Source organism: Trichosurus vulpecula, chromosome 1 (assembly GCF_011100635.1).
Source record: "Trichosurus vulpecula isolate mTriVul1 chromosome 1, mTriVul1.pri, whole genome shotgun sequence".
Classification (NCBI taxonomy): Eukaryota; Metazoa; Chordata; class Mammalia; order Diprotodontia; family Phalangeridae; genus Trichosurus; species Trichosurus vulpecula.
In genome coordinates this window covers 366,994,905-367,066,993 of record NC_050573.1, presented here as the reverse complement: position 1 = coordinate 367,066,993, position 72,089 = coordinate 366,994,905, and positions in this window count along the sequence as shown.

Below are 72,089 nucleotides of genomic sequence, written 5' to 3'. Positions count from 1 at the left end.
TTGGGGCTGACTCATTGGAAGAATGTTACTGTGGAGACTCTAGGTAGCTGTTAAGGATACCCCTGGCTTTAAAGACCCAGATGTTGGTGCTTCTCTTTCTGGTAACTATGTATGTATAGCTTTGGTCAGACAGCTAGAAGCCTGTCTGTTGATTTGCGTTATTTGCTCTGTTTATATTTTCTCTGTTTGTACTTTCTGTTTCTTTTTGCTCTGAAGTTCAGGGTGTTGACTTTTCCCACTGAATTAAGTGAATGATATATGTATGTTTGATTAAAGTGACATTTTAAACCCCTTTAAGTTGCTTTCCTTAGAAAAGCAGATCAAAGAACCTTGGCTAGGAGCCCTCCTATATGCTGGTGTTATTGGCCTTACACAGCCACAGTAGTGGCAAGTAGCATTGTTGTTACACCAAATTCTAGAGGGCCCAGGCCAAAGAAAAATATTCTCCAGTCAGAAAGAATTCAAGTACTGAGAAGCGACAGTCAATGAGAAATCACTGTGAAGCCACATGATTTAGCAGTCACTAATATAAAAGAACAGAGAAGTTGAAATATGACACTGTTTTAAGAATGACTTTGAGTGAATAAGTCATATTGACTGTTATAAATACCCAAATTAACTATAAAAGACATAAAAAGAAAGGTCCTATCTGCATCCGGAGAAAGAATTGATCAGTAGAGGTCCTTATAGACTAATTTTACACACACACACAAACACACACACACACACACACACACACACACACACATCCTGTTAGTGTCTAATAGTATCCATTTCTAAAGTGGGAGGGTAGGGGAGAAAAAATACATGATAATTTTATTATATATTAAAAAGGAATAGCAATAATAAAAGAAAATAAAGTTTATTTTATTTCTTGATAAAGCTTGAAAAAACTATTGATATAAAAGGTATTTCAAATGACAAAGGAGGGGAATGAATCTTATTGAAATGTAGATCTTCTAAGCATTCATGATAAAAAAGACCAGAGGTGCAGAGAAAGTTTGAGAACACAATTGAACAGAAACATAAAAAAGTTAATGCAAATGAACAATGATAAAAGACTAAAAAAGTATGAACTGCTTAAATTGAAATATGAGGAGATGATAAATATGTTTTCTCTGATTTCTGTCATTACCAGCGACTCTGATAGACAAGGCCTTAGAATGGCTTTTGATCACAGGAAAAGAATGGAAAGAGGGAAAGAAAAATCACTGGAGGGGAAGGGGAAAAGAAAAGGGAAAAAAATTAACTCACACAACATGGGTGTAAAATCAGACATTTATACAATGATGTGGGGACTCATCTAAACTAGTCAAAAAAGAAATAATTCTTAAACACATACATGCAAAGTTGTTTAAAAAAGCACACTTTACTTGACAAGAAAATAGGAAGGAAAGGGGGACTTAAACAAAAGGTAGATTAGGGCAGGAATTAGTCTTAGAAAAGACAAAAAGACACCATACACAAAAATATTTATATCTCTCTTTGAACTGGAAAAAGTGGGAATCTTAGGAAATGCTCATAAATTGGGGAATGGACAAACAAATTACAGCATATAATTATGTTGGAATTTTATCATGTTGAACCCTTATCAGCAAAATGACCAACCAGGATTCCAGAGGACTAGTGATGAAACATAGTCCCCACCTCCTGATAGAGAGGTAAAAGACTCGGAATACAGAATGAGATTTTTTTTAACATGGCCAATGTGGAAATTTGTTTTGATTGACTATACATATTTGTGATTCCGAAATTGAATGTTGGCTGACTAAAACCAACAAAATATTAAAATAATTTTAAAAAGCTAGATGATCACTTTTCAGGGGATTTGGGAGAAGGGATTTCTTCTCACATATAGGATGCCATATTTGACCTCAGAGGTACCTGCCAGCTCTGAGAGTCACTAATTCTATTTTCATATTACTTTTCTTTTAAAACCTCTTCTGAAACTACTTCACCAATTCCTGCTCATTTTGACAGTCCGTATCCTCAGAGAGTGACTGACTATTCTTAGGACATTACAGGTATCACTGAAGCATTGTGGCTTCCAACATTATCTTTCACAAATCCTTACCAGTGTGTTTTCTATCAATCAGAATCAGATTAATTTAATTAACTCCTAGAAATGGGATTTATTAAGGTGGTACCCAGTAGTAAGAGGAATTATCACAAGGCATTTCTTTCTAACAGATGGCACTCCCTCTTTATACATACGATCCCTAAGAATGGGAGTACACCACATTTTTGTTGAGGCATACATATAGACAGCATTTGTGACCAAAGGAATACCTTGCAAATACTGACAAGGACTGGCTGGAAATATGTTCTCCCTTCCTAGAGACACCATGAAGTTTCCTTTACTTGTAGCTATCTTCTGGGCTTTGAGAATGAGTATCTTCCTAGAGTCCACAGCAAGCACTTTCCTCTGCCGGAAGGGGTCTCACTTTCTAAATGTTATTATTATATACTGAAACCTCCTCTGTCATCAGCCCCTCTCACTTTTTTGGTCACTAATACCTCCTCTGCTCAACAGCTGAATCACTATTGGGGCACCTGAATATCCTTAACTCACACAATTGATTGTGATGGTTTGGTGGGAAGACAGAGAGGAAACATCCCTCACCAATGTCCTCCAAGTGATTCCATCTTGGGCGCTGTGCTAGGGCTATTCTACTACTTGACTGAGCTGCCATGGAAAATAGTATAGTTCTCAGATTACTCACTCTTTTATACTTAGCCCCACAGGATGTGACTGATTCTTTTCAACTAAACACAAGATATTTCCTATGTGGCATCAGTTGCTTTCATCTATCTAATGACCCAGTGTCCCTATGATATTTTGAAAATAATTAATGGCTTATCACACCTAGGTTATTTTTGATGGATTGATTTAATGAAGATGTCTGGGCCTTCTGTGATTAATTAGGGTGGGGTGGCATCCACCCTTATATTAATAGTTAACACTGTGTTCAATTCAGAGACATAATTATTTCTTCCTTACTTCCTTCTTTCCTTCCTTCCTTTCTCTCTTCTTTCTTTCTTTCTCTCTTTTTTCTGTTCCTTTTTTTCTTTAATCATTTTTTTCCTTTCTCTCTCCCTTAATTTCTCCTTTATTTCCTTCTTTCTCCCTTCCCTCTCTTCTTTCTTTTCTTTCTCTCTTCTCCTTGTGGCAAGCAGATTTCATATCATTCTTTTAAATAACCACATAGGTTGGGGCCCATCATTCTTTCTGTGAATGAAGACTCTAGAACATGACTCTTGTGGAGGCCCCTGTACCAATAGGAGAGCAAGACCAGTCAGGCTAAGTTAGGGAAGAAATTTTCTTATCATAATGCTGCTTGGAAGAGGCAATACTTGAACTTTAGGTCTTCTTAATTTAGAGGCCAGCTCTCTATTCATTATGTCTTCTTGCCTCTTTGGCAAATAGGATGAACTTAATACAGACTTTTTTCATTCATTCAGATCAAGCAGATATTCAGAACTCAGTGTGGAGTCATAAGAACTATATTAGAGTCTGCAACTGATAGTGACCTTAGTGAACCCCTTTCACTAGCTAAGCCTCACTTTCCTTATTTATAAAACAGAGCTCAAATACTACTTTATCCTTTTCCATGAAAAAAAATGACTTTTTCATCAATAATCTTAGAATTGTAAGATAACTATAATTCACAGGCTTTAAGGCTAATTCTACCAAAGAGATGATTTGGAATGAATTGGTTATTTTATCTGCCTACACTACTGATCATACTTCTATAAGCTACCTTAATGGTTCTCAAGCTACTGCCCCCCCACACACACACTTGTTTCCTCAAGGTACAGGATTATATTTTTCCACCAGGTATCCTAGTACACTTCAATATAGTAAGGATATCCAAGTTTATGAATGTGGTTGTGAAAATATATTCTAAATAATCATACATATACCTATGATTCTAAGCATACTTTCCATACCACGGTTAACCTTTTGACAAACACTATCGTGCCTTAAGGCAACAAATTATCTTCAATTCTTTAATTAACATATGAAAGACACTTGTGAAAGGTTCAAACTGCCTACAGAAGGAAAGTTTATTTGTGAAATAACACAAGTAGGTACTAATATATTTCACTGAGCACTTAGCTTATATTGGCTGTTTTGCTCTTTGATGGTTTCAGTGTGGGTTTCATCTCTTCAACAAGAATATAAACTTTCTCAGGGCAGAACCATTTCTTATATTTCTTCCATCCTCATTTACAAGTATGAAGTTTTGGATCCCATTATATATCAACTTGAGCTGATAGCTTCCTTCTTCTTCTTCTTCTTCTTCTTCTTCTTCTTCTTCTTCTTCTTCTTCTTCTTCTTCTTCTTCTTCTTCTTCTACTACTACTACTACTACTACTACTACTACTACTACTCCTCTCCCTCCTCCTCTTCTTCTTCCTCTAGCTTTAAGCTTTGTACTTAAAATCCCCCATGCAAATGGCTCACTCTATTGCAGAGCTCATTACTCCATGGATACTTTATAGGATCTGAAGGGACATAGGAAATTTATAGTCTTTGGTTGTCATTATAAGCACACTAATTAAGCAAGAACACCCAGCAGGACAGGAACTGCATTTTGTTCATTCACACCTTGGGATGAATGTTCAAAATGGTTTTGGGGAGCTTAGCCACATGGTTCCTATTAAAGTGAAAGGAAGTTTGTGGAAATGCCTGTTACTTGCTCTCCAAATTCTACAACTTGTGACTTATTATGTAGTCAGGGCTCCGCCAGCTTCATCTATCTAGAAATAAGCCTATCTACTCCTTTTTATGTATTTACTTACATTGTCACATTGCTTGTCATAGTTTACCTGCTTATCATTTTAAAATAATACAGTGGATAGAAGGCCAACCTTGAAAACTTGGGTTGAAGTCTAATCTCTAACACTTACTGGCTGAGTGAACATAAACAAGTTACTTAAACTCTAAGCTCTCCCCGGCAACTCTGAAATATCATAATTTCAATGGAGATACCTTCTGCACTTGTGGCAGGATTTTCCATACCAAAGAGGTCTCTACAGATATGAAATTGTGAGTGTGGATTAAAAAATAGAGTAAGCATCTTAAGAAGATTTGGATATATTTTGAAATGAAAATCAAATTGGCGAAGTGGGAGGCATGTGCAGGTCATCACTCACTTTTTGAGAACAAAGTCAAAGAACACAACTCTTAAGCTATCCTGTTAGCTCACAGACAGCAATCAGTCAAAGCTGAATTCTTGGAGACTGGTAGGTTCCTGAGGTGCAGGCAGGGAAGTGATGCAATAGGAATATCAATAAGCAGGCATAAGATATTTAAGCATGTGGCATCCAGAGTCAGGGTCATCAGAGGGTCAACCAAAAATGTTAGAATGCAAAAGACGCTAGGAAAGAAGCTCTTTGCTGACTGATCCATTTTCTGTCTGATACTTCCTGAAATGGGGGCTGAGATCCCTTGGTTTTCACCATAGCCAGAAAGAAGGCAGGAGCCTGTAGTTGAACCCTGCTGCTGCATCAGACAAGAATATAAGTGCTAAACTTATTTCACAGATCATCTCCCCATAAAGCAGCTCTTGCCATCTTGCTACCCCAACCACCAATAGAGTATAGGGTGACAGGGACCATGCAACTATCTAGGAGGGCATTATGGATATCACATGTTTACAGCCTCACAGAATTTCTGTGATGAATGGGAGCTAAGATCAACTAGTACAATATATGATTGAACAAGAACGTCCTCAGCAACATTGTGGATAGCAGCCTGTGTTTGAAGTTCGGTGGGGTGTGGCATTTTTTCTTTCAGAATAAAAAGTCTAACATCCTCAAAAATGGATCTATGACATAATTTACTAAATCCATTTCAACATTTGTTAAGTTATTGGATAGCCATTATGACCAGAATGAAATACATCATTTTCACTGCCCTCAAGGAACTTGCAATCTAGAAGGAAGATAAGGCAGCTAGAAAAATAAACATAAAAGAAATTACTGTTAAGTAAGTACATGGGAAAAGAGAGAGAAGCAAGCAACGCTAGTGAGAGAGGGATTACTTCGAACTTGGAGCATCAGGGAAAGGTTCTTGAATGAGATGAAGCCAAAGCTAGGCCTTATTCTTTAGAAGGTCCATGGCTGATATGGCTAGCCACAGCAAAGAAGAGAAAGAAAAGGGGAGAGGTAGTAACTGACTATGAGATAAGGATTCCATCTAAGGCTTTTTGAATAGTTTAAAGCTAAAAATGCTCTTGTTAATATTGCAACAAGAGTCAGACTCTACCTCCGCAAGAAAGAAAAAAGTAACGACATAAATTGAAAACAGTATCAATATATATTCATTTGGTTACAGAACTATGACAATAACGTCATTCTCTCACTAATTCATTGAACATTTACTGAGTATATAAGAGTAATCACAGTAATCGTGATACACATTATAAGTGTAATCATGATAGAATATAAACATCCTTCACACTAGCACTGGAAGAGCAGAGGTCAAATCCCATCTCTGACAAATACCACGTGGGCGACCTAAGACGAATCAGCTAACTTCTCTCAGCCTCAGTGTCCTCATCTGTAAATGAGAGTTCTACTGTGGTATTTTTTTTAATTTAAATTTATTTATTTAACGTGTTTAGTTTTCAGCATTGATTTTCACAAGGGTTTGAATTACAAATTTTCTCCCCATTTCTACCCTCCCCCCCACTCCAAGATGGCATATATTCTGGTTGCCCTGTTCCCCAGTCAACCCTCCCCTCTATCACCACCTTCCCCTCTCATCTCCTTTTCCCTTCCATTCTTGTAGGGCAAGATAAATTTCTATGCCCCATTGCCTGCATATCTTATTTTCTAGTTGCATGCAAAAAACTTTTTTTTTGTTTTTGAACATCTGTTTTTAAAACTTTGAGTTCCAAATTCTCTCCCCTCTTCCCTTCCCACCCACCCTCCCTAAGAAGTCAAGCAATTCAACATAGGCCACATGTGTATCATTATGTATAACTCTTCCACAATACTCATGTCGTGAAAGACTAACTATATTTTGCTCCTTCCCAACCCATCCCACTTTATTGAATTTTCTCCCTTGACCCTGTCCCCTTTCCAAAGTGTTTGTTTTGGACTACCTCCACTCCCCTCTGCCCTCCCCTCCATCATCCCCCCCCCTTTTTTATCTTCCTCCCTCTTCTTTCCTGTGGGGTAAGATACCCAATTGTGTGTGTATGGTATTTCCTCCTTAGGCCAAATCTGATGAGAGCAAGGTTCACTCATTCCCACCTCACCTGCCCTCTCCCCTCCTCCCACAGAACTGCTTCCTCTTGCCACCTTTATGCGAGATAATCCACCCCATTCTATCTCTCCCTATCTCCCTCTCTCAGTATGTTGCTCTGTCATCCCTTAATTTGATTTTATTTCTTTTAGATATCTTCCCTTCATCTTCAACTCACCCTGTGTCTGCTCTCTCTTTTATATATATATATATATATATATATATATATATATATATATATATATATATATACACACACACACACACATACATACATACACATTAACCTATCTATCTATATATATATATATATATATATATATATATATATACATAAACATATATATATATGCATATTCCCTTCAGCTACCCTCATACTGAGGTCTCATGAATCATACACATCATCTTTCCATGTAGGAATGTAAACAAAACAGTTCAACTTCAGTAAGTCCCTTGCAATTTCCGTTTCTTGATTACCTTTTCATGCTTCTCTTGATTCTTGTGTTTGAAAGTCAAATTTTCTATTCAGTTCTGGTCTTTTCACTGAGAAAGCTTGAAAGTCCTCTATTTTATTGAAAATTCATATTTTGCCTTGGAGTATGATACTCAGTTTTGCTAGGTTTTAATCTTAGCTCCATTGACCTCCGGAATATCACATTCCAAGACCTTCAATCTCTTAACGTAGAAGCTGCCAGATCTTGGGTTATTCTGATTGGGTTTCCACAATACTCAAATTATTTCTTTCTGGCTGCTTGTAGTATTTTCTCCTTGATCTAGGAGCTCTGGAATTTGGTGACAATATTCCTGTGAGATTTCTTTTTGGGATCTATTTGAGGAGGCGATCGATGGATTCTTTCAATTTCTATTTTGCCCTGTGGCTCTATAATATCAGGGCAGTTCTCCTTGATTATTTCTTGAAAGATGATATGTAGGCTCTTTTTTTAATCATGGCTTTCAGGTAGTCAGATAATTTTTAAATTATCTCTCCTGGATCTATTTTCCAGGTCAGTGGTTTTTCCAAGGAGATATTTCACATTGTCTTCCATTTTTTCATTCCTTTGGTTCTGTTTTATAATATCCTGATTTCTCATCAAGTCACTAGCTTCCACTTGCTCCAATCTAATTTTTAAAGTAGTATTTTCTTCAGTGGTCCATTGGACCTCCTTTTCCATTTGGCTAATTCTGCCTTTCAAAGCATTCTTCTCCTTATTGGCTTTTTGGAGCTCTTTTCCCATTTGAGTTAATCTATTTTTAAGGTGTTGTTTTCTTCAGTGTATTTTTCAGTATTTTTTTGGGTCTCCTTTAGCAAGTCATTGACTTCTTTGTCATGGTTTCCTTGCATCCTTCTCATTTCTCTTCCCAATTTTTCCTCTACTTCTCTAACTTGCTTTTCTAAATCCTTTTGGAACTCTTCCATGGCCTGGGACCAGTTCATGTTTTTCTTGGAGGCTTTCGTTGTAGGCTCTATGACTTTGTTGTCTTCTTCTGTCTGTATGTTTTGGTCTTCTTTGTCACCAAAGAAAGAATCCAAAGTCTGAGACTGAATCTGGGTGTGTTTTCACTGCCTGGCCATATTCCCAGCCAACTAACTTGACCCTTGAGTTTCAGCTATGACTGCTTGTAGACTAACGAGTTCTATGTTCCACGTTTGGGGGGGATTCGCCTGCTCTGCCACACCAGCACTCCTCCTTCCCCAAGAACCCCCAACCAGGACTGGACTTAGATCTCCAGCAGGCTCTTCAGTCCTGCTCTGATCAGCCACTTAATTTCTGCCACCAGGTGGGCCTGGGGAGGGAAGCAACTGCAGCTGTAGTTCTGTAGCTGCCCCACCTCCGCTTCCCCCGGGGCGGTAGCCAAACCGTGAACTCCTTCCACTCTCGCAGCTTTTCCCAGTAACCTTCTACACAGTCTTTGGTGTTTGTGGATTGAGGAGTCTGGTAACTGCCGCAGCTCACTGATTCAGGGCGCTAGAGCCCCCTCCGCCCGGCTTCTGGTCTGGTTGGTCCATGCCGCTCAGGCTGGGTTCTGCTCCACTCCGTTCCCAGCTCCCAGCTCCCAGCTCCGTGTGGGATAGACCTCACCCAGAGACCATCCAGGCTGTCCTGGGCTGGAGCCCTGCTTCCCTCTGCTGTTTTGTGGGTTCTGCCATTCTAGAATTGGTTCAGAGCCATTTTTGGAGGGACTCGGTACGGAGCTCACACTAGTCCCTGCTTTCCAGCAGCCATCCTACTGTGGTATTTTCAGTGGGGTTTCTCCTTCCTGTAGCCAGTCTCGGATTGTTTTCTCAGTTGGAGGAGGACCAAACTTAGGTTCAGCAGCACGATTTCCATTCACTTTTGCAAACTGGATCATTTTTAACTTCAATTCAGCACTGCACAAAAATATTTTCTGAGCCATTTCTGGGCAGAACATGGCAAAACATAACCTAATATACCAGTAACAAATGTGAAACAATGAGTGCAAAGACAACAAGCACGAGAAAATAGGAAGTGCAAGTAAAAAAATCTACAACCACGGTATAAGACGCACCCAGTTTATAGACCCCAAGTATTTTTCTAAAAAGAGTACAACTTATACATGGGGAAATATGGTATATCTTTGTTCATAAATAGGCCTAAAGCCTCTACTTACTAGGTACTAAACTGATTTGGGCCTGAAGCCCCCAAGGCCCTAAGGGGAGTTGCTAAGACCAGAGCCAAAGCTATGTGCACTGAGTTCTAGTCAATCAGGAATTCAGTCAATCAGAGACCTGAGTTCTAGCAAATCAGACACCAGCTAAGACTGTATATAAGGAGAGCCTAGAGTATGAGAGAACCTGAATTGAAGAGGGACAGAACCAAATAGAGTAGAACTGAGAAGAAGACATTGAGGCAGCAGACATCAAGAAGGCATTGAAGAGCAGACATTGAGAGAGCAGTGTCTACAGAGCTGCAGAAGAAAGTGTTGAGCAAAGAGTTAGGATTTGTGAGTGGTTGTTTACAGGAAGGTCCTAGCAGGTGGGAAGGTTACAGGATGACTTGGTTCCTTGCTATAATACTGTGTTATAATTTCCTTCTTGCTACATTGAGGTGGGCTTACTGGTTTTGGAATATAATTACTGCTACATCAAATTGAGATTATTGGCATTGGGATTTTATCCTCTGGAGTCTAATAAAGTTTATATTTCCTCTGCCTTCTACCTAGAGAGCTTTTCATACTTTGCCTTTCCAAACCATACAAGCATGTTCATGGTCAACCTCGAGGTCATGAATCTTGCCTTACACTCAACAGTAAAATGAGCTGGAGAAGGAAATGGCAAGCTACTCTAGTATCAATCAAGAAAAGCTCAAATGGGGTCACAAAATGTCAGACACAACTGAAACAACACAACAATAGCATGTAATGTATAGAATGACTACATTTATATGGATATATTGGGGTGTAATCAGTTATTCTGTCCATGAATGAATAAACAATTACTTAGTGTCTACTGTGTGCCTAAATATCAGCTAAGCAGTAGCATGTGAAGAAAAGAGAAAAAAAAAGTTCCTGTTCTAAAAGAACCCATAGTCTACTAGGGGAGATAAAATGAAAACAACTTTATACAGGATAAATTAGAAATGATCAACAGAGGGAAGGTACTAGAATTAAAGAAGATCAGGGGAAGCTTCCTGTGGAAAGTGGGGTTTTTAGCTGAAACTTTAGGGAAGCCAGAGGTGGGGATGAAGAGAGAGAACAGTTCAGGCAGGGATAGAAGCCAGTGGAAATGCCTAGAGTCTAGACCAATGTCACTGGATCACAGAGAACACGTGGTAGTGGTGAGGGACATAAGAAGATTAGAAAGGTTTTGGGGGTGTCAGATTATGAAGAGTGTATTTCCTCCACTGGTACAAATCGTGGCCAATTATATTCCTTGTAATCATGTATGATAAAAGTCCATTTTCTTCAGCACCTTTACAAATGATCCACCCAAGATCTTTGAATTCTTGCTACTTTTTGCGGATAATGATAATAATGCAATAGGTTAATTATTATCATTAACTCTTCCTAATCCAGCACTACTGAGTTTTTTCTATGACCTGATGATGTTCAAGATTAGACTAAGTGTTAACCTGGGCTTGTTAACCTATTAGACTTTCTATTAAGTTCCCTGATGTGACTTACATGACACATTTAATAAGGTTACATAATATCTGGCAATATGAAAGCTACAGGTCTTCTATGACTATTCAGAGCTATTATTCTAGAGTTTTTAAAGGTAAATATGTATCCCTCCTGTAGAAAGCATTTAAGCAACAATATAAGTGACTATTTTTTTTGCATTACCAGGCCTATTAAGGTAAAGGATTGTACAAAATATCAAACATTTTGTTGAAAAATGAAAAATTCTTCATCTTATGATTGTTGTAACACTGACCTGGAATGAGTTAAACTAGACAAGATTGGCTCTTTTTGGTGCCATATGCTCCTGTGTATTTTGCTGTCCTAAATAGATAATATTTAGACTTGTGTAATGATAGACAACCTCCTACCACCACCACCATCCCTTCTTCCAGGATGGCCATTGTATAGATATCTGAGAAGAAAATGAAAGAAAACAGTCGATATATTTTGATCATCTCAGGATTTGTTATTGTTGAGTGTGTTACTGATATGCAGAAGAGACAGGGAAAAAAGGAAGGTTTTATTTGAATCAAAGGAATAAAAACTGTGATGAAGCATTCTATATATGTAGCACCTCTTCTGAAACTATCCTCCAACTCTAATTCATAGTTTGGAGCCCCACAGGGGTTACTAGACTCATTCAAGGTCCTATGTGGATTCAAACTCCTAAAGCTATAGCTTACAAGCCCCTAGCAGGGTGTATGCTTTCAACAGGCAGCCAGAGGCAACAGGCAAATGTGAAAGGATTTACTAAAATGACTTCATAAGAATATGTTCCACATAAACCTGGAGTTCACTTTCCCAGAACTATACAGAGCACCAGTGGGAAGACTGGGCACATTTATAGTGTCCAATAGTAAAAGTCCATATGTAGGGAATTAAAAAAATACCCAGACATCTTACAACTCTAGCATTGGAGGATCCTTTCTGTTCTCATGCTATCCTCATACTGTTCTCCTAGTGCACATCCTGTCTTTAGGTTAAATCAATCATATGACATCCATGAGTCTGTTCTTGTCTAGAGTTCTTGATAGGCAAGGCTAACTCTCCTTAAAAGCGCTTGACTTACTGGGTTCGCTTCCAATGGGGCAATGCCTCCTACTGGGCAAGTAGCTCTACTTGAGATGCATAGTTAATGAGGAGATCAAAGATGGAGGAGAGAGAAACCCTCTCCTCCCAAAAAGAACAATGTTTGATGCCCTCTCAAGAGGGAGATTCTTCTATCTTCTTAAAGGCCAAAGACCACAATCCTCTTGCTCTAACACAGCTTAGAGGCTGTGTTTTGTACTTTAAAGGGCCAATCAATAGCTAACCACCCTATAATTCTATTTAATTGGATTAAAGAAAATCTTCACACCTTTTCAATGGGTAACAAAGTGTGAACTATCATTTTCAGTTCACTTAAAACAGCGTGACACTTCCCTTTCTATGTTACTTTCCACTTATATTCTGTAATTTTACTAACTTTACTTGGGAAGCAGCCATAGATTGACCAGAAACATTCTGATGAAGTTCCCTCTCCCCCCGTACATACATGTCATATTCCCTGTTATTTCTTTATCTTTTATAGAATTCTTCTTTGTCAAAAATGCAATCGTGCCTCTTCTCTTCATCCATGTTAAGGCAAGCCAAATTTGACCTTCTCATTTCTGTAAATTATAACAGCCCTACCAATCCTGTCATCTTTTAATTCCTTTGGCAGTCATTGTCTATATTTTACAGTCAAACCTTCGAGTCCATCTTTATTTTCTTGCTTTGGATTCATGCGTTCGTGGCACCACAAACACACAACTCAAACCCATGTAAACTAGGCTTTCCCTTGAGGTAAGCAGGTCATCAAAAACTCCTGATTTAATCAAAGAAACAAAGGCCAGGCTCGTCAATGACAATTGATTAAATAAGTGCTCCAAAAGAGAAAACAGTAAAAAATTCCCACCTTAACTATTGATACAATAATCAGTATATTATACATAAATGGACAATTGCTAGAGTATTTTTTCTATGTTTAAAAATTTAGACCTTTAAACTAGATTCAGCATTGCCTCCCCTCAAAATCACCCCTTTCCAATTAAATCATTATGTAACATAAAATTATTTAATAAATTATTTTTTTCCATAGATACCACAAGGTAAATTCATTTTCTCCACCAAGCTAGTAATAAGGAATTCAAAAGCAGTATGATTTATAAAGCTTTATTATAATCATTGGATCACATTTTAGAGTAAGAATGAACCTCAGAGGTTAGTCCAATATGCTCATTCTGTAGATAAGGAAATAAGGCTCAAAAAGACTGAGTGATGTGTCCAGGGTCATATAGGTAGTACAGACAGATATCTTTTAAAATGGATGCATCTAGGTCTTGTGATACTTTATATGATCAGGGTTGTGTCACCTCTCTAGAAAAAAATGCTAACTTCCACCAAAATTTTATTACTATGGTAACCAAGGGATCGAGGCCACTTACATAATACTGTACTCAATTATTTTTACCTATAGTGAGGCGCAGAATTGGTGAGTGCTTGGGAAGAATGATAGTTTGGTCTACTGGTTTCCAGCTCTGAGAAAGAAGACAAATGGCTCCAGATATTCTTCAGAGAGATATCTCTGAAAGGAGAGAAAGATATTGGGAAGAATCTAAAATGTAGAGAAGGATTAGAATTTATATAATGATGTACAGTTGTATAATTAGACAATATAGTTGATCACTTAGTACATAAAAAATAAGAGAGACAATATGTATGGACAATAAACTTGACACAGAATTGAGTGAGGAAGAGTATAGGTTATATTGAATTAAGGGAATTGGGAGATGTTTTAAATGACTCCAAACTTCTTCCAGAAACAAAAGCCGTTTTATACCAGCTTTCTTCTGATGATTCTAGCAGGGGTTGACAATGGCCTTTAAAATTTTTAAACACAATACAACTTTATTTTTTTAAGTAAAAATCATTAAGTAAAAATCAAAGTAAATGTCCATCCTACGAAAGAACTCTGTGAGCTAGATTTGGCCTATGGGCCATAGCTTGCTGACCTAGAATATTTGCCTACAAATACTGGAAAATCATAGCCCTTGAAGAAGTTGTAGGCTGACCACAGGGTAGTGGAAAGGCACACAATGTATGTATAAATAGGCTACAGAAAATTACCAATGAGCAGCTGCACATCAGAAATATCATTAAAAATATCACCAAAAAGACATGAACCTGGAAATATAACTTGGCCAATTGTGGGACAAGAGAATTGGAAAATGAATGGATACATCCTTCATTCATGTCCCTGTAATGTTCAGAAATACCGAGGACTATCTCCAGCATGTTGAGTAAACTCTTATATAAGGTATTGTTGGAGGACACGGACAAGAACCACACAGGATGAAAGGTAAAGATGGGTTGGGATCTGCATTCCTGTAGGGATGACTCATTTCAATGACATTAATGATTGATATAAGATATGGATGAAACTTGCTTATGACGCTATGTGCTTATAAATCAAAGAATACCACAATCTCAGAAGACTAGAAATTGTAAATAATTCAAAGGACAATAAAAACCCATGTGGTTGGTACAGGTAGGCTGTATATAAGAAATTATATGTAAAGCACTTTGCAAATACTGAAGTACCATGAGTGTGTTATTATGTTAATAATGGGATGTCACTAAAAACCATCCATGAAATGTACGAGCAAATAGTTCATGAGTGATGAAGTGAGAGTCTAAGATTTATGTATATACATATGTGTGTGTATATGTGTGTGTGTGTGCGTGTGTGTGTGTGTGTGTGTGTATCTCCTGAGTTACAGTGCTATGTACTAGCATTCCCAACATATTTGGTGAGCCAAGGAAGGACTCCAAGATGATCCACTATGAAGATTTTATGCAAGGATGAAAACAGCACTGAAAGATGGTCAAACTCTAAATAGGGGGTGGTGGTGGAGTGGGGCAGAGAAACAGGCATTTACCAAATGTCTAATATGTGCCAAGGAATGTGCTAAGTGCTTTTCAAATATTATATCGTTTGATTCTTGCAACAACCCTGTGAAGCAGATACTGATATCATACCCATTTTACAGTTGAGGAAACTGTGAGAGAAGGTGGTTAAGTGACTTTCTCAGAATCACATAGCTTGTATATGTTTAAAGCTAAACTTGAACTCAGGTGTCCTTGACTCCAGGGCCCAAACTTTATCCACTGTGCCACCTAGCTGACTCAAATAATTTGACTCATATTAGATCCAGGAACATGTAAAGAAAACACTCCTTTCTTTGAGCAGATAGGAGGACTATTGGTAGGATCACACTTATTAAGTCACTAAGTCACTAGGTTGGTTGGTAAAAATATGGGTTTGATATGTGTGTCAGGTGGTAAAATATTGGAAAAATGTGGTAAAAATTTAAAAAGGTATAAATACAGCTTCTAAAAAGATGCTATAGCAGCCAGTTATGGTGACACATATCTGTAATCTCTGCTATCACAGAGATAGATGATGGTGGATCACTTCAGCTAGAGAATTCTGAATTGGAGTGGACTACGGTAATAACTTTCCACACTAAGTCCTATATCCATATGGTGAGACCCCAGAGTCCAGGGTCAACAGATTGTTTATACAAGAGTAAACTGTCCTAGGAGGGAAACAGAAATATTCCAAGGTTCCAGGTGGGATTATATTTGTGAATGACCACTGCATTTCAAATCTGTGTGAGATACAGAGTCCCAGCCTTGATGAACAAATGATTGAAAAGAATGAATGAATGCATGAAAATTTAAAAAGAAAACTAAAATGACAATATTAAAGACCATGTATAAGAATTGCATAGGCAACAGTATGGATGGACAGTCTCATTTGTTTCTGTGGAGGTAGTATCTACAATAATTCCTTGTTGAATTGAGAAGAGTTTTGTTAGCAGCTCCTCTAAGATATAGAACTTTGAATTGATAGATGAAAGATTGGTAGGGTGCATAGAGGGTTGGAAGTAGAAAGCCGATTCTCTTGAACTCCTAAGAATTGTCTGTGCTATCTTTCTCTGTTGTTCTAACTCATCCCAGTTTAATTTTCTAGGCTTAGCAGATATTCTACCACATTTTTAATTTGTTCCCTTATTGTACTTATCAGAAATTTAGGTAACTTTCACCAATGGAAAGTTATCTTTGCATTTATGTTGACTTTCGGTTGATTTTGAATGTTCCATTATCTCTTCATTTCAGGGCAAGGCTGATTGTCCCATTCAAAGAGGGGAACAGGGGAACATCAAATAAAAATCTAGTTTCCAAATACAGCCCATTAAAAGTCCCACACAACACAATTTGTTTCATTCAGGCTAATGTCCTGAAACCAAAACCTCCATGAATTTCTTCAAGCTGACAATTGTCTTGGGGCTAAAGAGACTCAATTTATAATTTGAAGAGCAATTATTTGGGTCTCCAGACTTCCAACAGAATGAAGTGGAACAAATATTCACTGCAAGAAAAAGGGGACATTTCACCTCTGTTCACATATAGCTCATATAAACCTGAACCTCGGCTCTGGGGCATAACTCGAGATTTGATATTAAAGTGTTTCATTTGCAGCCAATTATGCCCAGGATTAGATTCTACAGCTTCCTTGCATATGAGGACAATACTGTGATTTCCGGCAACCTTATTTCCACTCCCTTTCCCACCTCACACATCCCTTCAGAACCGTCTCCGCCTTCATCAAAACAATTTCATTTGTACTTATGAAAGCATTACAGCCGGTAAGCGGAAGGTGCGGAACAAGCTTAACCACTGTAGCTTTTTTCCCATCTGAATATCACGAATCTTGTATCTCACCGTGGTGTAAGGTCTCTGATTACATCAACCTCTCCAAATTATGCTGAAATGAAGGCCATTCAATTTGCTACAATCAGTAACTTTCGAAAGAGCCCACATAATTGATTTCACAGTAATATAGGCATAGGTGAATGAGAGCCCCAGCTTCATTTAGACAATGTTTTCTTTCATTCCAAAGTGCAGTATTCAATAGAAATCAATTTTTTTCCCCAACAGTTGGCAGCTAAGCTTTTGGCACAAAGTTTCCCACCTCCCCCCATTTATTGCCCCCCCCCACCTTTTTAAGTGCAAAAACATGAAAATTGAAATTAATGCCCTGGGTGATCTAATAGAAGTCGACAGGCCTTGGGTGAAATAACTTCTTTTTTTGGAGCTTGCCCTGATGAGGATTTTAGCCATTCCAAATGAAATTCAGCCCACCCGTTCTGTTTGTTACTTAGGCTTGGTACAAGGCATCCCCGCCAAGTGGAAATTTTCTATGTGAGCACAGCTATTATTTCAAATGCTGCTATTTATTGTTCACCTTTTTTTTTTCCTTTAGTACTCTGAATTTGAGTCCTTTTAGACTTTTGATGGTCAATGGGATGGTCTATTTTTTTTCTAATGGGCTTCTAGTGTTTGTTCTACTTGTCAGTCATATAAAAAGAGTCACCAAATGCAGAGCTCTAGATGTCTAAGAGAGTGGAAGGTGGGGGAGAGGGGTGGGGGTGAGAGAGAGAAAGAGAGAGAGAGAGAGAGAGAGAGAGAGAATATTAAACAGGCAAAAGACCATGTTCTTAGTAAAAATAACAAAACCATATAATTTTATTTTATTCCTGAGGTTATTGTTCAGTTAGTCAATTTGTCATACAGTTATTCATTCATTTATTTATTCCTCATTCATTCATTCATTCATTCATTCATTCAACAAGCATTTATAGTCAAAAGATGAAATCACAGGTGTGGACCAAAACAAACAAATAAAACAAATGAAATTTGAGAGAAAATTGTATGTGGGGGCAGAGAACTCTGGAATGAGCCCTAGCTCTGATGACAACCTAAAAATCCCACTTTTGACACTGTGGCACCTTGATCAAGCCATAACCTCCCTGTGCCCCAGTTTCCACATTTGCAAAATGAAGAGATTGGAAGAGCTGGCACCTAGAAATGACTTAAAATCCTAGTTTTTTTTCCGTTTGTTACCTATGTGACCTTGGAAAAATCACTATGCATCTCTGGACTTTAGTTTCTGTATCTATAAGATGGGGGCGATGCTTAAAACTTCTCCCTCAGAAGTTCTTGAGGGAATAATTTAGAAAAAAAAATAAACTGCTATATGCTAGTTGCTGCTATCTATAAAATGACAGGTTTGGGCTAGATAATCTGGGTGGTATCTCTGAGCTTTGAAGCCTATTGTTTGATAAGTGGTGCAGTGGATAGATTGCTGGATCAGGTGTTAGGAAGACCTGAGTTCAAACCTTGTCTCAGACACTTTCTACCTATGTGACCCTGACCAAGTCTCTTAACCTCTTGATGTCTCAGTTTCCTTAACTACAAAATAAGAAAAATAATAACATCTCCCTTCCACGGTTGTTGTAAAGATTAAATGTTATAATATTTATAAACCACTTAGTGTAGTGTCTGGCACAAGGTCAGCACTCTATAAATGTAGCTATTATTACTTCCTGAGTGTCTCATCTGTTAGGGACTGAAGAGATATAACACCTCTGCTCTTCATAAATAACATTCAATTCAGGCAATATCTCCCTTTCCCTCGTATGCACATTGTTCATTATTAATTAAAATATGTTGTTGGGACATCTGGAATTTTTAATAGACAAACAATATATTTGTATTCAAAAGACCTTTGTTTGAATCCCAGCTGTCTACGTAACCTCAGACAGTTCACCTCCTTTTTCTGGAACACGGATCTCTCAAGTCCTTTCTAAGCTCTAATATTCTGTAATTTTGGGGATTTCCAACAGAGTAGAACTTGGTAATCATGGGTTCTTATTATCAAATGCAATTGAACATGTATGTTCTTCATAATGCTTTTGTACTTGCCTTAGACATACCTTGCCAGATTATAATATCTTCCCCCAGATTATAACATCTGGTATAGATTTGACCTGGCATTGTTTGGGTCTAACGATGCTTCCCACTTTCACATTACAAAACTTATCAGAAGCTTCTCTTGTCACTTGGAAAGATTTTGCATTTTTTTTTCAGACTGACCTCCTGGTTTATATTACCAACTCCTAATGAGAGACTATGTAAGAATTTTTTTTAATGAAAAGAAGTTGGTGTCAAAGATACTCCACTTACTAAAGACTTACAAGATATAATAGATGCAACAGTTAACAAGTAAAGGGTACTATGAGAAAATCACTCTCTTAGGCACTGGGGAGCAAAGTATTGGCTATTTTGCTGAATAGAAAATAATTGAAAAGGCACACTAGGGTAAAATTGTTAAGCAAATGTAGAGAAGGTAAGTATTCATTTTAAAAATGAGAATATATATCATGTCCTTAATTTTTTAAAAAATGTACATTTACTATCAATTCACAATTAGGTCAAAAAATAAAATGCCCAGACTCTTTTTTCACTGCAGTAAGTAGCCAGGGCACATACATTTAACGAGTTATTTATAAATGGCAACACAATATTCATAAATGCAATATCAGTCACACCATTTGATTAAGAAGAATCCTTTCACCCCACATGCTAAATGCAGTAAGGATATTATAACATGTTATTTCAAGGGAAATTGAGAGTTTAGGATATCTAGACATAGGTTGCATGTAAAAATCCCTTGAAGTAACTTTTATTGTAGAAGGTTGTGTAGGGTAATAGATCTGGCATGGGTTAGAATAAATGATTTTTTATCTTCCAACTCTGTGAGTCTGTAGGGTTCTATCTGGCTTGTCTCTGTGTTGTTCATCATTGCAGGTTGTCCAAACATGCAGGTATGTACAATGAGCCATTATTCCCAACTTCTGGATGACAATGCAGAAAAAAATTAGGAGAGATAATGATACTTTACAGAAGCTGTAAGTAAGAATTTTGGCACTTAAGGCAAGGAGAATTATGGGGAGAGTTCATTAGGGTCTGATCATTGGGACAGGTCATGGTACCCTCTAATTTTCAGTTTTCTGTTTGCCCTAACTTAGTTATATCTCTGAAATAAGTCACACAGTGTTTCAGAGCAGCAAATTCTTCTGAGGGTCCATTAATAGTTAAGCAACCTATACTAGTCCCAGCCCCCCTTTTGTATATGTTTGGGAGTCATTTGAGTAAACAAGTCACCCTCTATTGTGGATGTTTTAACTTTTGAACAGTCCATAAATCATTCTTCTGTGAAAATTACCACAGCCTCATTCTTGGATGCAGAAAATTCAACCTTCTCTGGGTATCTGTGTATGAAAGAAACCATTTAACGCTTGTTGTTTGTGGTGGTTGTTTTTTGCATGAAGTTCCATTATAAACTAGCCAGGAGATATATCTCCACAGAGCAAGTTTGAACAGCATTAAAGTTTACGTGGCTTAAATCACTTCAGATTGTGGGGTATTCGGATCTCTGAATTTTATGATAATGTCAAGAGAGCTTCTGGTGAGTCCCATTAATTTTTTTGGTATTGTTTAATTTTACATGAGTAAATATAATTACTCCTTTTGTCATGAAGAGCAAGTTCTAATACCAATTTATAATTCATGGAGCTAATTATGTTAACGAGGAGGCAATCGTTCCTCAGCTATCTCCCCTGTAATTTTAAAGGATTTTGATTCCCCCCCTTTCCTCTACAATTTCTCTTCCAGCTATGAAGAGGAAGTGTACACAATTCATCTGTGATATAATTATTTACCATGGCAACAGTTGGTGAATGGGATTGGGAAGTTTCACATAAGGAGAAAGCAGCTTACGGGAACAGCCTGCAAAATCCTTTGAAGACAAGTAGAGAGGCCTTTCAGGTAGAAATGGCTTTTGTTTCCCTGAAATATTAAGGAGGGGCTCAGGTTCCCCTGCCATTGTCTGAACCGCTGTTGATCCCCAAATAAAAGCAACAATTTCCCACAGTTTCCTTTCTGAAAATTGTATTGGCCCAGAGACCCATAAGGAGTTAACCCACACTTCCCCTCAGCATCTGAATTGGGCAGTGCTGAGGAACCCCACTGAAAGGTGAGCTGCTGCTAAAAGATAACTAAGCCTAGGGCTTGTAGTCCTAATTGTATTCCTGAGAAAAACAAAAGGGTTCCAATTCCCACAAAGAATCAGGAAACTTCCTTTCTCCAAGCCTAAAGAGACTCTGAAAAAGGAAAAGGAAATCTATGGAAATCCACTGGTATAATCATTGTGCCTCACCCCAGGCTGCCACCACCTCTTTCCCCACCCTTTCCCGTTCAATGATATATCTGGTATTTTAGCCCCATTGGTTCAGTAATGAAGAATGTAATCAATGCTCCCCAAAAGGTTGACATCAAGCATTTGAAAGAAATAACAGCAAAACACCAATTGCCCTTCTCCCAGGTACTCAGAGATGTGAATCTAATTCACCTGGGAGAAATGTCAGGTTCTGTATTCTCCCTTGCTTCCAGCCATACTATTTTCATTTGGTAAAATAATCCCTGATCACATGGTAAGAGTCCTGTTGTTCAATAAATTGTATGTTAATCACATCCGAGGCTCTAGGCAAGAGGAAGGGCTGCAGGGGCAGGGGAAGAGAAGTTCTGAGTATACATGTAGGTGTACGAGTCCTTGGTTAGCATGGCCTCCTGCAGAAATACAACAAGACAGAGTTGGAAAGGCGTTTGCTGATGAGGATATGTACACTGAAAAGCAAAGTATGGAATTCCATTGAAACAGAAGAATTCTTTTATGGCAGATATAGAGGAAGGCAGTTGTAACAGCTTCCCATTTCGCAGACTAACCATGATAGATAAGGATGACCCTGGAACACAGAAACATGGAATCATAAATATTAGCTTAGAAAGGGACCTTACAGTTCCTTCAGTCCAACTGTTTCTTTTAAAATGGAAGAAATTGAGGCAGGCAGTGTTTGGTCATATAAGTGGCAGAGCAGAGCAGAGCAATGCAACAACAACAATAGAAAACAAAAGAAAATAAAACAAACTACAACAAAACAAATAAATAAAACCGTCCAGCAATACCCGCTCTGCAAACACAGGATAGGCCACCTTGGGAGATAATAGTTCCACTTTCCTCCTTGTCTTGTTCATCACAATACTGAAGGGTTGGGCTGGATAGCTACTGAGATCACTTCCAACTCAAGATTCTGTCCTTCTGTCTTGCTGATTCATTGCTACTTCTGGGAAGATGGGATTTGGACAGACTCCTAGGATATCTAGATGCCTGTAATAAACAGTTATGGTGGATGGAAGTGATGAATTGCATTATCATAGAATTTCAGAGTTAGAAGGGACCTCAGGGTTCATTTTGTGGAGAAGGTTTTACTAACACCAAACAGTAAACGGGAAAAATTGATGTAAAATTAGGCTATTAGATAGTTTCCAAGGAAAGTGAGTTTGAAGCAAAAATAATTGCCTTCTGGATCAGTCAGCCTGATAAGAAGTGTTTAGGGAGTGTAAATGTTAAAAAGTAACTGATATCACCATGCAATAGATTTCTATATTTGGAGATGATGTTGCAAAGGGCTTATCTACATGGTTATAGGAGAAATAAACTCTACCATTTTCTCATTCAATAAATAATCATTATGTATCCAGAGTTGACTCCTTGAGGGCAAGTATTGTTTCAATCTTGTCCTCAAAACTTAGCACTATGCCTGGTATAGAGTAGCCACTTACTACATGGATGTGGAATGCTTGACTTAGCAAAATATTAGGCATTGTGAAGGGACAGAAAATAATTAAAAATGTAGAGTTGATACAGACAATAGAGATAAGCAAGTAAAATCTCTTCATTTTAAACATGAGGTAATTGAGGACTAGTGAGGTGATTTATCAAAAGATCACATAGTGAGTTGACAATTATCAAGTTTACTTGTACAAAAGAAATAAATATTCAATACTATATGGGAAACATATAACAATGAGTGATATATGGCACTTTAGTAAACGTTATAGGAATTTGAGGAAGGCCAAAATTTCTTTGACCCAGAAGAGTTGAAGAAGGCTTCCAAAAGAAGTGCCTTGAATTTCAGTTTCACAGGATTTAGATTGGTTGCGTTAGTAAGAGGCCCTTGAATTCTTTTGTAAACTATGTGAAGGCAAATATTGCCCTCCTTTGATTGCTTGTGAGGATTACAGATTGCAGCATGCCTCATATTCTGTAGGTCTTAGTCTTTGCCTTGTGAACACCAAATGTAAGCAAGATTGTCACGTTCTCCCCCTCTTAGCAATGGAAAAAAATATATTCTTAGGCTGTCTCCATAGTTATGACCCTACCAGATAACCTTGCCAAAAGATTGGATTTATTCAGTTCAAGAGTGCCCACCTCTATAATTCAGATATGCCTTTTGGGGTACTCAATAAGTTGCCGTTTAATTATCCATGGTAAAACAGAGACACCAAAACTTGGATCCATCAAATACTTAGAGATGCATCTTCAGTAGCCAGGTCTCATCTTTAACTAGATCAGATGAAAAGCTTTTGTTTTATTTTTTTCATCCTTCTATTTCATTTCTACATTCTTCTAAATGCTTATTCTCCTCATCCTTAAACACCTAGTGCTGTCCACTGCTCCCAGATTATCTCTGGGCCCCTCAATCAGTTGTACCACTCACTTCCTTATGGAGTATCTCATGATTTGGATGTGTCCCATTCCTTTCTATCAAAACTTACCATCCTGAATCTCACCCTGTGGGTGAATGACACACATTAAAGTGTTAATAAATGAGCATGGTTTAACTTGGTTAACATAAATTGAGGATTTACATTTAACTCAGGGACTCTGAGAAGCACACTTATTCCAAAAGGAATACATTTCTAATAATGGAATTTTAGCATTGTAAAGAATCGGCAGGGGAGTTGTTCTTAAGTCATGTCGTGGAAAAAGTACGGAGGACCTACTCTTAAATCCAATACCTATATGTGAACAAAGTCATTTCACCACTCTTAGCTATGGTTTCTTTATTGTAAAATGAGGGAACTGGACTAGATGACCCTTAAATTCCATTCTTAACTACATCTTATGGGTCAGTAGTATGGATGACAGTTTCAGATTACTCTCTTCATGGATAAGGCTAGTATTGAAAGCTACATGTCCATCCCCTTCATGTTTGATCAAAACACTAAGCAAAGCATAGCATATAGGGGCACCAGAAAGTGGAAGGAGAGGTAGGTTTGGAATCAGAATTTCTGGGTTCAAAAATTGGCTCTGCCACTTATTTCCTGTGTAAATTTGGGTAAGTAACAGCATCTCAGAATCTTGATTCTTTCATTGGTGAAATAGTGGGGGAGGGGAGGGGAGGGGAAGGAAAGATGATATGACCTTTAAGACTCCTTCCACCTCAAAATGTGTGGTGCTATGTTCATCTGGTTAAACTGTTGAGCAGTTTGATAAGAGAGATTGTGAACTTTCTTGACCCTGCTGTGACCAACTGCTATCACAAATACAGGGGTTAACCATTCTGTGATCTTTTGGAGTACATCCAAATTGACTCAGGCAGGGAGTTCAAGGCCATGCTGTGATCCTATTGCCGTAACCAGCCAGGAATGATTCACTATTCCACCCCACCCCTGTCTCCCTGAATTGACCGCTAAAGTGACATTGAACTTCTCTCTCTTTATCTACATAAGCTTTTCCCATCTTTCGTAGTATCCCAGACTGCAACATCTACGAAATGGTGACTGTTACTTATTCCCTTTAGTGTCCAGATGGCCTGTTTAAAACACCATGAAGTAAAAGGAGCAAGAAGGAAATATCGCTGTAGAATTGTAGCCTACTACTGGAAAAATTAGAAGAAAAAGTCCTTTTACTCTGCCCTCTTGCCACACACCCCCACCCCCTTCCTCTGCAGAGGGTTTCAGTGTTAAAAGGAGAAAAAAATACCCTGTAGATTTATTTGGCTCTGCCATATTAACTATAAAAAAGATCTACCCTGTTCCAATCTTAACCCGGCAGTGAACTATAAATCCAGCCTCCCCTCTCTGCTGGGGAAATAAAATCCAAATACAGTAGCATCCAAATAATTATCAGCAGTCGAGCTGTCCTGGCAGGATGCACTGTACAAGATTCAATTTTAACTAGTGATTACAGACCAGTAACCTTCTAGCCCTGAATGTCAAACGGCCATGTCACTTTTTCCCGTCATGGAGTATGTCAGAACTCACAGCAGCCGGGTGACTTTTCATCAGAGGTAATGAATCTTGTGCTCCTGAGATGGGAAATGTCAGCTCACCTCTTTCCATCAGCATCCCCCAAACCACACCTCCCCTCAACTCCCCCCACATACATGCTTCCCTCTCATGCCCTGCCCAGGTCACAGTCATCAGGAAACAGGAGCCATGCAATATTCTCCCTCATAGCCCCATCAAGAGTCCTGCTGCTCCTAGATTAAACCATAACATATGACCAAGTAGTTCTTACCTAAACTCCCAGTCACATAGGGTGCAGCCACCAATCTCAGTGTTCCTAGTACTGGGTGGGGTTGGAAAATACCATGTATCAAAAAGTCTTCTTGTCCCTGAGCAACTAAATGGGGGTGGAATGTGGGGAGGGACGCTCCACAGAGTAGCTCTGACCTAACCACCAACATGATTTGAGTTCCCAATCAAACACCTAAGAAGCTGCCTTTACATACTATGAACTTAACTCTTTGATTTTTGCTTTTTTTTTGGTAGACTGAGCTGTTGTTTAAGGCACACAATTTGGCAAAGATGTCATCTTGGGTATGACTGAGAAACATATTTTGTAGCCCAACAGTGAGAGCCATCATGGAGTTGTAGACAGAGCACTGGGCAGAGTCAGAAAAGCTAGGACCAAATTCTGACTCAGATATTTACAAGTCATGAGACCCTGGGCAAGTCACTTAGCCTCTTCCTTTACTTAATTTGTCTTTGCCTCAGATTCCTTGTCTGTAATGGGTCATGCTCTGAGATCTTTTATACCTTTAAATCTATGAACCTATAATTCTGGAACCAATTTAGAAGGAAGTAGCAGAAGGAGATATCTTATGTGGCTATTCATTTTGAATTTCAGTAAGTCTAGTTGTGTGTTATAGTCACAGGAGTACCTAGCTTAGTTTCTGAGAGCAATAGGCACTTTAACAAAAAGTATAAAATGAACACAAACCTGACCAAAGACATCCATGAGATTACAAGGTAGCAAAGGGAATAAGGGGAAGCTGAGTGACACAGTGGGTAGAGTACCAGGCCTGGAATGAAGAAGACTCGTCTTTGTTAGTTCAAATGTGGCTTCAGACACTTACTAGCTTTGTGACTATGGACAAGTCACTTAACCCTGTTTGCCTCAGTTCTTCATCTGTAAAATGAGCTGGAGAAGAAAATGGCAAACCCATCTACTATCTTGGCCAAGAAAACCCCAATGGAGTCACAAAGAGTCAGACATGACTGAAACAACACTACTACAGCAACAAAGGGATTAAAACATACGTAGATTAATCTATATTATGAATTGTGTTGGAAGGTATACAAAGAACTGGCATATGTGACTAATAAACTCAGAAAAAGGCAGTTAGTATGGAGAGAGAACTAAATAACATATTATACAAGGATCCATTGAATGAAGGGGGAAGATTAAGTCTAGAGAAAACTATATTTAGCTATGAAATGATAGCTAACTTCAAGTAACTGCAGGGTGTCAAGGGGAAGAAGAATGAAACTAATTCTTCTTGACCCTGGGGCAGAACCAGGTAGAAAAGGTGGAAGGTGCAGAATAACCATATTTTGCTCAATATATGAATTAAAAAAAATTCGCAGAGCCATTGAAAAGTGATATTAGTTGCCCCAGGTTATAGTGAGTTCTCCATCACTGGAAATCTTCAGGTAAAGACTAACCAATCATTTGCATGGAAATGTTATAAAGAAGACTCTTGGTCAAGCAGGTTGAACAGGATAGCCTAGGATATGACTTGAAACTGAAATTCTGTGATATTGGGAAACACCTGAATATAACAGATAAAAGGGAGGTCAGAAGAAGAAGACCTGTCCCATATGAAGGGCAAGATGGGTATTAACATAGGTAGAAATGAGCAAATCAATGCAGATTTCAGTAATGACACATTCCTAGACAGAATCTAGAGTGGAACAAGCTAGGCCAGCATGAGTAATGGTAGTAGCACTGGGTTACAGACAACCTGCATGCAGGTGAATGACATCATGTTTACCATCATTTTGGTTTATGTGGGTCACCTTAATATTAAGGGACTAGACAAGTCAGGATTATGTTCTTGACAGGAGCATCAAACAGGTATTCCACAGTCTGTAACATTTCAGGAAGTCAGAGACTACATAAAGAGAGTCAGTGAAATTCTAAGGAAAGGGTAAAGATGGGTGCTAAAAAAATCAGTCAATTGACAATCATTCATTAAACTTTTTATTTTTCTTTTTTTATGTCAGAAACTGTGCTGGTTTAGAACATACTAAGTTTTTAGAAAATTTAACAACCCTTATTCTCCAGGAGGTTATACTCTATGTGAGCAGATAAGAGGTACATCTATATGTATATAGAGGATAATCACATATAGAAAAAAATATGAGGAAATTAGATATGTTAGTAAGGAAAGGAGCACAGCAGCAGATGGAGATCAAGGAAGTCTTCATGTAGAAGGGTGCTTGAACTGCATCTTGAAGGAAGAGAGAGAATTTATGAAGTAAGGAGAAGAGAGAGGACACTCCAGGGATGGAGGATGCTCAGTGAAAAGGCACAGAAATGGGAGATAGAATGCTGTATAAGGAACAGAAACCATAATTTGTTTAGACCACAGGTCATGGCAAGGGAAAAATTATAATAGCTTGCGTGCATATAGAGACTTTTAAGTTTTGGGAAGCACCTTACAAATATTGTTTCATTTGATACTTAGAACAGCCCTGGGGAGATGGCCATTATTATTATTGCCATTTTACAGATGAGGAAACTGAGGTAGAGAGAAGTTAAGTTTCTCACAAAGAGCTGGTCAGTGTCTACGTGCTTCAAGTCAGATTTAAACTCAATTCTTCCTGAATCCAATTTTACTGCTCTTTATATTCCAACCCTTAGCTGTCTTCAGCTCAAAGCTAGAGGATTAGCCAAATCACCATGATAGAACACATTAGATCATAAAGGACCTTGCATTCTTAGGGAAATCTAGGCTACTCATTTGGTATCTGGATCCAAAGGGAAAAAAATACCTTGGTGGCTTCTGTCATGCAATACACTTCCTTCTAGAGTTTCAAAGATTTAGACTCCAGGGAGTTAATTATGGTACATGGGAGAGGCCTCCTAACCTCTTGAACATCCCTATTCTCAGTAACATGGACCTCCTTCCCTAAGGGTTATGTGATCTGGGAAGGCTCCATTGAGGAAACAGAATTTGCGCTGGGCTTGATGACTGGGAACAATTTTCTTAGGTAGAGAGAAGTGAGGGTATTCATGCCCAAGGAAAAGGTCACAGAAAAAGCAGAGTTGTACAAGGACTGATCTGATCTCTTCTTTTTCCTCATCTTTCCTAGATCTAACACAGAAGCAATGGAAGAAAGTCCATTGACCCTTTTTCTTGGTGGTCTAATGGAGCTTCAATTGTCCAATATTTTCCTTCTTTCTATATTCTTTTATCCTTGTTACAATATTATATTCACATAGTGTGGTGCAGTAGAAAGAATACTGATTTTTGGAGCCTGAGGACCCAAATCTGAGCTCTACTGCTTATTATTTATGTGATGTTGGAGAAGTTGCTTCACCTCTTAGATCCCTATTTCCTCATGTGTGAAATAAGAAGGCTGGACTAGATGGTTTCTAGGGTTCCTTATTTCCCTAAATCAAGTGTTCTATGATTCTGTACCTGGGTATATTAATCTGTGTACCATGTACACTGCTAAGTAGAGAAACTATACCCAGATCCTAAAGTAGTTCATTGAGGATCTCCAAATGGCCCCAGTTTTTCCTTTGGGTTCTGCATTCAGATTCATAATGATACCTTTCCACAGAAATCCACTTAGCTGCCTCGAATTCAGAAATAAATTCTGGGAAGAAGAAATAAAATATTGCCTTTGTACCCAAGAAACACCAATCATGAAATTTCTATCTAAATGCAAACTTCAGAAATTATATTTCAAATATCTTCTTATCCCAAGAGTATTAATTAATAATTGTAAAGAGCTTTGAAGATGGGAAGTGCTAAATTAATGTCAATATTTATTTATTAATAATCAGAGGAGTTGATGGTTCCATCTTGACATTGCCTCTTTTAAGATCAAGTGCTGACTACTACCATCATTTCAAACCCTTAATTGCCTTCTCCATCCACCCATAACTAAATGGAGCATTTAGACTCTATGAATGAATGTAGGATCTACACATATATCCTATATGTATAGGATATATGTATATGTATGTGTGTGTGTGTGTGTGTATATGATATATATCCCATATACAGGTGCATATATGTATATGTATATATGTGTGTATTGTGAATTTGATGACATTTTTACTCATGATTTATGTATGATTATTTCGTGTACTCAAGGGTAATGTTACAGATGATGGTAGAAAATAATGGTTGAAACATCAACTCATTTTATTGCCACAATGACCCTCTGAGGCTAGAATCATATGATCACTGGATAATAAAATGTTAGGGTGGCAAGAGACCTTAGCAATAAACTGGTCTAGTCCAACCTCATTTTATAGATAGTTACTAGAGAGGTTATGTGACTTAAGGTCATTCGGGTAGCAAGAGTGGCTGAGTCAGTATTTAAACACAGGTCTCATATAAATATAAACCTAGAGAAACAGAGGCTTAAAAGAGAGTATGACCACTCATTGTCCAATGTAATGTGACAAGGAATACTACAGCCAGGATTTGAAGATAGGCCTTTAGACAGCTAGGTGGCTCAGTGAATAAAATGCTGGGCTGGGAGTCAGGAAGACAGGAATTCAAATTAGGCCTCAGACACTTACTAGCTGTGTGACCCTATGCAAGTCGTTTAACTTTGTTTACCTCAGTTTCCTCATCTGTAAAATGAACTGGAGAAGGAAATAACAAGCCACTAGAGTATTTTTGCCAGGAAAACCCCAGGGTCAGACACAATTGAAATGAATGAACAGCAACAACAAACCATATCTTCTCAATATAATTCCAGCATTACTATGTACATTGTATTGTCCCTACTACATAAGCTTTGAGTATCCTTTGATTGATCATAGCAGCTGTTCCTTGAAAAGCCTCATATTGTTTGGATTTCTGTTACTTAGAGTCCTTGAAATTCACAAGCTTCCTTTCCACTCTTGAATCTGTACATTGGGTTGGTCTCTGTGTTGTTGGAGAGTCAGAGTAGCTTAAAGCTGTTTATTGTCTTAAATTATCTTTTTTCTGGGTCCATATGATGTCAGAAGTAAAGTAAAATTGCAGCTATTCTACTCCCATAGTTCCAAAAATTCATCGTATCCAAACATTCCAGACTAACCTCTGAATAACTCTGTTTTTCCCCTTCTCTCAGCTACATGTCTGGTTTCCTCAAAGGCAACCAATTACAGTCTTTACAGGTATGAGAGGCTGTGTGTCATAGTGGGTATAGGGGTAGTTCTGGTGTCAGAAAGACTCAGGTACAAATCTCCCCACTGGCTAGCTGTATGACCTCAAAGAAGCCATTCAACCACACAGAGTTTATGTTTCTATTATATAATAGGGAAGGGAGGAAAGGCAACAGTAACCCCCATAGTATCTACCTTACAGAACTGTTTTGAGGCTTTAATGATATAATAAGTATAAAGTGCTTTGCAAAATCTAAAGTCCTATATACATATCAATTACTATGACACGGCTCTTGTGATTGACTTGTTTTTCTTTGCCTTTCAATGTTCTACTGTTAACTCAGGTAATTGCTGCGAAGATAGGACCTTGGCTTGATAGGTGTCCATCTGGCCTAGTTCTTCACTCTCCACCTAAAGTCATAATCCTCATTTAGAAACATCAAACATCTTTAGTCAGGATCCAGAAGGGATCATTTTCACGGCAGGAGGGGCAATGAACAGCCAGAGCAGATGGCCACCTGCAAAACCAAGTGCTGCATTTTAGCACCAAGGTTCAGAGCAATCAAGGAAGAGGTGAGGTGGGGGAAGCAGACAGAAACAAGGGAAATTCTTCAGATACTGACAGATTCAGTCCTGTCTAGAAAAGGCTGAGGAGTGCTTCCATTCAGACATTCAGCAAGTGATTATTTAGTGCCTGTGGAGAAATGGAACAACTTCCTGAGCTTGGGGGCAAAACTGGGAATGGGCTGTATTAATCAATGTACTACGATGCCTACTTAGGGGATGGTGATGATGCAGGGGTGTGTGTGTGTGTGTGTGTGTGTGTGTGTGTGTGTGTGTGTGTATGTTTGTGTATTTGTGTTTGGGTGTGTGAAAGAGAGACAGACAGACACAGAGAGAGAGAGAGAGAGAGAGAGAGAGAGAGAGAGAGAGAGAGACAGAGAGAGAGACAGCGACAGAGACAGAGACAGAGATAGAGAGCGTGTGTGCACAAGGTCCAGTAAGATATTATAGGATCATAAAGTTAGAACTGAGAGGGGTCTTAGAGGTTATCAGGGTCTAGTTCCTCATTTTACCAAAAAAGAGAGGGTCCCAGAGAGTTGAAGTGACTTGCCCAGAGCCACACAGATAGTAAATGGCAGAGTGGGCATACAAACCTAGGACCCCTCACCCCCAATTCAATGTTCTTTTCATTCTATCACACTGTATTCTGGTTCTTTTTTGGTTGTTGTTGAGAACTAGCCAATTATCAGGAGACACAAATATTTCAATATACAAAAAAGAGCAAGAAAGAAGTTTATAGAAGAAACTGTGAACTTCTGTTGTATACAGTTTATCATAAAAACATAGATACCATTTATCTATAGATGTATCTATATAGTCAATAGATAAGTAGAAAGTTGATAGATATATGATTTAGCAAAGTAATAACTAAATTTCTGTTTCCCTTTCTATGAATTTCTGTTTTCTTTTGCGTATCAAGCGTGTTTTATTAATGCTTCATTTTTATTATTGTCATTTTTTTTGCGTATCTGTCATGACTCAATATATTCATTCTGACCCAATACTGTCCCTTCCTTGTAACACGTGTGCATAGTTTAACAAATGAAGTTAACACATTGGCCATATTTGAGCATGGACGTGTTCTTGTTTCTTGTGCCCTGGCTGGGGGGTAGAATGTTAGCTAGCTAGCTAACAATGAGGTGAACCAGAGAGTAGATGAGATCAATACATAGATAGAATGTCCTTACACAGTGATATCATTCTAGGCCCAAAGACTAGTATAGGATATGACCAAGTCCAGCAGACTAAGTCTGATCTGATTTCTAATTTCTTACATCTCTATTTTTGCCTCCTACCTAATTGATGTATTTTTGTGTATTTGTTTTGTTTTGCCTTTTTTTTTTTAGCTTTGACATCCTATTCTCTATACATGTCATTTCATGTCTATATAGACTGTAATCACTGAATTAATCTATTTTGGTCAATATAGGAGTTGGGATTCTAATGGCCAAATTTCATATAATTGAGTAAGTCATGATAGCATAACATAAAAACATCAGAAATTACCTTTAAAAAATGGGTATAACCTAAATACCCAGACAAAAATAATCTCAAAAAATTATTTAAGTTGATTTCAGCTTTTTTTTCTAATTTCATTTTATTTTTATATTAACATATAAATTTCAGAATATGTATTGTTAATGTAGGCCCATATGACCTGCTTAAGCATAAGCCATATGAGCCTGGGTCATGAGGGTTGTGATGCCCTCTGACCTTGAAGAAGTGGAGGTTAGCATTTTGCTTTGGGTCTCACTCATAGGAAGTGTTCCTGTGATATAGCCAGATGAGACTCTGGGTAGCCATTAAGGAGTCCCCACAACTTTGAAAAACCCAGATGTTGGTGCTTCTCTCCCTGGTAACTATGGATGTATTTCTTTTGATCAGACAGTTAGTAGCCCTGTCAGTTGATTTGTGTTATTTGCTCTGTTTATATAATTTCTGTTTGTAATTTTTGTTTGTATTTTCTCTGAAGTTCAGGGAGGTGACTTTTCCCCTGAACTAAGTGAATTTTACATATATATATATATGTATGTATATATATATATATGTATATATATATGTGTGTGTGTGTGTATGTATAAAATATTTGATTAAAGTAAGATCATTAGCCCCTTTAAAGTTGCTTTCCTTTAGAAAAGGAGATCAAAGAACCTGTGCCAGCAGCCCTGCTGTATGCTGGTGTTATTAGTTTTATTACCCCCACAGAAGCTGCAAATAGCATTGTTGTTACAGAATAGAAGAAGATTTCATATGAAACTAAACCTCTATCACATAAAGCTTGCTTTTCTTTTAAAATATTTAATACCTTCAACATGTAACTTTCAAAGCTCTTATTTTGCATGTGATTTCTTCTGCACTCTCTCTCTCTCTCTCTCTCTCTCTCTCTCTCTCTCTCTCTCTCTCTGTCTCTCGCTCCCTGCCTTCTCCTCCTTTCCCTCTCTCCCCTTCTTGCTCTCCCTCTGTCTCTCTCTCTATTTCTCTGTTTGACTCTCTTTCCATGCCTTTGAAAAGGAAAAAGTAAAAACAAAAAAAAACCCTTGTAGCAACTCAACATAATGAAAACAAATTTCTATATTGGCCACATCTAAAAATTTATATTTCCTTGGGTATTTTATATCTTTGTTCATTATATGAATAGCATGCATCCTCATGACTCCCAGGTTGTGGCTGATCATACCATTGATCAGAGTTCTTAAGACTTTCGAAGTTGTTTGTTATGATATTGTTGTTAATATATAAATTGTTCTGATTCTGCTCATTTCACTCAACCTGAGTTTATTCAAGTCTTCACAGATTTTTCTGAGCACATCTCTTTTTTTGTTTCTTATGACACAATAATATTCCAATAAATTGTACGTGAATATAATGGTTCTCTGTCTAGGAAAATTCTTACTAGAGTCAGCAGCTAGAATAATTTATCCATAACTGAATTCATCTCTCTTGCTATCTTTCCACCTTCCCATCCTCTAACTTATACTTTTCAATTAGGCAGCATCATAAAATATTCACCACATGCTTTCTGGTTTGCTACTGGTAAACCTCCTGGAGAATGAAATCACATATAGTTCTGTGGAAGCAGTTCACTTCTATCCCCTTCCTAAACCTTTCTCAACCAGTAGAGTCCATACACATTTTCCTGGTCTCATCTTAAGTTGTTCTTACATCTTCACTAGCTGTGGGCACCATTCTCTAATGATTTTTATCTGCTTTAATCTCCTTTCCCCAAATAGACTGTAAGCTTACTGGGGGTGTTGGTCATTTCTTCTATTGTAAATTGTCATGGTCCAGTGGAAAGTATGCTAAACCTGAAGGCAAGCAGGTAATAAGCATTTCTTAAGCACTTCCTGTATTTCTGAATAATAGGAGACACCTGGGTACAAATCCCGCTTATGGCAACTACTAGCTGTGTGGCTGTAGGAAAATCATTTAGCAAATCCTATCATCTCGAAAATGGGGAGAAGTATATCTGTATTATTCACCTCACAGTATTATTGTTTCATAGGATCACAGAGCGCAACCTGGAAAACACCTTAGAGGTCATATGGTCTAAGCCCCTTACTTAGACAGGTAAGGAATCAGCCTCAGAGAGGTAAAGGGACTTACTCAAGATCACATATGAAGTAGGTAATAGAGCCAGAATTTGAATGTAGGTTCCCCATTTACAAAAGTGATGTTCTTTTCAGTTTACCTCTTATCCTTATAAAACTAGGTAAAACACATGGAACTCTTGATTTTTACTATATGCCCTAGGACCTGGTACGGGGTAGAGAATATAGTAGGCCAACTTTATTGATTGGTTGATTGACACATATTGATTGCTTGATTGACACCTGTAGGGTAGCTCATCCCCTACACTCACAACTCATTCCAGATTGTTTTGCTTCTGTGAGTGCCTGGTACAACCACGGTACAGATTAAATTCCATTAGACTTCTATATAGAGGGTTAGAATTGTCAGCTGCAGTTTGAGATTAAGAGATCTACGTTATAATGGGAACTGCCTTTAACTTGCTGTATAACCTGTAAAATATTAATATGAGGAGCTTTTGTGGTTTAAAATGGTGATTTCAAAAGGACTGGAAATTATATGTCTATAAAAAATAAGCAAACATAGACAGACAGACATATATGCATGTACATACCAAATAGGCGTGCACTTAGTACGAAATAGTAAGCGTCTCTGTTGGGGCATTGACAGCCAAAATTAAATTAATTTAAATTAAGTTAAATCAAATACCTCACAGTGTATATTTAAGTTGCCATTCAAATGGTACAGATTCCTCTGCCTGTCATTTGAAATGAATTCAGTACCACGAGTTTTCCATTGAATGAACAGAGCTAACTGAGGGCATCGAGGAAGAAACCTTTATAGATAATTGGCTAGCTTGAGGAACTAGTGTAGCGGAACATGACTCCAGATTGAATCAAATTCTAGAGAGATCCTAAAGAGAGAATCAAAAGATGAAAAGAGAGAAAGTTTATATGCCAATTAAAGGAAATTTCTTTTGTACAATTTTTCCCCCTTGTACTTGGTAATCATGGTTACTGGATGTTTATAGACATTTTAAAGCTGTCAAGTACTATTTCTTGTATATGTTATGGTTAAAGACTGAAAAGGCTTATTGATAATGATGATGATGATGGTAGTTATAGCTAACATTTATATAATACTTACTATGTGCAAGACACTGTACCAAACACTTCACAAGTATTATCTCAGTTGATCCTTACAATAACCCTAGGAGACAGGTAGTATTATTATCTCCATTTTACAGATGAGGAAACTGAGGCAAACAGAAGTTAAGTGACTTGCCCAGGATCACACAGCTAATAAGTGTCTGAGGCCAGATTTGAATTCACATCTTCCTGTCTTCAGAGATTCCATCCACTGTGACACCTAGTTATCCCCAATATTGATATAGCATATACAGGTGTCTTATTAATGATGATTATTGTACCTTTTTGGTCTAAATATATAACATCATTACTATAGGGACTTCCAGATAAGGAAATTCCCATCACTGAGGAAGTTCAGCAACTATATTTTCCGACTTAGATCCTTAGAATGTTGCATGGGTTACTAAAGATTAATTGACTTACCTAGAGTCACACAACCAATGAGACAGGACTTGAACTCAGGTTGTCCTGACTCTGAGGATGGCTTTCTATGTACTACTTCATGCTGTCCCTATTGCTAAAAAGAACCACATTTACAAAAACACCCTGAGGCTTAGACAGATTAAGTGGCTAACTTAAATGGTCCCACAACCTAGATATGGCAGCTATACTGCTCAAACCCAAGTCTTTTGACTCCATGACCATTTTGTGCCTCCACGTGGCTTTTTACATGTAAGGTGCCTCTCTATGGCAGAAAGATTGCTGAAAATAGATAGAACAATGAAGACATTAATAAAAATGTTGGGTTTTTGCATTATATTGTGAAAGAGAATAATTCACCTTATTTGTTTTCAGAAGTCCAGAAATTAGTATTATCCCAATTTTACAGATGAGGATTATATTGAGATAGATTATATGACTTGCCTAAAATCATGAATAGCTATAAAATATCAGGGACAAGACTGAAATCCAGGCCCTCTGCCTTCAGCAGTCTTTTCTGACTGAGCCTCTGAAAGCATGATCTTTTTCCAAAGTCATCTAGACCTTCTCTTTGTTAATTCTGGTCTAGAGACAAATGTTAGAAAATCTCAGCATGATGTAATAACATTGAGGTTGTGTTCCAGAAAATATTTTTTTCCTTTTTTATTTCCCTTAAACCTGGAAACTTGAACTCTGACCATTAACCAAATGACACCCAAGTCCAGAGTTAGACAAGAATAGGCAGCAGCAATACAGAAAGGAGAAGATTTGTGGAGAATCACTGAGACAAATAGAATCGAGACTGGGGGTGTTCTTTCTAATGTAATACATAGTGTTAATCACAGTGACCTTTCTTTTGCAAAATGGTTAAATTGGGGAATTTGCTGTAAGGAAAACGTATTGTAACTATATAAATGAAAGCATCTCTAAATGTGGATCTTTACAAGGTATAGTTACATAAAGGAACATCTGCAGTTAGACCTGAGGATAATTGGTTATTCAAGGTACTTGTGCGTATACTCGGTGGTGGTGGTGTGGGCGGAGGGGGTATGGAAGAGCAGACTCCTCCAAAAATTCTGAGTTCTCTTAAACCTGAATAAGGGACTTGAGAAGTTTTTCTTTTGTGACTGTGGATCAGACAAGCTGCTGGGCTAGGTGATGCCATCAGAAATGGGCTTATTAAGAAGCCATTTCCTCCATGACAGGTAGATCGAGATTTTAGTGAAGGTGAAGTTTTACTACACTCCTCCGTGCATGCCACCACATTCTCCCATTCCTGAAAATGAATCAATACATAGTCATGATGTTTCTGGTCCAGAAAACAAAAACAAAAATACCCCCCCGCCCCCACAAAAAAAACAGGGAATTACTGTGTGCTTTGTATGCTTGCTTCTGTTAACTGTTAAATACACAGTTGATCCTGGCTAGAACAGGCTATGGGCTTACTTTTAGTAGATGACTATCCACTGGGTTTGACAGAAAGTGCTCAAAGGGAGTATTCACTACCTTTATAAACCTCACCCACCATTGGGCTGAGGCACATAAGTCCTCTAGGATAAAATACACAAATATGGGAGCACATGCATGAAGTTTGAAAAGTGATGAATAGAAAGTAATATAGGTCTTCTAGGATAAAGTGCCCAAATATGAGAGTATATATATATATATACATATTTATATATATATGTACACACACATACACACACACATATATATACATATATATGTATATATATGTATATATACATATATATGTATATATATACATATATACATATGTGTATATATATATATACACATATATATAATCTAGGAAGCAGGGAGGTTGAATGTTATATATAGGAAACAACTCACAGCTTAATTTGACTGGAAGAGCGAGTGTCTGAATGGGAATGATAGGAACAAAGCCAGGAAGGTAACTTAGAGCCACATTATTAAGGACTCTCAATTCCAGACTGAGACAAGGTTTTTTTTTGCTTGTTTGTGTTATTTTTAATTTCACAATGATAGTAGCTTGAAGTACAAATATCCCTAGAGAAGTAAACAGAGAGTGGCATTCGCACTTAAGTGGAAAAGACATCTTAGAACTTTTCCAGAGAATTGATTTTGTTAAAAAGATACAAAGCAAGATCATAAGGATACTAGATGTCTGAGGCAGGGAGAAGGCACCATGGGAAAGGGGGAGGGGGAGGGGGAAGGAGGAAGAGTCCAGAAAGCAGAAGCTGATAGCAAGGAAGACAAGTTCCATTCACCATCATTTTCTTCCCATAGGGTAGCAGTGCTCTTGCATTTTTCAAGGCTGTCATCCAGTATTCCTTAATATGAGCTGAACTGCAATTGCCAATAACACCCATGCGCTTTTAAACTCCAAAGATTACAGTTCCCAAGGCTTGTGTCTGATCCCTCTAGTGCCTCCTTCCAGTGCAAACTAGTCTAGTCATAAGTTTGGGCCCAATTTGTCTCTGCCAAATTCTAGGGGTGTGATCATTACCAAATTATGTCCATGTTAACTAAAGTCATTTTAAAGACTCCAAGAAAGAGCTTATGCATCTGGCATTGAATGCTAAATCAGAAAGTAGTCATAAGGATTGCTCTTCCATGGCCCAGGTGGTAGCTTAGTGCCAAAACAAAAAAAAAAAAATAAAAACAAAACAACTCAGAATTTAGGAAGTGTTTGGTAGACAGTGAGAGATAATTTGATGTTCCAAAACTCTCTCTCTCTCTCTCTCTCTCTCTCTCTGTGTGTGTGTGTGTGTGTGTGTGTGTGTGTTGGGGGCAGAGGGAATTGAACCTAGGTCTGACAGCTTCTAACATGTGAGCAGAACAACCTATTAAAATATCACCTCCCCACCCCATCCTATTCTTTCCTCGAAGAATGGCAATTAGGCACCTGCATAAGCAGAACTACCTATTGAATAACCCAATTTTTTATTGGTCAGAATTGGTTTCTGCTGTCTCAATTGAATGACAGAAGAAAGGAAGGAAGGATGGAAGGCAAGAAAGAAAGAAAGAAAGAAAGAAAGAAAGAAAGAAAGAAAGAAAGAAAGGAAGGAAGGAAGGAAGGAAGGAAGGAAGGAAGGAAGGAAGGAAGAAAGAAAGAAAGAAAGAAAGAAAGAAAGAAAGAAAGAAAGAAAGAAAGAAAGAAAGAAAGAAAGAAAGAAAGAAAGAAAGAAAGAAAGAAAGAAGAAAAGAAGACCTTTAACCAGAAAATGCTCATATTCTTGTGTCTTCCACTTCCCTAAGTCTCTTCGCACCTCCCTCAAGCCTACCAAGCTCATGGTTTGGAAATCAATAAAAAGATAGATGTATTATTGCAGTCTTGTTTCCACATCAGAAGGAGATACCTTGAAATTATACAGTGGATTGCGAAGACACAAAAGTGTCACCCGTGACCTGTGGTGAGAACATGCAGGGTGCTACTATTAGGGAAAGACTAGCTCAGTCCTCAGACCCTTGCCTATCCACCCTGCTACCCCATGTAATGAGTTCAATTCTTCTTTTAGATTTTATCCTAAATATAAATTTTATTCTTTGGTATCCCTCCACAGTATTTAACACAGTGGAGTATGTAACTTAACTCCTCAATAATTGTTGAAGCAGTAAATCACTGACTTCCTGAATCTAAGCTTGGAAATGTTGCAGTTTGCTTCTATCCCTCTATCCCTCTGATGCCCAGGGATCTGAAATCTGATTGCAGTAACTTGATAATACTAAGCAGCTTGGCCTATGACATAACAGCGATGCAGAGAGATAAGTACTCTACTCCCCTGCTTTGATTCAAAGTGGATCTCCAAAGTCCAGGGATCAGGCCAAACAGTATGGAAGATTTAGTGGTGACTGAGCAGAGACTAGCAGTACACCTAAAAGCAATTAACCAATTGCTTGTCTAGTAGCATACGTGGGTAATGTAAAGCAAATTAGCTAATATTTCATTTACATGGGACATATTCTTGTGTAAGTAAAGACGACCAGAATGAACCAGAAGTGACCAAATGGACAAAGTCTTTAAGCCATGCCTTATTTCACTGAGTGTTCAGATCTTTCCATGTAAGTCATTCTTCTTTGGTAGTTGGCCCCCTTGGACAGAGTCAAACCTATCAGAATGAATAGATGATATGGTTACCCCAAACTCTATCATCCCATGTCAAATTGTTTATATTATACCTAAAGTTTGCAAAGAAATTCCCTTATAATAACTAGACCTGGTTTCAAATCCCTTCTCTGTTCCTTTTTCCCTTAGTGCTCTTGGTCACTTAACCTCTCTCTACACACTCTTGGTCCCTTGATCTTTCAGAGTTTACCTGATCTAACACATCTTAGTGATGATGCTTACCTGATCATTTGTGGGAGCCAACTGGGGTCCAACCCAGTGACTATATTTTACTTTAATTCATCTATAAAATAACAAGTTTGTGCCAGACCACATCTAAGATCCCATTTGGTTGTCCATCTGGGAACTCTGTGAGTTGGCATTACAAGTATTATTGCATTTTGAAGTTTAGGAGGCTAATGTTCAGAGAGGTTAAATGTTTGGCCTGGTGCCTTGCAGCTAACAATTATTTGAGCTGAAACTTTATCCCCAACTTTTCTGAATCCCAGGTCAGTTTTCTCCCCCCTACCATTCTATTTCCTATTGTCATTCTAATTTGATGACTTTGATTAATGTTTTGTGCATCCTAGAGGCTTTCCATGATTATCTGGAATAATATTTTGGTAGGTAGGTGGTACAGTGGATAGAGTGCCCAGTCTGGAGTCAGGAAAATAGGAGTTCAATCCTGGCCCCAGACACCAGCTATGTCACTCTGGGTAAGTCACTTAACCTCTGTTTGCCTCGGTTTCCTCATCTGTAATGGGAATAGTAATAGTACCTAAGGTTGTTTTGAGGATCAAAGGAGATAATAATTGTAAAGTGCTTAGCACAGTGCCTGGCACATAGTAAGTTCTATATAAGTGCTATTATCATCATCATCATCATCAGTCATTTCCTTGGCAGCACTGTTCGGCACCTTCAAGAATCTTTTTTCCTCATCAGTATTTGTCATGTTGGGTGGGTGTCTTATGCTGCCTCTGTTGGAACACTTCTATTTTAAGACCAAGCAAAAAAGACATCAGTCACTAATGCCCCCAGGCGTGTTCAGCTGAATCTTTCAGTCATTACGGTTCTGCAGCAGCTGCTCTGGATCTGACCTAAAAGAGTCCAGGGAGCAGTAGGACCTGTTTCCTCTGGGAAAAGAAATGAGTACAAAACCAGGATCTAATTGCGGGAAGAACTATTCTGAGGAAAGTAAGCCTGTTCCCTCTCTCTCGGAGCCTGCTCGAGAATTCTGCTCTTCTTCAGTTCAGTTTGGATAGTTGGTGTGCAACAAGTAATCTTTCTTAGAAATCAGTCTTCTCTTAGCTTCTTCGTTATTCTGTTCCAGTACGAATTTGCTAATCTTCTTTGTGCTAGATTTCCATTAGCATGTCACCAGAGATAAGACTTGCCAGACATGGTATTCTGATGAGTGGGATTTGAATGAGTCAGGCAGTATTTAGGACACCTTTCCTAACCTCTTCCCCCATACTAAGTGAGTAGGCAGTCCTTAATGTTCTCTGCTCAGCCCAGTTTTCTGGTACTTTAATCATTTCTCCTGTTTTTTTTTATGAGGTCTTTGCAAAGTCTTCATATTTGTTCTTGAAAATGGACAGGTTGAAATCCAAAAGAAATGGAGAAGGGCAAGTTCTCCTTCAAGTGGATTTTACTGGCTTAGTCTTAGTGTAGGGTGACCTGGCTCCAGTCACCAAAGTATAAAGGCTTTGGTCCCTTGACTAGGCTATCAGAGAGCTAGCCTTTACTCACTTCAGGAAATTGATCCCAGCAGCCCTCAAACTAATTCTCCTTATTGAAAGCAACAGACAGGCTTATTTGAGTTATCTACATAGGCATGGAGGCTTACTGGACTAATCGAACTGAGAGGAAAAACAGGGACCATTTCTCTGGGAAAACTTTGCAGAGTTGAGGGGAAATGTGAGTCTTTGTCCCCACTGATAACAGTGTTTGTGAGGCATGACTAATTGTACATAGCAAACTTCTTAATTATTCTAATTCTGCCATAATTCATGCTTCTTCCTTTCTTAGGGAATTTGACTTTTTGGCCTTTTTTGCACCAGCTTTAAAAAAACTCTAGATCATTTGGACATATATGCTATTTTTTTAATGTGGGTAGTGGATTTTGTCTGTAGATCAAATTTTCGATCATGCATTTCTTTCAATCTTATATATTCTGCAATATAGGGGAAAGTTCCACATTAAACCACCTTTCATATTAGTTGTCAGTGGACTACCCATTCTGCATATTTCCTTCCATCTACGCAAATGTTATCCCCCTTCCAATAGGCCAAATTTTCACTTTATTTTACTTTTTTTCCTATGAAGTTTTCTCCAGCTCTAACCCACAATGGGTGATTTGCACTTTGCCTAAACTCCTATATACTTTCCTATTTAATTTTACATTGTCTAGTATTGTTTAATTATTTCATGTGATTCAATCTTCACTCTCCAACAAAACTTTAGAACAGTCCATATCCTCCCTCTTTCTCTGTCTCTGTCTCTCTCTCTCTTTCTCTCTCTGTCTCTGTTTCTTTCTCTGTGTCTCTGTCTCTGTCTCTCTCTTTGTCTCTCACTCTCTCTCTCGCTCTTTTCATACTCCTGAACCCTGACTAGGCAACATTTGTTAACAAGTTGACTTAGTCAAATCTGTTACCTGATCTCTGATACTTTTTTCCAATTTCCTTTAGACCAAACTGCGTGCGCACGTGCATGTGTGTGTGTGTGTGTGTGTGTGTGTGTGTGTGTGCGTGTAGAGGGGATATTTGGTGATCCAATGACTAAGGGTTGGGCTTCTCTTTTTTATTCTGCTTAGAGACACAGTCACGGTGGTTGTGACTTATATCAACAAACAGACATGTGAATGAATAGGTAAGTGGCCTATTTAATCAACCTTCTGATTCCAGAGTCTGAGGAATGTGAGACATTCAACTATACTTCAGTTAAGCTGCAAATCATTCTAAAGATCAACTAGTTATTTTGCTAATGAGGAAGACAAGGTGCACAAACTTGAATTGATTCTCCTAAGGTTCCATAGCTAGTTAGTGACAGAGCCAGGAATAGAAACCAACCTCCATGATTCCTAGTTTCATGCACTGGCTGGTTTCTTGCTTCTCCTAGAAAACTCCCTGTTGGCTCCATCTACCATTCAGTAGTATTGCAAAGAAGGAAAAGCAGGTTGAGAATCCCAGCACCAGCCTAACTCGAAAAGACCTCTTTTCTTCCATGACCCAGTTGGGGCTCCCTTTTTAAAATTATTATTATTTTCCATTTTCTAAAAAGAAAGCATTCTACTTCTTTTGGCACTGGCCTTGCTTCTTGCCTGGCATATTTATTAGTTCATTAATAATATACTTGCTTACTTCCCCATCTACCACTGTGGCTTTCCCCAGAGACCCATTCTCGTTTCAGCACAATTTCCACATCAGCATCAGACCGTGCACATGAGTCCCAGGCAAGATCCCCAGCAGCGAAGCTACCTGCGTGATAAGCACTGGCTCCCACTGTGTCCCTGTGAATAATGGTTATGTTTCCCCCTACTCTCTGCTTTTCCCATGCCACCCAAAGAGATGCACAGCTAGTTCTTATTTCTCTTCTTGATGAATCTGAGGGTTTTCTCTCTCCTTGGCATTATCGTGATCCCTAGAAAGGGCCTACTGGCCCCGTTTGGGTACTGTAGAGAGCTCACATCACTGTCCCTGAGAATGACAGCACCATGTGGTCTGTGTTATAGGGGATGGCTGAGTTGGCAGTTGATTTCTAAGGAGTGGAATTGGTCATTTGGTTTGCCTCAAGATCCAGGTGACCCAGGTTTTAGGGCAATGAATAAATCAACTGCCCTTTTCAGCTGTAGACATAATCTCGGCTCCATATAGAAAATAAGAGTTTGGGAAGTGTCATAAGAAACTCTCTCCCTATGAGCTTTCAAGTATAGTAATATCATTATAGGATCATCATCATCATGTCCATCTATATTTTTGACATGTTTAATCATTTGGTCCTCATGGCAATTTGGAGACATAAGCAGGGAGAAGGAAGAGGAGAAAGAAGAGGAAGAAGAAAAGGAAGAAGAAAAGGAGGAGGAGAAGGAGGAAGAGGAAAAGAAGAGTCTGAGATCCTCAGTCCTCTAGGGAGGCAATCCTCTACCTTCTGACCTGGGTCAGACTACATTTGAAGCTTTGTATTCTCTTCTTAAGGCCACTTTTCTAAAAGGGAATTTGAACAAAATGCCACCCCACAGGTATGATAAGTCTTGAGATCGTAAGGAATCTTGAGGGAAGCTGAGATCTTTTTTGCCTAAAGAAGATAAGACTTGGAGAGACATTCCCTTGAGTCACAGTAAGACCAATAAGTTAAAGTGAAATGATTGAAGTTTTTAGTTAAAAAATAAGGTAAACGAGGGGTGGGAAGCCTGGGGCCTTGAGGCCACATATGGCCCTCTAGTTCTGGGAGTTTGGCCCTTTGACTGAATCCAAATTTCACAAAATAGATTTGTTCAATTTAAAAAATCAAATTAAATTCAACAAATCAATCAAATCAACAAATTTGTTCAATCTGTTCGGTCAAAGGGCTATGCTTGAGGACCCAGAGGGTCACATGGGGCCTCAAGGCCACGGGTTCCCCACCCCTGAAGCAGACCAAACAATTAGTTGTAACAATTAACAATGTAACAATTAGTATTAACAATAACAATTAGTGATGTTTACCAATGCAACATGCATTGATAGTGAACATAAATCACCAGAAAAGTTTGAGTAGATCTGGATGATCACAAGTCAGTCATGTTTAAATAGGCTGTTGTTTCATTGAGGAGGTTGGAGAAGATCATAAAATTACAAAGTTGTGAGAGACCTTGGAGATCTTGTAATTTTAAACATGTCTAATTCAGAATATTGTCAGATTCTGCCACACTTCAAGAAATGGTCTCCAGCTTCTGTTTGAAAACCTCCAGTGACAAGGAACTCAAAACTTCCTAAGGTAAACTAATCCATTTTTGAAAGGTCTTTATTATTTGGAATGTTTCCCCCCCTTATTTTAAAACAAAATGTGTCTTTCTGCAATCTCCATGCCATGCATTAGTCCATGCATTAGGTTCTATAGTCTGGGACAAAAAAAAAGTAATTGTTGTTCCAACTAGACAAATAGTCCTTTAAATAAACACAACCTTTGTTTTAGAAATGGTATACACATTGACTGCCCTATTGTTCCTTTCACCATCCCTGAATCTTCCTACAGATAAAAATCCTTCCCAGGACACCACCCCCCTACATGTACTGTTTCCCCTAATTAGAATATAAGCTTCTTAAGGAGAGAGATTGTCCCACATTTGTCTTTGTTTCTCTAGCACTTATCACAATACATAGCACAGAGTAATTGCTTGATAAATTCATCCATTGTTTCATATTTTCCTTCATTCACTCATTTATATATTTATGCAATGTGAGAGCCTTAAAAATGCTTAAGGAGAGCTATCATTTTCTACTATTTTCTCTTTTTCCTGTTAGATACCCTGAGTACCACCAAGAAAACAGTTTTGGAATGGTTTTGAGACCCCATCTCATCCTTGTCATTCTCCCATACATACATTCCAACTTAACTTTATCCTTTCTAAAATGGAGTACCTAGATTTAGAACACCAGGTGACCTCTGATGTCCCTTATAACGGCAACATTCTAGAATTTGTTGTAGGTTGCATGTCTAAATAATGGAAGATCTAGGATTAAAACCCAGTTTTCTCAATAACTAGTGCCCCCCCACGCCCACTAAATTAGCATAGAAGTAGAATAGATCTTTTTGAAAAACCTGAGTTGCTTTCTTTCTTTTTAATTATAAAAAGACAAGTAGGCAAACTCATTTATTCCCTGTGCTAGTATCAAGGCTAACTAACCAAGCTGAACACCCCTCAAGCTCCCTTCAACTTCAAAAAAGATATAGGGCATCTTTCTTTCTGCCTTCAGACTGGCACCACTAAAGCCAGAGAAAGGACAGACCACCTGCTCTCTACATCTACTTTCCCAAGAAAATGACAAAAATGACATTCTTTTTTGACTTTCTGAGCAAAAATTTCTGCTAACAGTTCCGAAGAAATGCTGTGAGAATGGGAGTGAAATGATAGCAGGATTTGTTCACTTGAGGGTAAAACCAGAGTATTGGGTGGAGGGAGGAATCACTCACATTAGAAAGTGAAAACTTGTTGATTTAATCTGGTTCATTCCCACAGGGTCTAGGATGGCACAGTTATTTGCACTGCATTCTATGTGATATACTTTTAAATGACTCAAGGATTGGAATTGGTCATTTGGTTTGGCTCAAGACCTAGGTGACCCAGGTTTTAGGGCAATGAATAAATCAACTGCCTTTTCAGCTTTAAACATAATCCTGGCTTCATAAAGAAAATAAGAGTTAGGGAAATGTCATGAGAAACTCCCTCCCTATGAGCTTGCAAATACAGCAGTATCATTATTGGGTGATCTTCAACCTGTCCATCCATATTTTTGACATGGTTATTCATTTGATCCTCATGGCAACTTGGAGACATAAGCAGGGAGAAGGAGGAGGAGAAAGAAGAGGAGGAATATAGTCTAATGGATCCAACCATTAGCAAGATTTTTTAATTGAATTTCACTCTAAAAATTCTCCTGGATTAATTTGAACTGATTTCTCAACATGAAATGATGGTAGCAGTTTTAAAACACAAAAATGAGAGCAAACTGATTTGCAGAAAAGGACCAGTAGTCTTCTCAGCAGAATCTTCTCATTTGGGAAACAGAAGATCAATAGAACTACTGTACTAAAGTCTCTTATGGTATGGGTGGTACCTCATAAGGTAGAGCCGGTCTTCTACCTAGATAGAATAGGTAATTGCCTTCATCAGTGATGAAGTTCCAGGAAAGTCAGAGGACAGGGGGATCCATGAAAGACTAGGGAAATGTCATTGACAAGGTGAGGCTTAACATATATCCATTGTAGAACAGTTAGACATTGAAGGTAGAAAAGTAAAATATGGAAAGACATTCTAGGCAAGGAGATCTAGAGGATGGAAAAAGCACTGGCTTAGATGGAGCCAAGATGGCAGACTACAGACTAGACCCAGTTAAACTCTCCCAACATTCCCATCAAAAATAAAATAAAATAACTCCTCAAGTCAAATTGTTTGAGTAGCAGAGCCAATAAAAGGCCAAAGTAAGCCTTTTTCCCCAGTCTAATACAACTTAGGAGGTTGGCAGGAGAGGTCTGTGAAACCAGGGTGGGCACCTGCAGCAGCATCACTAATGGGCCTTGGAGGTATATGTCACAGTGTTGGTAGCAGCAGTAGCAGCAGCAGTAGCTTCTGGAGCTCTCAACTGAGAGACAGTAAGATTTGGTCTCAAAAAGATTACCTGGGACCCTGTACTGGTACTGGGTGCATTTGTCACAGTTTGGTGACTCTACTGATTATAAGCAGTTCTAGGGCAGAGCGGAGCTCTTGTGTTTAGTCACAAGGGAGCAGGGGCCATGGTCACAGTTCCAAGACAAAGAGGAAAACTAGTACTTGTGGCTGCAGTGGAAGACAGTTCCAGAGCCAAGAGGATGCTAGTGCTTGTGGTTATAGGGGAGCAGTGCCCTTCCTGGAGGACCAGAGAACAAATTAAAAGAATGGTGACCACATTTTTCCCCAAATTACATTACCTTGGCAGCACCAAACACTTCAGGACCCTCAGAACTAGCTCTGAAAACAGCAGCACAAAAATATAAAGCTTAGGGGAGCACCCCCTATCCCATCCCCATGTTAGCAGAACCCAATATGAATATAAAGTTCTAAGACAAGAAATAGGCTGGAAAAATTAGGAAACAAACAAACAACAACAAAGAACTTGACCATAAAAAGCTGCTATGGTGATAGAGAACAATGAAACATAAATTCAGAAGAAGATAAAACAATGTGAAAATAGCTACAAACAACAACTCAAAGAAAAATTCTAACTGGACCCAAACCCAAGGATAATTCCTGGGAGAATTAAAGAAAGAGATATGAATGGTAGAGGAAAAATTGGAAAAATAAATAAGTGTGATGCAAGAAAAATATGAAAAGAGAATTAACAACTTGGTAAAAGGAGCACCAAAAATACTAAAGAAAATAATACCTTTAAAAAACAGAATTAATCTATTATTAAAGGAGGCACAAACATTCACTGAAGAAAAGAATTTCTTAAAAAGTAGAATAGGTCAAATTTGGGGTGGAAGGAGAGGTACAAAAGTTGACTGAAAAATAACAATTCCTTAAAAATTAGAATTGGGCAAGTGAAAGCTGATGACTACTGGAGACATCGAGAAACAATAAAACAAAATCTGAAGAATGAAAAATAGTACAAAATGTAAAATATCCCATTGGAAAAAGAACTGACATGAAAAATAGCTTAAATAGAAATAATTTAAGAATTATTGAACTATCTTAAAGCCATGATCATAAAAGACCCTAGACATCATATATCAAGAAATTAAAAAGGAAAACAACACAGATGGTTTAAAAACAGAGGGCAAAACAGAAATTTTAAAAATTCCCTGATCACATCCTGAGAGAGATCCCAAAATGAAAACTCTCAGGAGTATTATAACTGAATTCCAGAGCTCCTAGATTAAACAGAAACTATTGAAAGCAGACAGAAAAAATTCAAATATTATAGAACCACAGTCAGGACCACATGAGATTTAGTAGCTTCCACATTACAGGAGCAGACTGTTTGAAAGATGCTATTTCAGAAGGCAAAGGAGCTAGGATTACAATCAAGAATAACTTCCCCAGCAAACCTGAGTGTAATCCTTCAGGGAAGAAGTGGAAATGTAATGAACTAGAGGACTTTCAAGCATTCCTGATGAAAAGACAATAGAAAATTTAACATTCAAACACAAGACTCAAAAGAAGCATAAAAAAGTAATCCTAGAAGTATCACATGAGACTCAACTAAGTTAAACTGTTTAATTCCTATATCAGAATATATGTATAACTCCTAAGAACTCTACCATTTATAGGGTAGTTAGAAGGACTCAACACAAAGAGTATGAGTGTGAGTCAATTGTATTAGGATGAAGAGGTGAGAACAAGGGATGCACTGGAGGGAAGGGAGAGATAGAATGGGGGAATTTTTCTCACTTAAAAGAGGAGTACAAGGAAGAGCTTTTATGGTGGAAGGGGAAATGGGGGATAGCTGACAATGCTTGAACCTCATTCTCATCAGAATTGGTTCAAAAAGGGAAGACTAGGGAGCCAAGATGGCAGCTGGAAAGCAGGGACTAGCATGAGCTCCCCACCAAGTACCTCTAAAGACCTATAAAAATGGCTCTGAACAAATTCTAGAACTGCAGAACCCACAAGGTGGCAGAGGGAAGCAGGGCTCCAGCCCAGGACAGCCCAGATGATTGCTGGGTGAGGTCTTTCGCACTCAGAGCTGGGAGCAGAGCAGAGCCCAGCTTGGGCAGCGCAGACCAACCAGACCAGGAGCTGGGTGGAGCGGGCCCTAGCGCCCTGAATCAGTGAGCTGTGGCAGTTACCAGACTTCTCAACCCACAAAAACCAAAGATAACAGAGAAGGTTAGTGGGAAAAGCTGAGGGGAGGTGAAGGAATTCGCTTTTTGGCCACCGCCCCAGGGGCAGCAGAGGTGGGGCAGCTACAGAGCTACAACTGCAGTTGCTTGTGGCCCCAGGCCCACCTGGTGGTAGGAATTAAGTGGTGGATCAGAGCAGGCGTGAAGAGCCTGCTGAAGATCTAAGTCCAGTCCGGGTTGGGGGTTCTTGGGAAAGGAGGAGTGCTAGTGTGGCAGAGCTGGCTATAATAGCTCTGAAATCAACAGCATATCCCCCAAGCTTGGAACATAGTACTCTTCATTCTACAAGGAATCATACCCCGCTGAAAAACTCAAGGGTCAAGTAAGTTGGCTGGGAACATGGCCAGGCAGCGAAAACGCACCCAGATTCAGTCTCAGACTTTGGAATCTTTCTTTGGTGACAAAGAAGATCAAAACATACAGCCTGAAGAAGTCAACAAAGTCAAAGAGCCTACAACAAAAGCCTCCAAGAAAAACATGAACTGGTCTCAGGCCATGGAAGAGCTCAAAAAGGATTTGGAAAAGCAATTTAGAGAAATAGAGGAAAAATTGGGAAGAGAAATGAGAATGATGCTAGAAAACCATGAAAAAACAAGTCAATGACTTCCTAAAGGAGACCCAAAAAAACACTGAAAAATATATTGAAGAAAACAACACCTTAAAAAATAGACTAACTCAAATGACAAAAGAGCTCCAAAAAGCCAATGAGGAGAAGAATGCCTTGAAAGACAGAATTGCCCAAATGGAAAAGGAGGTCCAAAAGACCAATGAAGAAAATACCACCTTAAAAATTAGATTGGAGCAAGTGGAAGCTAGTGACTTGATGAGAAATCAAGATATTATAAAACAGAACCAAAGGAATGAAAAAATGGAAGACAATGTGAAATATCTCATTGAAAAAACCACTGACCTGGAAAATAGATCCAGGAGAGATAATTTAAAAATTATTGGACTACCTGAAAGCCATGATCAAAAAAAGAGCCTAGATATCATCTTTCAAGAAATTATCAAGGAGAACTGCCCTGATATTCTAGAGCCACAGGGCAAAATAGAAATTGAAAGAATCCACCGATCGCCTCATCAAATAGATCCCAAAAAGAAATCTCCTAGGAATATTGTCACCAAATTCCAGAGCTCCTAGATCAAGGAAAAAATATTGAAAGCAGCCAGAAAGAAACAATTTGAGTATTGTGGAAACACAATCAGAATAATCCTAGATCTAGCAGCTTCTACATTAAGAGATCAAAGGGCTTGGAATACAATATTCCAGAGGCCGATGGAGCTAGGATTAAAACCAAGAATCATCTACCCGGCAAAACTGAGTATCATGTTCCAAGGCAAAATACGGATTTTCAGTAAAATAGAGGACTTTCAAGCTTTCTCAGTGAAAAGACCAGAGCTGAATAGAAAATTTGACTTTCAAACACAAGAAACAAGAGAAGCATGAAAAGGTAAACAAGAAAAAGAAATTGCAAGGGACTTACTAAAGTTGAACGGTTTTGTTTACATTCCTACATGGAAAGATGACATGTATGATTCATGAGACCTCAGTATTAGGGTAGCTGAAGGGAATATGCATATATATATATATATATATATATATATATATATAGAGAGAGAGAGAGAGAGAGAGAGAGAGAGAGAGAGAGAGAGAGAGAGAGAGGGCACAGGGTGAGTTGAAGATAAAGTATATATATATATATATATATATATATATATAGGGAGAGAGAGAGAGAGAGAGAGAGAGAGAGAGAGAGAGAGAGAGAGAGGGCACAGGGTGAGTTGAAGATAAAGGGATGATATCTAAAAGAAATAAAATCAAATTAAGGAATGAGAGAGGAATATATTGAGAGACGGAGAAAGGGAGAGATAGAATGGGGTAAATTACCTTGCATAAAAGTGGCAAGAAAAAGCAGTTCTGTAGGAAGAGAAGAGAAGGCAGGTGAGGGGGAGTGAGTGAATCTTGCTCTCATCAGATTTGACCTGAGGAGGGAATACCATGCACACTCAATTGGGTATCTTACCCCACAGGAAAGAAGGAGGAAGAAGATAAAAAAGGGGGAATGATAGAAGGGAGGGCTGTTGGGGGAGGAGGTAATCAAAAACAAACACTTTTGAAAAGGAACAGGGTCAAGGGAGAAATTTGGATAAAGGGGGATAGGTTAGGAAGGGGCAAAATATAGTTAGTCTTTCACAACATGAGGATTGTGGAAGGGTTATACATAATGATACGTATGTGGCCTATGTTGAATTGCTTGATTTCTTAGGGAGGGTAGGTGGGAAGGGAAGAGGGGAACTCAAAGTTTTAAAAACAGATGTTCAAAAACCAAAAAAAAGTTTTTGCATGCAACTAGGAAATAAGATACACAGGCAATGGGGTGTAAAAATTTATCTTGCCCTACAAGAAAGGAAGGGAAAAGGGGATGGGAGGGGAGTGGGGTGACAGAAGGGAGGGCTGACTGGGGAACAGGGCAACCAGAATATATGCCATCTTGGAGTGGGGGGAGGGTAGAAATGGGGAGAAAATTTGTAATTCAAACTCTTGTGAAAATCAATGCTGAAAACTAAATATATTAAATAAATTAAATTAAAACCAAAAAAAGGCAAGAAAGGGACCCCAAAATATAATTGTTCCAAGGGGCTAAAAAAAGGGAAGACTATCCAGAAACACTCACTTGGATATAGAAATCTATCTTTCCTAATAGGGAAATAGGAAGGGAAGAAAATAAAGGATGTGAGGGGAGTGTGGTGAATTTAGGGAGGCACTGGTTGAAGAAAAACAGACTTGAGGAAAGACAGGATAAAAATAGAAAACAAAGTATCAACAAAGAATAGGATGGAGGGAAATACAAAATCATAACTGTGAATGTGAATGAGATGAGCTCACCCATAAAACCAAAGCAGATTATGGATTGAATTAGAAACTAGAATCAGCAATATGTTGTTTATGAGACATATCTGAAACAGAAAGACACATGCAGAGTTATAATAAAGGACTGGAGCAGAATCTATTATGCTGCAGCTGAAGTAAAAGAAGGCAGGTGTAGCAATCTTAATGTCAGACAAAGCAAAAGCAAAAACAAACCTAATTTAAGGAGATAATAAAGGAAACTATATTTTGCTAAAAGATACCATAGAAAATGGTAGACCAAGCTGCTGTAACTCAGTAACCTCTCCCTCTCCTTTTCCTCTCTAAAGGAAGGTAAATGTTGATGGCCAGAAGCTGCCCACTTAACTTGTGGTTTACTGGCTAGATTTTTCTTCCTTTCTTCTTTTCTTCCATCCTTTCTTCCTTTCTTCCTTCCTTCCTTCCTTCCTTCCTTCCTTCCTTCCTTCCTTCCTTCCTTCCTTCCTTTCTTTCTTTCTTTCTTTCCTTCCTGCCTTCCTTCTCTCTCTCTCTCTCTCTCTCTCTCTCTCTCTCTCTCTCTCTCTCTCTCTCTCTCTCTCTCTCTCTTTCTTTCTTTCTTTCTTTTTCTTCCTTCCTTCTTTCCTTCCTCCTTCTTGATTTATACTGCATGCAGACAAATTAGTACATACAACAGACAATGTAGGTGATAGAATCATAAGTGTAATATCCTACAGGTGTTGGTGCAAAGGTAGCTATTAAATTTTTTGAAAGGGTAATCTTTTTTTTAACTTCTGTTCTAATGACTGTATTCTCTGAAATCGTAACGATTCTGTCCCTGTATCACACTGATAGGCCATTTTCTCAATTCTACCACCCCTCCCCAACACCCACATAGAGTTGTCTAAACAGTGTTGATTGTTGGCCTTGAAATTACTAATTCTGATCACAGAAATCTTTCTGAAGATAAGCTTCTGAGAACTTTTGCAAAACAAAGGATTCTCCTGCCTCTTTTGGAAAAAGCCCATTTATTGATCACTAATAGTGAGCAAACCCTGTTTATCTGAAGACCCCAGTTCCAGAGGGATTTATGCATAGCAATAACACTCACCTCCAGACTCATAGAGGAAGCCAGCTGTTTTTTCTGCCTTGTTGGCTTTGGCCAGTAATGTCCTGTGCAAATGAATTTAGAGATTTTCTCAGCTTGTGTTCATATGCTACAAAAGGGAAATAGCCCAAATTGCACCTACTTGGGCCTGAATTATCGACTTCAGCTTTGAAGTGCAAATGAGCTGAATGAAAACATACTTCGACTGCAACACAGAAGCTATTCCTACTCGCTGATTTATGGTGCATTAACTGTCTAGTAAGGAAAGCCTTGTATTGCTATGGATTTGTAATCCCCTGGTCCAATTATCCCACAGATGAAGGCAAAACACCATCCACTATATGAACCAATCAATAGTGGTCATTTCTTAAAATTCTTTACTTTCACTTCTTTCCAGCAATTCGAGTTACCGGATCTCCCATAAATAGTCCTTTCATGGTTTATCAGCCCTGCTGTTTCTAAAAGCTAGACTTATGGACTACAGTTAGGAAAATAAACTGCTATAAACAACTTCTCAGTAGGCTAAAACCATCAGTATTTATTGTGGATGCAAACGCCTTTGGAAACTTCTAATCACCATAATCTGTCTATATAAAAATAATCTCCAACTAAATAAATATGTCTGGAAGGGAAAATGAATGGAACATTTATATGACCACACAAAATGCCATGTGCAGGATTATTAAGGGGTCCTGGTTTTTTATGACCATTTTTAAAAAATGGACGTTTCAAAGAGCCAATATGTTTGGGCTAGGGTAAAAGGACATCAAGCCCTTAGGTAACATTTCCAGCTAGAGATTGTAAACAGTCAAAAATTATTTAATTAAGTGTCTAATTAAATAAATATTCTTCCTCCATCACTGCTCATCTGCAGTCACCTTCAACCTTGGCTTCAGTTTGCCCTACATATCAGAACACAGGTGAGGTAAGCTCCCTAGTATTGTGGTATTTGTGTGTGTGTGTGTGTGTGTGTGTGTGTGTGTGTGTGTGTGATTTATTTGAAGTGCACAGGGACAAGAGATTCTTTCTGTGAGGGGAGGATTCACTGTCTTTCTCATTAACAAAGGAACCCTAAGTCCCTAAGCCTCTATGGGGTGAGGCTCACATTCCACAAAGGAGCCAGTCCAGAATTGAGTCACTTTCTCCAACCTGCTTATCCATTTCCTCCCTTCCTTGAGGTTTCCATTCAACAAGTTTTTTCTTTTTTTCTTTTTTTGTTGTTGTAAAAGCATCTTTGGGGATTTCAAGAGTAAGAGAACTGTCTGGTTTGTTAGAGGAAAAATTGGGTTAAACCAATTCCCTTTTCACCACCTCCCTTCATAGGGATTTCATTTCAGGCTTCTCTCAGGACCTTTAACATTGAAGAACCAACCTTTGGCTGTGAAATCAATTTCTCTGGAAATCACAATAGCTAAACATTGTTTGGAGATAGATAGCCAAGTCTTCTTTTTCTCCAAATGGAGAATGGGGGGACAGGGGAAGTTAGAATTAATGAGCTCCACAGAGAATGCCAAAACTTCACTGTGCCCTGTCCAATCTTTTTAACCAGCTCCCTCATCATACCTTTAAGCAAAGCAGTAATAAATACCATAGCTAGCTTGATTGGGTTGAGTTTCTTCCTTTTCTGGAGGTAAAGGGAGAGAAAAAAAAAGCTTGGATAACCTGTGAATGGAAATGATCTACCTCAATATAATCAACATCTGTCATATCAATTCAGTAACTCTTTTCAACAAACCTAAGGTGAATTTTTTTTTTTAATGAAAAGGGATAGAATGAACATAAAATGAGTAACAAATAGGTCAGGAGGAGGAGCAAATGAACCTCTTTGATGCTAAAATCAGACTCAAGCCTCTCACCCAGCCCACTGAGGCCTAAAATCCTACTATTTTTTCCACCTTCAAAATGGTTTCTGCAAAGTTTTTATTATTATCATTGTTCAATTTCATGCATCTCTGCCCTTCAGCTTCCAGCCAGGGAGTAGAGGCAGAATTGCCAAAAAAATGGTGTGAAGGAACAACGTTTTTTCATGGCATTTCAAGCCAAATTTCTCAGCCTCAGGAGATTTGAAGACTCATCCAAACTTTTGAGTGCTGATATGAACTGAACCTATGAACCTTCTGAGATTTTCTTTCTCCTAATCAGACCCAAATCATGAGCTGAGGGAGAAAAGAATCTAATAAAATGAATGAGATAGTTTTTGAGCTGAAATTTAATATCTGAAGCCTACGGATTCCAGCTATGTCCTTTCTCTGCTGTGAGCATTTAGAATAATAGAAAAACATACTAATGGTGATGGTTATTAATAATAGCAACAGATAATTCCTGTGAATGAGTCATTTTGGGCTTCATTGTGAAATTTCCTTCTGCATTTGAGCTCAGGTTATCGGGAAAACTTTTACAAGTATAACACTCACCCTAGAGAGAGTCTGTCCTTCACAGAATAAACTCTAGCAGAGGTGCTTAATCTTTTTATTTTTAATTAAAAAAAAAGTTAGTGTCATGGACTCTTTCCAGGCTCTGGTAAAGCTAATGAACCTTTTCTCATTATAATATTTTAAATGTATAAAATCAAATATATAGAATTTAAAAGGAAACCAATTATATTGAAATAAAGATAAAATTTTTTTCCAAGCAAATTCACCCCCCCACACACATGCACATACACATGCTTACATAAGAACCCCTCTGCTATAGTACCATGTCATTTACATGATTCCCTTGGGGGAAGAGGTGTTTTACATAATTGAATTTTTCAAATAATTAAAGCTTATCCCTTCAAGTGATAAAAGTTTTATTATTTTCACTATTTGGGCTAGATTTTTTCTTCTTTTAAAATTTACTCCCCTTTCCCCTGCATTATTAAACAAAGGATTCTGAAGATAGTTCAACATTTTTCTGATGACATGAAGTCATTATTATGAATTTTCATTCTTGTACTGTGCAAACATTAATAGCATTATTATTCCATACTTCTGCATTTGCTTTTGAAATTTTTTGTTCTCTCTCTCACCACCAGGCTGAGATGTGACATCCATCCACTTTTCTAATGTGCCAGGGACCCAAATTATCAGATTCTTTTGACTCGAGTGAAAAACAAAGTTCAATACAGCTCTGAGTATGGGCACAGAGACCTGGATTAATTCTAGAGCTTTGTGATAGCTATTCAGTGGTGCTGAGAGATCTTTTCTCCTTATTTCCAGATGTTGAACTATGCTGCAGAAGGTTGAGTTTATCAGAGGCTTTCCTGTCCTCCAGGTAAAAAGACTCAGTGTATTTAGCCTCTGTTGGTTGTTGTCAGGTGTTTGCATTGTATTTGGAGCCAGTAATAGTAGGTATATTATTACTTTTCAGGGAGAAGAGTAAATATTAGATCCAGGACTCACACTACTATGTATTGAAAGAAAAGGCAGTTGTTTCATGGAATGATTTGAGGGGCATTGCATAATCAAAAGCGATCTTCCCAACTAGTCTATTATGGCATAGGACTCCTCTCTTATCTGCCCCTGAATTCTCACTATTACAATCAGTAGTCCCAGAGGTTTTTCCTTCAGAAGCAAGCTATTTAAATGCATATCTCACACCTGGGAGGGAGGTTCCAGGGAATATCTTTTAGCCTTCTCCCACTAGCACATTCACAAGGATAAATTTAATCAGGTTAGCTAATTGTCACCTTGAAAATCACAGAAAGCTCAGCCCTGGGGGATGAGATACAGAGATGAGATTCAATGGCATTGATGGGATAGGAAATGGGGAAGATCATGACAGTAATAAGACTAGGGGCAGCTAGTTAATAAACTAAGGGAAAGCAAAGCATCTACAATTTGGGACCTCAGGTGGACAATAAAAGGAGTGGAATAATGGGAGAACTGAGAGCAACCACCCCCACCTCACCTGCCTCTCCCACTACCACCCAAGATTTGCCTCTTTCACAATTTCTCTCTTTTTAGCTGGTCCCTTTTTGTGATAGCTGTTCAGCGGTGCTCAGAGATCTTTTCTCCTTATTTCCAGATCTTAACTGAGATGCTGCAGAAGGATGACTATAATCAGAGCTATTTTGGTTTATCATTTTAAGTTTGGGTTTTGGTCTTTGAGCACAATATTCAACATTAGTAGCTTTTAAAAATCTGGATATCTAACTAATATTCTTTAGGAATACACTCAATGGTTATTTCCTTTAGCATTTGTCCACACATCTTCTCTCCACAGTTTTTGGTTAATATTAGCATAATGATGCTCTGAATAGTCACATCCCATATTATTTAACTTGTTACACAACTATTTTTGTTAACATTCGTGTTAGTCAATATTCAACAAACATTTATTAAACACGTACAGTGGCAGGCAATGTACTAAGCATTGGGGATACAGATACAGAACAATCTAATGGAGGAAGACTCCCCCCCCAAAAAAAAACCCTTAAAGGGAAAGGGAAAGGCACTCAGCTCAGAAGGATTGGTAGAATCTTGTCCATGGAGTACAGAAGATGGGAAATGAAGAATTGGCTGACCTGTGAGCCCTCTTTCAACTGAGGCTTTAGGAAGAATTCTTTGCTCTAGCCCTCCAACCAGAGGGGCAGAGGATGCAAAGCATATTGATGAGTACCAAAGTTGATGCAGCCTCACAGGATGAAGAGTTTCCTGGTGATGAGATTTCCCAAGGGCATGATTATGATGGAGTCTAGTCCATGAAAGGCTGCGGTTGGAAAATGAAAATATTAACCAGCTAATATTGATATGAATCTCTTTGTAGCTATATTCATTTATACTTAATTGTATGTGTGGGTAGGCATTTTGGATTTATTCAATCAATAAACAACTATTTCTTGAGTATGCATCAGGTGTTTTGTTTTGTGTTCTTGAATGTGTGTGCGTGTGTGTGTGCACGTGTGTGCGTGTGCGCACGCGTGTGTGTGTGTGTGTATGTGTATGGCTGGTAGATTCAAAGAAGTACAAAACACAAAGTCTGCTTGCAAGGAGTATTTGATATATTTAGGAAGTCAGGACTAACACAACTGAGATAATTGGATTGTATTAAATATAGATGTACGATATTATATAGTACAGACTATGTGCTATAGAACTTCAGAGGAGCATATATTATTCCCATAGCTAGTGCGCATTAGAAGTAGAATTAGTGAGTGTATATTACATTTTATTGTCAGTATAACCACATCAAGAGATAATGAGGGCATAAATGTGACTATCACATAGATTGACATTTCCCAGTGATCAGAAGGTGTGTCAAAGTGCCAGTTGCAATTCACAAATTGCATCCCACTGCTGCTTGCCTCATTCCAGAGTCCTCTGGAAGTAGTTCCCTCCCAGACTACAGAGCTCTGTTATTCGATCTCTATTTGGATGAAGTTTCTTGCATTCATTTAGCTTCAGTTGCCCTACAGGATCCTATTCAATTGTCTCTACTAACAGTTCACCCTTTATACTCCTTCTTGCTTCATGGATTCTGGATTTGATCTGTGGAAATCTGCCCAGTTTTACAGTTCCTTGACGAGTCCCACCTGATGGCTTCATACATGCCCTTATAATCCTTATAAGACAGGAAAATGTAGGCCTGATAATTGGATTAGGCTTCCTAGGAAGGTGAAATTCTGAGGAATGGGCAGAAAGGAAAAGGAAAGAGAAAACAAAAGGGAGATAGAAATGAAAGGCTTGGTGGAGAATGAAGGCGATATTCGTACAAATGGCTACGTGTATATATGTATACATACATATACATGTATGTATACATATACACGTGTGTGTAACCACAGGTTTTATCTTCTTTGTATCATTTAGTTATATTGAGTAGCTAAGAGCAAGGAATAATTTTTGATAGAAGGAATGTGTATAAGAAATTTACAAACAACAACATAGGATATTGGAAAGGACGTGGACACTAGATTTAAATTCAGTAGACACTTAGACTCTAGTCCTACCTCTGATGCTTAATAGTTATGGGATAATTTATGTTCTCTGAGCCTCTGGTATACTCATCTAAAAATGGGGATAATAATACTTATAATGTTTATTTCACAGGGTCATAAGGATTAAGTGATATAATGGAGATAAAATGATATAAAAATCATATTATCAGACTCATTATAAAGAAGAATTAGCACATAACCAAGGGGAGAAGCTTTACTAAGCATAGTTACTTGATCTTGTCTTTTCCTGAGGGGCCATTTTCTCTTACCACCTAGAGAGAGGGCTTATATACTGGATCATGTCAAACTGCAATTCTTAACTGTGATCTTGTTTCAAAATCTCCTTCCCTTTCTGCAGAGGGGTGCAGTATGCATCAAAAATGCCTTCCTTTTCTTATTTTGTACTTTGTTCCCCTTTCTCAGCAGACAGACTTCCCATGAGAAAATGAAAATCTCTTCCTATCAATTTTCTTAAAAGTTTAGTTTGGGCAGGAGAGAAGAATACAGGGAAGAGAAACATGAGAAAAAGCACTTCCATTTTAGGAAAGCAATGTTGCTGGCAGCAAGATTTTCTACTCTTCACATACCCCATCTGAGGGATTATCTTATTTTTCAGTGAAATCAAGTCTTTGACAAGGTCAGATATAGAAGTAAGCCATACAGTCATATGATGTCAGAGCTGAAAGAAACCTCAGAGATCATCAAATCTAACCATTGCACTTTACAGATGAAAAAACTCACACCCAACATGTTTGAGTGACTTACCAAAAGCCAAATGACTTGTTAACTTAGGAGTAAACCCATACTGTAGAGATAGGTGATAGACAGAGAGATGATAGATAGATAATAGGTGGATAGATGGATAGACAGATAGATAGATAGATGGATGGATGGATAGATAGATAGATAGAGGTTGGTGGTAGACATGATAGATCAATGAATAGACAGATGGGTGTTCTTGAATGTGTATGTGTGGGGGGTGGGGCTTGTGTGTGTAGATTGTTGATAAATGAATGAATAGATAGATGATACATGGGTGGATGAATACACAAATAGGCTATTGACATAGTATTTATTAAGTGTTTTCTATGCACTAGGCACTATGCTAAACCTTGAATAAAATAAAAAACAAACAAGACTATTTACCTTCAAGGAGCTTACATGCTAATGGAACGAGATAACATAAAAAGGAAAACTGGAAGTGTATAGGGGGTCTGTTGTGGGGATAGAACCTACATGAGGCAATTCAGCAAGCTACAGAGTTCAAAAGTATAAGAAGAGGGGAATTATAACTGAGGTGCTTCCTAAAATAGTGATCTTCAGGAGAGAGTTACCAATCAAAACAGGAAAGTTTCAAGATGAAAGATTCTAGGGTAACAATGTAAACATCTAGCCAATCAGCCTAGGGAGTCAGGAGTAGAACAGAATATACATGCTCCAGAGGGTCATGCCTTGCTACCTTAAATTTTAGGCTATCAACCAACAGATGTCTATTGAAATTCTATTTTGTAACTAGAATTTCATTTGATGCTATAGGGACATGCTGTTAGGATGGTGGCTGTGTGATTGGAGGGAAGGGGAGAGACTTTGGTGGTGTTGTAGAGATAGAATAGACATAGATATGAGGGGTAAGAGATAATGAAGTATTAAGAATGACTTTAAGATCATGAACCCAAGTGGTTATAGAACTATGGCAGTAGCCTAAAAAGAAATAGAGAATAATGCATGTATATTAGTGAAAACACAGACCCACACAGCTATAAGGCATTATTTAATTATGATGTCAGATGATGCAGCTCAGATTCTAAAAGCAATAAAAAAAATTAGAAAAGATATGAAAATATTAATGAGTCTGTATTTGTTAGGAAGGAGGTAAGATATGAACTTGCTTCTTGTAATGGTTAGATTAAGACAGGTGGAGAGGGTTTGGAACAATTAATATACATAGGCATTCAACATGAGCAAATATAAGGATGTGGAAATTATGTTTGTAAGGAATAATGAAGAGATTGGCCTGAAGAGAGTGAAGGCTAAGTATTAAGGAACAGAGGGAGAAAGTGTATGAAAACAAGTGAAACTAAATACCCTTCCCACTCCTCCCCTCACAAAAAAAGAAAAGAAAATTTACTACCTTAATTACTAGTTTTACTGTTTTCCCCAAAGCTTTGTTTCTGACTAATCTTTATTGACTGATTTGATTTTTAATTGATATCTTTTGTCATTAAATTTTAGGAGCAGATAGAATATTAGATTTATAGTTCTAAGAGGAGTAAGAGATCATTTTGTGCACCCCGCTCCCCTTATTTTATGGGTGAGGAAACTGAATGCTGGAGAAGTTAAGTGTCTTATCCATGGTCACAGAGGTGGCAACCATGTGAATAAAGATTTGAACTCAGGGCCTTTGACTGCAGAGTAAGTGTTCTTTCCACTGCATATTTCCGAACTCTTCTTTCCTTGCCCCATCTCTCTCCCCCATATTGAACCTTAAGTTTTTTTTTCCAGGTTAATTAATCCCAATTCTCATATAATTCCATTTTAAGACCCCTCATTTTCCTCCAGATGAGAATCGTATTGCCAATGTTGCTCTTAGAATGGGCTGTTCAGAGCTGGGCACAAAGATCCAGATGTTGTCTGACCAATTCAGACTACAATGGTGCTATTTCCCTCCTTGTTCTCGATGTGGTGCTTGTATTACTATACCCAATGATCACATTCGCTTTTGGAGGAGTCACATCACATTATAGCTATGCAAAATGAGAATGTTTCCTGGTAATGTGGTAAAGTGTACATGTGTGAGCAGATGTGTGCATGTATGAATGTAACATGTGTGTATGTGTGTATAGTGCACATGTGTGTTTATATACCTATATATTTATATATGCATTGTTACAATTTATATGTGTGTACATGTATATGTTATATCTATACACATATGTATGTATGTGTATATATATATATATATGCACACACACATAAACTCCACATACTAGGTATTGCCTAAATTAATAAAAATTGCCAATCTGAACTCCTTCCCCAACCAAGTGTTCCCCAGACCCACTCCTCTCAAAAAGAATAAATAGCTCATTGGAAAGAGTATTTGACTATAACTGGAGTAAGGAAGACCTGAGTTTAAATCCTCTCTCAGACACTTATTAGCTATGTGTCCCTGGACAAATCACTTACTCATGTATAAAATAAAACACACACACACACACATCTACATACATCTTTTTGTCATACTCATATAAAATATTGAATTACAAGATGAAACTGAAGTAGATTTTTTTTAAAGCATCAATTAAGGGTGGAAATAGAAAACAAGAGTAACTAGGGAATTTTTGGCCAAGGATGGGTAAGAATGGAGGGAGGTGGGGGAGGTGGGTAAGAAAGCTTAGTCATTAAGTTTGAAAATGCCACAATATTGGTTAGTGCTCTAAAGTGGAAAGGTGAGTATAGCATTTAAGTTGGAGAAATTGGCAATAGTCACTGGGGAAAATATTTTTTTTTGCTTTTTGGCAGGGCAATTGGGGTTAAGTGACTTGCCCAAGGTCACACGGCTAGTACATGTGTCAAGTGTCTGAGGACAGATTTGAACCCAGGTGTTCCTGACTCTAGGGCCGGTGCTCTACTCACTGTGCCACCTAGCTACCCTGTACTGGGGAAACTACTGAGGAAAGAAGGCCATGAGCTCCCCATCATTGGAAATATTTATGAGGTTTAAAGCTAATTCATAAGAGAAAAAAAGCATAAAGATTCTGATTGCAAAGTGATGGCATTAAATATATAAATAATTGAAATATTTTTATACACAGTTTTCCCTCAAATTATGATATCCCCTCTGTATATATTGTAAACACAGAGGGAATATCATAAATCCCTGCATCTGTCCACATTTATATCATCCACTTAGATGGTACCCACTTCAAAGGGCTAGATAGACACTGGTTAATAAACATTTATTCAGAGAACAGGGCAAACAAAGGTCTGGGAATTGGGAGATGTGACTTCTCATTCTGGCTGTGCTGTTAACTCCATAACCTTACATAAACTTCAGGGCTTCATTTTCTCTATATATAAATGGAAATGATAAGCTCACTGCTCCTAGTCTATAGGATTATTGCAAGGACAAATTAAGGTAGCTCATGTGGATGTGCTTTTAAAAGTATAAAGCATTTTAAAAGTCTCAGGAATTATTATTATTTGTTTTTTATACTGGCATTTTATATGAGTAGGCCTTGGAAATTCAGACTGATTGAGGAAAAGACTTGCCTCATTTGAAAAGTCTGTAATAGAGAATATCAGTAAAGAAATATGACCATTCTACATTCAAATTCATATGGATGAAGTGTTATAAAATAGAGGTCTTTAGCAACATGCTTTAGTGAATTGTTAAAAGAAAGAATACAATTAATGCATCAGTTAGCTGCAGTGTAAATAGGGCCTTCTAAAATATGACTTCCAAAATCTTGTTTATGCTATTAATTTAAGACTTTTCTTTTAAATTTACTAACTTATTATATCTCAATTTCAAGTTTTGCATTCTATGTCAATGAAGTATTATTGTACTTTTTATAGATATGCCCACTTGAATACTTCACACACTGATTTGATGCTCTGTACATGGAAAGAAGAGAACTAATTACCAAACATTAATTTATTAGCACCCGCTGTTTTTCAGGCACTATGCTTGGTACTGGTGATAGAAAAATACAGGTAAGACAGTCTCTACCTTTGAAGAATTTAGATTATGTTGGGGGGAAAGTATGAACATATTCAAGTAAATAATAATACATATAAAATCAATGCAAGATAATTTGGGTTTGGGTAGAGAGGAAAAGGAAAGGAGGAAAATTAAGTAGAAAGAAGAAAAAAAGGAAAGGGAAAAGGAAAAGTATGAGGAAAAATGACTGAAAGTCTATCCACCTTTTAGGAAGCCTCATTAATAAGAAGCCTTAGTCACCTGATGCTGAACAGTGATTTTCCACTATGACAGTGCACAAACTTTGACTTCAAAGCCAAATAAGTACTAGGGAAATAGATGGAAGGGAAACAGACAATAGGAGGTAGATCTTTCTTGTTAAGGTTTGTTTATTTTCCATGCATTTATGTCCTATTTTGCCTAGTCACCTGTTACCTCAACTCTGAGATAAGAAAAAATTCTGATTGAAAAGGTCATATGTTCATGAGCTGTCTATTAGAAACATGACTGATTCAAGCAGAAAAAAACGGTCTGCAGAATCCCATTGTATTTCTAACTGAGAAATGAAATTATTTTAATATCCTTTCTACATAAATTAGATAATGGGATGGGGAAGGTACTAAAAACTGAAATCATGGCTCAGGAAGTAGAAACACTAACTTCTCCAAATCTGTTCTGCACCTAAATAAGCTTGCCTGATGTTATATTTATTGCAGAATTTATAATCAGGGCTCCATACTATGTGATTGCCTAACTTCAAAGTTCAGATGTTACTTTGTAATGGCAGAATTAATTTTCTTGATTGCTAATCCATCATGCCTAAGTGTGATGTATGCGGTATCAAACATAGGTATTTCTGCTATCATTAATTGTGGCATATTGTCACAACCGATAAGGAAATGCAGTAAGAGAATGAGAAGAGAGCTCTCTTATGGGCAGCTCAGCCTTGTTTTCACCACAAGTGGTGTTGGATACTGCCAGAGTCTTTAACACAAAGGGAGAAGGCCCATGTGACTCTCCCAAGGAGACTCTGGAAGCATCAATCATTAGACCAGCCTTGCTCTCCATTTGCAAAGCTGTTGTTTATTGCAAGATAATGATTGATAGAGTTGAAACAAATGCTCAGTGAAATCACTGAAGGTGCAGGAGCTTAGGTGTAGTAACATTTGGACACTGGAAATCTGCAGGGAGCAGGCCAGCTGGCACAGAGGACTTTCAGAGGAAATTAGCACGGATGTGTTTAAAAGAAGAGCAAATCATGAACTGTGGGTTAACTGACAGGCGAGGTAGAATGGCAATTATAGATTTCAGGTGGGAGATGTGCAGGGGAAGTGACAAAATGGAAGGGAGTAGGGTAATGTGAACTATTTAGATGGATTCCCTTAAGAGACAGGGCACTTTTCAAGCAGTTACTGAGAGTAAAAACAGAACATTCTGTTGGGAGAGCAGAAGATTCAAGAGACAAAGGGCAGATAAAAGTATTAGCCTTGGAGAATATTGTTTGGAATGCACTCACATTTGAAAACAGTAAAAATATGTGAATTATTGATACAATTTTTTGTCTATTAAAATTCAATGAAGAGAGAAATGAAGAAACAAAGTGGAAACACGTATGTTGGCATCTAAACTGCCAGCTGTGTCTCACAACGACTGAGCAACCAGATACTGAGAAACATCTGGATGTTGGTGATGCATAGATAACATATCTAGATGATTAAGTGAATGATTCTGTATTCATAGAGATGCTTGGTCATCATTTAGATATAACCCTGGACTAGTTTTTAAACATCTTAACAATAGCAAGGCAAGGGTTTTTCTGTTCCTTAGATACAATGAATATCATTTATCTTTTGAAATTGAAGTTGAGGCAACTAGATGCTGTCTTTTGTCTTATATCTCATAAATCCCTATTACTCAGTAGATCAAATCTAAATTCTTTATCTGAGTTTTTTACTAGCATTCACCAATGGCCATACTTCTCTACACACTGGTCCTATCTCCTCAACCTTTTTAGATTTAGATGTTAGTTTAATAAGCATTTATTATCTACCTCCTATATGTCAGACATGTGCTTTACAAATATTATCTCATTTTATTATCACAGCAATCTTGGGAGGAAGGTGCTATCTTTACTTTGTGGATGAGGAAATTGAGGCAAACAAGAGAATAGGGGACTTGCCCTGGCTTATAGCACTATTAAGTGTCTATACTCAGATTTGAGCTCAGATTTCTCTGGCTCTAAGTTTAGGGTTGAATCCACTGCACCACCTAGCTGCCTCACTTCCTTTCTGTCCTAAATAGATCCTTGCGTCCCCAAATTAATATTTCCCCCACCATGGTAAAACTATTGTTTTATTGAATGTGATGTTTTCCTACCCTGGGACTGTCTCTTTTGTCTCTCAGTGATCCTCATTCCTTTACTCAGGCAATAGCAAATTTAAAACTAATTCCCAGAAGACTTTCATAAATAATATAATCAGTTGACCAAGGAGTAGAACCATAGTCTTTATACCTGAGTAATTTATTTCTGATTGTGGAGAGATGTTTGCAGATGGGTAAAATTAATATTCTGGAGGTCAGCATTCAAAGGGTTTGGATGTAGTAAGAGTAATAGTTCAAAATTTTAGGGCACTTTAAGTGATTTTCTCATAATACCTTTGAGACATAGGTAGTATAAATACTATTATGGTTATTTTACAGAAGAGAAAAATAAACCTCTGAGAGGCTAAATGACTTAGCTTTGGCTGCATGGCTAGTGTCAGAGCCAATATTTGGTATATTGTAAATGTAGCTTCTCTTAACAACATAATAAACATAAAACACTCCACTCTCCCTGACTCTGGTTTGTCCATTCTATGCTCCATTCAGTTGCAAAAGTGATTTCCCTAAAGATCAGGTCTGACCATGTCACCCCTTTATTTTTAAAAAATTCACGGACCCACTATTACCTCTAGCATTAAATATAAAATCAAAAAATTCAAATTAATATTTCTATAAACAAAACTAGAAGATGAAATGAACAAATGAATGAAAAACTGTTAATAGATCTGTGTTTTTGGAGGGGGGAAGACAGGGCAATTGGGGTTAGATGACTTGCCCAATGTCACATAGCTAGTAAGTGTGTCAAGTGTCTAAGGTCACATTTGAACTCAGATCCTCCTGACTCCAGGGCCAGTGTTCTACTCACTGTGCCACCTAGCTGCTCCCAATACATGCTCTTAATACAAAAACTTACTAGGTCCCAAGGACTGTGCTAAGTGCCAAAGATACAAAAACAAATGTAAAAGTAGTCCCTTTAATTTTGAGAGAGATAAAGTATATATAAGGGATTGGGAATGAGTGTGAACTATTTTCATTCTGAAAATTAATGGGATAATGAATATGGCCATAGAGAAGTAGATTGGGCCACTGCTTCCTGGAATATTGGTGGAATTGTTTTGATTACGGTTACAGAATTTAGAGAAGGAGATAGCATATGTATGTTTTGACAGTGCTTCTGGTGAGTCTGTTGAGATGGCCAGAGAATAGGCAGTGAAGTGAATTATCAATGGAACCTTCCTGAAAGAGCTGACTAGGTAAGGCACTCAGCAATTAGTGAAGTGAGAGCCCGAGGCAGAAATTTTGGAAATTAAGTGGTTAAAATTTCTAGGGCATAATTCCTTGTCTGTGAGGTAAGTATAGCAACAAAAACAAGAGCAAAAAATAAAACACCAGGAAAAAAAGGACGATAATGTATATAGCAATTATACAAGCACCACATAGGTGTTATCTCATTTGATCTTCACGACAACCCTGTTAGGTGCATTTATTCCCATTTTGCTTAGGAGATGATTGAGGTTGAAAGATTAAATGACTTGCCTCAGGGTCACACAGCAGATATATGTCTAAGGCATTATTCAAACCCAGGTCTGCTTTACTCTAATACCATATCCATGAATTGTTTAACAATTGAAAAGATGTCCAGGAAGTAGAAAGTGAAGTAAAGCATACCTCATTACTTCCTGAAAATTTCATCCAAGTGAAAATATTACTTCCAGGTTCTTCCTGAGTGGCAAAAAAAGGAAACAACAGAGTTGGTTTTATCATGCATCCAACAGTAACACAAAACATCACTCCATATGACATCTAGTCATCTCATCCCCAAGATCCCTTAGTATCTGGAAGAAGACTACAGAGGAATTAATTGCAGTTCATGCAGCAATATCTTTTATAGAAAGCAAAGAAACAGAAAAAAATCTATGAAGAACACATATTTGGATACTCAGTTATTTCCAGACAAAAGTGAGAATGTTGGAAAATATGGATCAGGGATAGGAAATATGAAAGGGCTCTGCTATCTGCACTGCAACGTAACCTCATATTTATTTATCATGAATCCTTTCTTTGAGAAAAGAATTGGAATGCACTGGACACGCTGAGCACTGAAAAACATTGCACAAGATCAAAGCATATTTTAGCAGGCAAGAAAGAACTTATTACTCATGTGAGAGGCATCCATGAATCGGCTGTCCATGTAGAATCACACAATTGACTTGTCAGAGAAAAGTCAAAATTAATGCAAAACTAGAGGAAAAAATAAATGTATAGCATGAAATGTAAACAGTTCCAATCTGACCTATTAAAAGACATAATCAATGACTTTAAATAGGAAATAAGTAGGAAATAAAAAACACTGATTACAAAAAACGTATAAAATTTTAATTCATAAAAATTCATTAGTATAATAACAAGAATAAAAGAACTTATAACATAATTTAGTCAACAAATATTGATCTATTTCCCAAGGAAAGAGAAAGCAAATCTAAGGACAACATAGATTTAGAATATAAACTTGCTTACAAAAGCTTAAAGAATTTGGGGGGATTATGAGGAATATCACATCCCCAAATTGCAAGAACTCTTGAAGATTGATAGATTTGGCTCTTCTCAGCAATACAAGGTTGTAAGGCAGCTCCAAAAGACTCATGATGGAAAAAGCTATCCACACAGAGAGAAAGAATAACAGAGTCTGAGTGCAGACTGAGGCAAACTATTTGCTCTCTCTCTTTTTCTTTTCTTTTTTGGTTTTGTTTCTTCTTTCTTATTGTTCATTCCATTGATTATAATTCTTCTTTACAATTTGACTAGTAAGAAAATAAGTTTAATGTGAAGGTATATGTGGAACCTATATCAGATTGCATGCCGTCTTGGGGGAGGTAAAGGAGGAGAAATTTTCGAACTCAAAAACTTGTGGAACTGAGTGCTGTAAACTAAAAATAAAAAAAATATTTTTTAAAAGGACTATATTTGTCTCATAAAAAAGAACTCTTGAGGAAAAAAGTTTCTAGAAATATCGATAAGAGTCTTAACTAAGCAAAATCATCTCAATGACATCTAAGTATGAAATTGTAAGGGGACAAAAAAAGATGGAAGAGATCTGTAGTGATTTTTTAAACAAATTCCTTCTATCATTAAGGATAAATTCCTTTATCATTAAGGAAAGTGGAGCCACCAAATTCATACTCTAATGGTACCTTTAAAAAATGTGTTTCAATAGGAAGAAGAAATGACACTGAAAAAAATAGAGAAAGGAAGTTAAACCAGATTTAATACAACCAGCCAAAGTTCTTCCCAGAAGCTAAATAATTATAAAGGTATTAAGGGACTGATGCTCAAGGTATCAAAGGATAAGAAGGGATCAAAGTCATGGAGAAATCTTAGATTTTTATCATGGTCAAAAATGACAACCAAGAGATCACTGATGATTATTAATTCATATGCCTATATTCACCATTGAGACTTTTAAAAACAATCTACACACAGAAACACATGAGCGCACGCATGCACATGTGCGTACATACACATACACACACGTGCACACACAAATGGGTAAGAACTATAGATTCTCCATCCAACTGCATGTCATAGTCTGGACAAAATCAGTGGAAGAATTGATGACTAAATAAAGCATCAAGCCCTTACTTTGTATAAGATGCAGTGCTAAGCACCAGAGATACAAATTGAAAAGCAAGACAAATAATAGAACATTTATCACTTGAAATGACACTAAAGATAGTCCATTGCCAAGTGTGTTAGTGCTGCAACTTAAGAACCATAAGTCCTTTCCATATGACTTTCAGCTAATATGTTTCCCATTAGAAGGTGATTTCCTTGGAGGCAGGGCTTGTCTTGCTTTTCAATTTCTGTCTCTGGTGCTTAGCACTGTGCCTTACAAAATAAGTGCATAATGCTTTATTTAGCCATCAATTCTTCCATTATTTTTGTCCAGACTATGACAAGCACATGCACACGTGCATGTGCACATGCGTGCATGCGCGCGCGCACGCGCACACACACACACACACACATATTTTAAAGTCAATGAAAAAGACAGTGAATCTAGCCCAGATTCAAAGAGGAAGAAAACAGACTAGGTTGCCTTTAGGAACTTACAATGTTTTAATGATCCCAAGGTTCAATTTGGAACAAAGATTTATCTTTTTTTTTTCAATACCAACGTTCCTTGGTGTTGTCATATGGCTTTAAGTCATGGAAAACTAGGAGTCTCTAAAGAATTGAAATTGAAGATCACTGAAAGGAAAATAGAGAAGTCCATGAAAGGAGGGAACTGGCTGCTGCACATTATGAATAAGGAATCACAAAGACAAAGTTAGACAAAGAATGCCATCAAATAAATGAAGTAATCTTGTCCCAAGTAAGAAATAACAGATTCACTGCCTACATGCCACATTGACATCTTCTGAATATGAAGAGAATTCAAAGAAGTATTTTGGTTAGTGACCTTAGAGGAACATATGAATAAGAGTCTTACTGGTTGGAAAGGCACAGATGAGTTTTGTTCTGTATCATTAGAGTGATGTGGTAAAATCACAGGTCAATGAACAAGCATTTATTATGTGCCAGGCACTGTGCTGGATGCTAGAGATACAAAGAAAAGGGAGAAAATTGTTCTGTCCTCAAGGAGTTCACATTCTAATGAAGGAGAGACCATCTAAACACATATGCAAGATATATAGAGGGAAAATGGAAGATAATACATAGCCTGGTAAAGACCTTCATTGGAATATCTCACTATCTATTGATATAACACTTTCTTCTGGCTGTATACAGTGCTTTCATTTCTTTATTCTCATTTAAGTTTCACATAGAGTTCCCTGGTACTGCCAATCTGGAATTTGTTAAACAAATCCATGTTCACTTTTCACTCTTGAAGTCTCTCAATGATTTAATGAATGTTGTTTTTATTCCCTCTTAGCTTGTGCTTTTTAATAGAAAATGAAAATAAATAAATATATAGATATATATACAGAGAGAGAGAGAAAGAGAGGGGG